The 72,089-nt window shown below is 44.2% G+C and overlaps 3 protein-coding genes and 1 pseudogene across 5 annotated transcripts in view; 1 reads left to right on the forward strand and 3 right to left on the reverse strand.

Annotated features, from left to right (window-relative positions):
- The first annotated feature begins 20,323 nt into the window (after positions 1-20,323).
- Positions 20,324-25,380, forward strand: LOC118394066 (protein adenylyltransferase FICD-like; annotated as a pseudogene).
- Positions 25,381-26,321: 941 nt separating this feature from the next.
- On the reverse strand, positions 26,322-39,641 carry LOC118393276 (squamous cell carcinoma antigen recognized by T-cells 3-like). Of its 2 annotated transcripts, none has more exons than XM_035785810.2 (19): positions 39,356-39,641; positions 38,557-38,683; positions 37,535-37,639; positions 37,261-37,445; positions 36,513-36,618; positions 35,630-35,754; positions 35,217-35,372; positions 33,708-33,846; positions 33,404-33,511; positions 33,208-33,285; positions 33,061-33,119; positions 32,832-32,941; positions 32,600-32,712; positions 31,375-31,451; positions 30,267-30,438; positions 29,653-30,128; positions 29,402-29,554; positions 28,258-28,448; positions 26,322-28,023 (listed from the first exon to the last, which is right to left on the reverse strand). In XM_035785810.2, exons 1-19 carry the CDS (start codon positions 39,539-39,541, stop codon positions 27,834-27,836), a joined length of 2,856 nt encoding a protein of 951 aa, XP_035641703.1. In that variant the 5' UTR covers positions 39,542-39,641; the 3' UTR covers positions 26,322-27,833. The 2 variants fall into 2 exon arrangements, with proteins under 2 accessions (XP_035641703.1, XP_035641702.1); XM_035785809.2 differs by having other exon boundaries at positions 33,383-33,511; positions 39,356-39,640.
- Positions 39,642-56,940: 17,299 nt separating this feature from the next.
- On the reverse strand, positions 56,941-63,139 carry LOC118393277 (transmembrane protein 119-like). Its single transcript, XM_035785811.2, has 2 exons — positions 62,633-63,139; positions 56,941-58,837 (listed from the first exon to the last, which is right to left on the reverse strand). Exon 2 carries the CDS (start codon positions 58,820-58,822, stop codon positions 58,028-58,030), a length of 795 nt encoding a protein of 264 aa, XP_035641704.1. The 5' UTR covers positions 58,823-58,837; positions 62,633-63,139; the 3' UTR covers positions 56,941-58,027.
- A 2,018-nt stretch (positions 63,140-65,157) lies between these two features.
- The window catches only part of LOC118393278 (coronin-1C-A), a 67,024-nt gene continuing 60,092 nt past the window's right edge, over positions 65,158-72,089 (reverse strand). For both annotated transcript variants that reach the window (XM_035785812.2, XM_035785813.2), the window contains exons 9-11: positions 71,692-71,749; positions 71,288-71,530; positions 65,158-68,125 (exon numbers count right to left, since the gene is read on the reverse strand). In XM_035785812.2, coding sequence (XP_035641705.2) covers positions 68,006-68,125; positions 71,288-71,530; positions 71,692-71,749 — 421 coding nt within the window. In that variant the 3' untranslated portion in view covers positions 65,158-68,005. The remainder of the gene's footprint in view (positions 68,126-71,287; positions 71,531-71,691; positions 71,750-72,089) is intronic.

The raw sequence follows: 72,089 nt of genomic DNA on the forward strand, positions 1-72,089 counted from the left end.
AGGTCCCAGTTCAAGCCATCACTCTGGTTGTAATTCCGATGGTGTTCAGTGGAATAACTTCAAGAATGAGCGAACTACATGACATTCAGTGTGAAGACACCCAGGTACATTTGGGCAAATCCTGAAGGAGACATAGGCATTGATATTACATTTTTCTGCAAGAATATTGTCAAATCTGTATACTTGGACTTTGATTTAGCTTTTCCAGTGTTAGTAGCCATATTATAAGTTCAACATTTGCAAAACAACCAGTTTTCATAACTTCATAACTCTGAATATTCGAATACTTTGTCTAAAATGAAAAGTCATGCTGTCGCAAAAGGTTAGCGCCTACATTTTGCAACAGAGACAGGGTTTCCAGATACTCCCGCTGAAACCCAGCTCATTGGCTATCTAGCTAGCTTTGTTTGACCCTGATTGGTATTTATTTGACAAAGATACAGTCGATCAAATGAAGAACGGCCACGTCATCGCGTGCTATGAAGGCGTCGCTCTCTGACCAAATTTGGTGTCCTATAGGATATTCGACACCCCTAATGATATAGTAAAGTTTTGTTACGTTGTAGGATCTCTGAGGAATACATACGAATGTAAATTGACTGCTTGAAACAACGTTTAGGGTTAGATTTTCACAGATTCCTTTCTTTGCAAATTGAACGAGTGGAAAAACAAAATCGATAGTGCATGCTATATGGACCTTGATGATTTTATCTAACAAAACGACACTTCATGTTATTTCTGGAACCCTTTGGATGATAAATCAGAGCAAGATTTCAGAATGTAAGTACAAATTTCACCTTCAGAGGTGAATTTATAAAACCTATCACTCAAACAGTCGCATGGCATTTTTTCGCAGTAATAGCTACTGTAAATTGGGCAGTGCAGTTATATTAACAAGAATTAAAGCTTTCAGCCGATATAAGACACTTATATGTACCGAAAGCTCCCGTAGATATAACGTTATTTGACGTCATTTTATCTGTGGCCAATGACCTTGAGCCTTCTTGGATGGGTACCTCTAAAGTAAATCTACGGCAGCACCCAAGGGAATTGAACTTTCTAGCTCTCCCCGTAGATTGTCCCCATGAGTGACAGAACAATGAGCCAATCTCGGCACAGCTAGAAAATATTACCAGCCCCTACGCTCTGTATTTTGTTCACTGGCTGCCCCTACGCTCTGTATTTTGTTCACTGGCTGCCCCTCCACTTTAGGAAAGCACTGAGCTAGGCTGAAACACCTGCATTTGGGAGCTGCCTTACTCAAGAAAGCAAAAAAGAGACCATGTTTGTATGCAGCTTTATTAACTCAAAAACGTTTTTACATTGTTTCCAAACTGATATCTGAAAAAAATAACTTGCAAAACATGTTGTTTTTTAGTTAAACAGGTGGGGCTCAAAAAGACGGGCCACCACTGGCCCATGTCAAGTCCTCTGTGAAGTGGACGACAAGAAACTAAAAACTGCAGTCCCATTTATGTAGATCGGGGCATGCTCCCTCCTCTGCTTCCTGAAGTCAACAATCAACTACCTTGTTTTGCTGACATTAAGGGAAAGGTTATTGTCTTGGTACCGCAATACCAGTTCACTTACTGTACCTCCTCCCTATAAGCTGACTCGTCGTTGTTGGTTAACAGGCCTACAACCGTGGTGTCGTAAGCAAACTTGATGATAGAGTTGGTGTTGTGCAAAGCCACGCAGAAGTGGCTGAACAGAGAGTACAGCAGAAGGCTGAGGACACACCCCTAGGAGGCCCCTGTGTTGAGTAGGTGTTGTTGCCAATCCTCAGAGTCAGTGGTGTGCCCGTCGGGAAGTCCAGGATCTAGTTGCAGAGGATGGTGTCCAGACCCAGGGCTCTGAGCTTATGGGCAGCAGCGTAGCCTAGTGGTTAGAGCGTTGGATTAGTAACCGGAAGGTTGCGAGTTCAAACCCCCGAGCTGACAAGGTACAAATCTGTTGTTCTGCCCCTGAACAGACAGGCCGTCATTGAAAATAAGAATATGTTCTTAACTGACTTGCCTGGTTAAATAAAGGTAAAATAAAATAAAATAAATAGTGTCAAGCTTGGAGGAAACAATAGGGTTGAATGCTGAACTGTAGTCAATGAACAGCATTTTTACATAGGGCTTTCCTCTTGTCCAAATGTGTTTGGGTCATGTGAATAAACGATATCTTCAGTGGAGCGGTAAGCAAATTGGCATCTGTTGGGGCGGTAGGCAAATTGGAGTCTGTCCAGACTCTCAATGTACTTCATGCTGACCGGGGTGCAACAGGGCGATAGTCATTTGGGCATGTCATCTCTTGTTACTCTTGGGCACTGGGACAATGGTGGTCTCCTTGAAGCGGGTGGGGACTACAGCCTGGTACAGGGACTATTTGAAGATGTCTGAGAAGACACCCTCCAGCTGGTCAGCACACACTCTGAGGAAGCGGCCAGGGGTGCTATCTGGGCCGGTGGCTTTGTGAGTATTCCCTCTTTTGAGAGTTTTCTTCACATCAGCCTTGGAAAGCGAAACCACCTGGTCTTCCGGAGCAGCGAGAGTCTTCCTGGAAGGCTCGGCATTGTCTGCCTCAAACATAGAATGTGTTAAGCTCATCTGGGAGGAATGTGTTGGTGGGCACGACAAAGCTGGATTTGCCTTCGTAGTCCATGATAGTTTGTTGTCCTTGCCACATTCGTTGCGAGTATGAGTATCAATTCAAGTTTGAGTCTGTATTCTGAGTCTGTACAGCCCTAATGGATTTGTGGAGCTCGTACCTGCTTGCCTTGTACGCATTTTACCACCGAGTCATTAGGGTTCATTCTGCTGACATTGAATGCTGCAGTACAGGCTCTCAGCGTGGTACAGATATCTCCTTTCATCAAGGGTTTTTGGTTGGGGTATGTCCGGATTGTTATTGTGGGTTTACGTTGTAAACTTTAATTCATAGGCTAGGTTGTAGCAACCTCATGATGTAGCAACCTCATGATGGGTATTGCTAGCCTAAACCTATTTATGTTACATTGAACTGGATAAATGGAATATGAATGACGGTCATCCAATATGCTGCGAAAGAAATAAGGCCATGCTCATTAAAAAAATAATAAACATCCTCCCTCATCTTAAACGGCACCGACAGCCACTGGTGCAGAAACACCACTCTTTTCCCTCTGACATTTCTTTAGATGAAGGAATAAAAGCTTTGAATCATCACATCATAGGATGAGCTTTTGGGGTTGTTGTTTTTTTCTTTCCCAAATATACAGTATGTTAACCATGGGCCAGCAATATAAGGCCTTGGCATGTTTTATGAATTATGGAAGGCCTTTTCCTCCAAGGCACACCTGTAATCATATATGTGGCCTGGTGAAGAGAGAATTGTATATACTGAAGGACTGGCTGGTTTTACCCGGCTGTATGTACAGTATGTGGGGGCAAAGGGGGGATTTCTTTAACAGCATTACATTTCCCTACAGCCGGGAGATGTAATGATTTGCAACATTTTGATTAAAGTTCTCCCAAGGATTACACGCTCTATTTCTCTCTCTCACTCTCCTTCACTAAATCACTCAGTGGCCGTGTCCGAATACCCATACTAGCGTACTGCCCACCGTCACATACTATTTAGCATGTACCATTTAGTAGTATGCAGTATGCCACGCAACGCAGTAGCGGCTCCTGACTGGCTGAGTATTGGTGGGGCCTAGTGCGGGTGGTGTTTTCCAAATTCAACAGACATGCATGGCATTAACCAGCCTGATAATAGCTAGTTTCCAATTCAATGAATTTCTCTGAACTCAGAATATAATAGGAATGGTGTTATAGGTCTACTCAGGCTGGTTATAGGCAGACTACCACATTCGACCTACATTGTATACCGTCATTGTAAATAAGAATTTGTTCTTAACTGACTTGCCTAGTTAAATAAAGGTAAAAAATCAATTATATAAAAATAGCCCATCTATCCTATTTAACAGGAACGGAAGACAGAAACAGATCATTTGGTTCCAATTCAATATATTTATTAGTGAAACCAAAGCGCTGTAACATATATCAATTAAATCAATTAGCCCAGTACACACACCAAACGTTTTCAAATGTTCAAATCAAAAGGCTTCGACTCCATTTAATTTTGAAAAGCTATTGCACAGAAAAACATGGACAGTCAGGTGCATCGCAAATTCAGAACCGCTGGAGAGCAACATACTGAACTAAAGTATTGATCATTGGGAATGAGATCAGAATGACTGCTAAGGCTTGATCCATAAATTAAATAGGTAGCCTAGCCTACAAAACTCAAACAATCCATGTGCTCAAGTCAAAAGGCCTGATTAACATGACATCTATAATGCAGGTCACATCTCAAGTCCCCGGTGCCCGACACACTCAGAAATCAAATGTTTAGTATTTATTTTAGAAGCTCTGACAAAGGCCAAGAGAACAAGAAACATTTTTCAATGAGAAAACAGAAATCCACTTTGGGTAAAAAATGTAATAAAAATGTCATATGTTTTCAAAGATGTAGCCTACAGTACGATGCAATACTCATGTTCATTTTAAGGAGAACAAAACTACTTAGGCTACATTTGAACACCACAGCATAAACTTCGCTATTCGGTGTCTTCCCTAATTAGGCATAAGTAGTTTAGTTTTTGTTGTTTGACTACTTGAAGAGAACTAGGGCCTATCACTCGCAACCCACCTCTTCCATGCATTGTCGAAAAGTGTGCATCAAATTCTACTGGAAGAAAAGCCGAAATTAGTAAAACATCCTGGCATTTAAACCATACTCGACTTTCGAAAATTCACATACTATAAAACATTATATTTTCGCATAGGCATACTAAGATTGCGTTGTTTTCCGCTATTTGTGTAAGGAGTGATGCTGGAAAAGCAGGTACAGGGAGTCAGACATTTATTCGGGAACAGACAAGGAAAGAAGACAGGAGCAGCGTCAGAACACGGGTAACACAAACATGAGACATTAATCCCGATGCAGGGAACAGAGCTTGGGAACAGACAGATATAAAGAAGGTAATGACACAAGTAATTGAGTCCACGTGAGTTCAATGATCGCTTATGCGTGTGACAGGGGGAAGGCAGGTGTGCCGTACTGATGGTGGCATGAGTGCGTAATGCTGTGGTTCCTGGCGCCCCTTAGCGCGAGAGGGAGGAAGAGCGGGAGCATGCGTGACAATTTCTTGATTTCGGTAGCACATATCTAAAAGATCAGCTGTTGTCATATTCTTCGCAATTTCAAACGGCCTACTATTTAGGACGCAGGCATGGCTATTTGGACACTGCCACTGCCAAGGCCACTGTTGTGTGTAGTCTACACCTCCACCCCCATTCAATTGAAAGTGCAGGATGGGGCCTGTACAGTAAATACACTTGGCAGCTAGAACTGCTTAAGGTTGCAGAGTAGAGTTCTCTCATGCTATAAATCACACTTTTCCCTGGGCACCGCAGAGGAAGAAGACAGCTGCAGCTTTAGCGCAGGCCTCAGCCCTTTGGGAAGAGTGTGTGTATGTATGCGGGTGGGTGTACTTATGTATGCATCAGTGGAGGCTGATGAGTGGAGGACGGCTCATAATAATGGCTGGAACGGAGCGCATGGAATGGCATCCAACACATGGAAGCACGTGTTTTATGTATTTGATACCATTCCACTAATTCCGCTCCAAATCAAATTAAATCAGATTGTATTAGTCACATGCACCGAATACAACATAGACCTTACAGTGAAATACTTACTTACAACCAACAATGCAGTTTTTTTTTCAATTTAAAGTTTTATTAAGTATTCTTGTTTTTCAATCAACCAACAAAACACATTCCACATTCACAGATGTGACAGGCTTTAAAAAAAGAAAAAGTCCAAAAATAATAATACATTTGAAAAAATAAAAATACAATTAAAATGAATGATAAAGACAAATAAAAGCATTTATTTTTCTTAATCTATATATTTTCCTTGGTACATATATATATACATACATACCCACATACGTACATACATACGCACATATACTCAAAAACGAAATTAAAATAAAAACACAAAAAAAACACATAACACTTGCAGCAGCACTATCAAGGTTCTTATCAGCTATTTCAAGCATTCGCTGAGACGACGGGCCAATAATTAGTTTTTAGGTTTTACAGTACCTTACACAACATGTATCTGCGCATTTCCCTAGTCACCCCGTTCACTCTGTCCAGTTTGAAATATAGTTTAATAGTGGAGTCTATCAAACTTGGAGTCTAACGGGCTATAGTGCATAACACAGAAACCTCATACTAGATAACTGTTTAGCTTTCTAGCACATTCACTACTTTGTTTGTAAACAATTAACTAGTTATGTCACGACTTCCACCGAAGTCGGCTCCTCTCCTTGTTTGGGCAGCATTCGGCGATCGTCGTCATCGGCTTTCTTGCCATTGCCGCTCCATTTCTCATATTCCATTGATTTTGTCTTGTTCCGTTACACACCTGGTTTTCATTCCATAATTACTGCATGTATTTAGTCCTCTGTTTCCCCTCCATGTCTTTGTGTGCAATTGTTTGTTTGTGATGTGGATTATTATCGGGCGCTTTCCTTTTGCCATGTTCCGTGTTTTTGGCATGTTATTGTTTTTATGTGCTGTATTTTGTGGAACGGAATTAAAGTGCACCTGTTCACTACACTCTGCTCTCCTGCACCTGACTTTGCCTCCCGTACATACCCTTGACAGAATTACACACCAAACTATGGAGTCAGCAGGAGCAGGGGCCGCAGTTAGAGGAGTCGAGGAGCGTCCAGGAACATTCTGCTATGTTACATCATCTTGGTACCATGATGGATCGCGTTGTCCAGACTATGGACCGCTGGGAGAGACAGGAAGTCTCCCCAGTGCCTCGACCAGGGCAACCGGGGTTACCTCTACCCGTCCCGTCCGGACCCAGTCCCAGTGGGATGCATCTCTCCCTTCCCAGGGAATATGATGTGACGGCAGCACAGTGCCAGGGATTCCTGCTACAACTGGACCTCTATCTGGCCACTGTGCACCCAGCTCCCTCGGAAAGGGAGAGAGTTTCTGCCCTCGTCTCATGCCTCTCGGGGAGAGGCCTGGAGTGGGCAAAGGCCGTGTGGGGAGAAGACGCTGTGTTGGCCCACTTCGGGAAGTTCACCTCGCTTCTGGGCCGTCTTTGACCATCCACCCGAAGGTAGAGCAGAGGGGGAACGGCTCTTTCATTTGAGGCAGGGGACGAGGAGCGCCCTGGAATTCCGAACCTTGGCCGCTGGAGCAGGCTGGAACGACAGGGCCCCTCATCGACCACTATTGGTGCAGACTACGCGAGGACGTCCGACGTGAGCTGGCCTGCAGCGATGCCACCATCTCCTTCGACCAACTGGTGGATTTGTCCATCCGGTTTGATAACCTGCTGGTCACCCGCGGACGTCCAGAGGGGGCTCTGTCGGTGCCATCTTCCAGCACCCACGCTCCGGTGCCCATGGAGTTGGGAGGGCCTGCGCGTAGGGAGACTGGAGGAGGAGCCATCACGTGCCCCATCTGTGGCCGCAGAGGGCACACTGCTGGTCAGTGCCGTGTCTGTTCCTCTGGCAGTAGAGGCAACAGGCAGGGCACTCTGGCGTCACCCCAGGTGAGTCTGCACCACACTCATCCAGAGTCCTCTGTTGACCACCTGTTTGTACCTGTTTGTTTCCCTGATTTTCCCACGCATTCCCAGCATAAGGCGCCTGTCAATTCAGGCGCAGCTGGGAATTTTATCTACAGAGCGTTGTTAGTCCGTAGTTTAGGGATCCCTATTATTCATGTAGTTAGACCTTTCCCGGTAAATGCTCTAGATTGTCGACCATTAGGGTTCGGGCTAATCAGGGAAGTCACCATCTCCTTGGGCATGGTGACGCAGGTGGGTCACGAGGAGAAAATCTGTCTCTTCCTCATTGACTCTCCTGCGTTTCCCGTGGTACTAGGCCTTCTGTGGTTAGCATAACCCCACTATCTCCTGGCAACAGAGGGCTCTCACAGGGTGGTCGCGAGAGTGCTCGGGGGGGGTGTGTAGGGGTTTCCGTTGGTGCTACCACGGTGGAAAGTCCAGACCAGGTCTCCACCATGCGCATCCCCCCCAGAATATGCCGATTTGGCTCTCACCTTCTGTAAAAAAGAATGCGACTCAATTACCACCTCATCGACGGGGAGATTGTGCGATAAATCTCCTGGTAGAAGCTGCGCTTCCCAGGAGTCACGTGTATCCCCTGTCGCAAGCGGAGACTGTGGCTATGGAGACATATGTCTCTGAATCCCTGCGTCAGGGGTACATTCGGTCATCCACTTCACCCGCCTCCTCAAATTTATTTTTTGTGAAGAAGAAGGATGGAGGTCTACGCCCGTGCATTGATTATAGAGGTCTAAATCAAATCACAGTGAGGTACAGTTACCTGCTACCTCTTATCGCCATGGCGATTGAATCAATGCATGGGGCGCGCTTCTTCAACAAACTGGATCTCAGGAGTACATATAACCTGGTGCGTATCCGGGAGGGGGACGAGTGGAAGACAGCGTTTAGTACCACCTCAGGGCATTATGAGTACTTAGTCATGCCGTATGGGTTGATGAATGCTCCATCAGTTTTTCAATCCTTTGTAGACAAGATTTTCAGGGACCTGCACGGGCAGGGTGTAGTGGTGTATATCGATGACATTCTGATATACTCCGCTACACGCGCCGAGCATGTGTCTTTGGTGCGCAAGGTACTTGGACGACTGTTGGAGCATGACCTGTACGTCAAGGCCGAGAAATGCCTGTTCTTTCAGCAGGTTGTCTCCTTCCTAGGGTATCGCATTTCCACATCAGGGGTGGAGATGGAGAGTGACCGCATTGCAGCTGTGAGTAATTGGCCGACTCCCACCACGGTAAAGGAGGTGCAGTGATTTTTAGGGTTTGCCAATTACTACTGGAGATTTATCCGGGGTTTTGGCCAGGTGGCTGCTCCCATTACCTCACTGCTGAAGGGGGGTCCCGTACGGTTGCAGTGGTCGGCTGAGGCGGACAGGGCTTTTGGGCAGCTAAGAGCTCTGTTTAGTTCGGCTCCCGTGCTGGCCCATCCAGATCGCTCTTTGGCGTTCATAGTGGAGCTGGACGCGTCCGAGGCTGGGATAGGAGCCGTACTCTCACAGAGCTCGGGTACGCCACCAAAACTCAGCCCCTGTGCTTTCTTCTCGAGGAAGCTCTGCCCAGCGGAGCGTAACTATGATGTGGGGGACCGGGAGCTGTTGGCTGTGGTTAAAGTGTTGAAGGCGTGGAGACATTGGCTTGAGAGGCCTAAACACCCTTTTCTCATCTGGACTGACCATCGCAATCTGGAGTACATCCAGGCAGCGAGGAGGCAAGGTGGACCATGTCCTTTACCCATTTTGTGTTTACCCTGTCTTACAGACCAGGTTCCCAGAATACGAAGGCAGGCGCACTATCCCGGACGCGGACATAGAGCAGGCGTTGCGTACAGAGCCTGCTCCCCTCCAGTGTCCTGTCGGGCGTATGTACGTTCCGTCTGCTGTCCGTGACCAGTTGATCTATTGGGCCCCCACATCGCCCTCCTCTGGTCATCCGGGGATCGGCCGGTCGGTGCGCTGTCTGACTGGGAAATACTGGTGGCCCACCTTGGCTAAGGACATGAGGGTTTATGTTTCCTCCTGCTCGGTGTGTGCCCGGTGTAAGGCTCCGAGACACCTGCCCAGTGGTAATCTACACCCCTTACCCGTTCCACAATGACCTTGGTCACACCGATCTGTGGATTTTTTTAACCGATCTACCTCTTTCACAGGGAAACACTACTATCTTGGTCGTTGTGGATCGTTTCTCTCAGTCCTGTCGTCTCCTCACTCTGCCCGGGCTTCCTACGGCCTTACAGACTGCGGAAACCCTGTTTACTCACGTCTTCTGGCACTACGGGGTGCCTGAGGATATAGTGTCTGATCGGGGTCCCCAATTCACATCGAGAGTTTTGAAGGCGTTCATGGAACGTCTGGGGGTCTCGATCAGCCTTTACCTCAGGTTTTCACCCCGAGAGTAACGGGCAGGTAGAGAGAGTCAACCAGGATGTGGGCAGGTTTCTGCAGTCCTATTGCCAGGACCGGCCGGGGGAGTGGGCGGTGTTTGCGCCCTGGGCCGAGATGGCACAGAACTCACTTCGCCACTCTTCCACTAACCTCTCCCCCTTTCAGTGCGTATTGGGGTACAAGCCGGTTCTGGCGCCATGGCATCAGGAGGAGGAGGAGGAGACATGGAAGGCCGCCCATGTTCATCTCCAGCGAGCTGCACTTCACCAGAAGAACAGCGCGGACCGTCACCGCAGTGAGACCCCGGTTTGTGGGGCCCATCAAAGTCCTGAGGAGGGTGAACGAGGTGTGTTACAGATTACAGCTTCCCTCTGATTACCGTATTAACTCCTCATTCCATGTGTCTTTCCTCAGGCCGGGGGTGGCTGGTCCGCTCCAGGAATCTGAGGTGCGGTGCCCCGCTGTACACCGCTGCCCCCTCTGGACATCGAGGGGGCCCCGGTGTACTCTGTTAGTTCCATCCTGGATTCGAGGCGTCGGGCAGGGGACCTTCAGTACCTTGTGGAGTGGGAGGGGTATGGTCCGGAGGAGAGTTGTTGGGTTCCGGTTTCGGATGTCTTGGACCCCGAACTGCTGCGGGAGTTTCACCGTCGCCGGCCGGATTGCCGGAAGACATTTGAAAAAAGAGTAGCAAGGCTATATACAGACACCTGTTAGTCAGGCTTATTGAGGTAGTATGTACATGTAGGTATCGTTAAAGTGACTATGCATATATGATGAACAGTGATTAGCAGAAGCGTCAAAAGAGGGGTTGGCAGATGGTGGGACACAATGCAGATAGCCCGGTAAGCCAATATGCGGGAGCGCTGGTTGGTCGGACCATTTAGGTAGTATGTACATGAATGTATAATTATAGTAACTATGCATATAAGATAAACAGAGAGTAGCAGCAGCGCAAAAGAGGGGTTGGGGGGAGGCACACAATGCAAATAGTCCGCGTAACCATTTGGTTACCTGTTCAGGAGTCTTATGGCTTTTGGGTACTGTTGAGAGGCCTTTTGTCCTAGACTTGGCACTCCGCTACGCTTGCCATGCGGAAGTAGAGAGAACAGTCTATGACTGGGGTGGCTGGGGTATTTGACCATTTTTAGGGCCTTCCTCTGACACCGCCTGGTGGACACCGCCTGGTGTAGAGGTCCTGGATGACAGGCAGCTTTGCCCCAGTGATGTACTGGGCCGTACGCACTACCCTCTGAAGTGCCTTGCGGTCGGTGGCCGAGCAATTGCCATACCAGGCAGTGATGCAACCGGTCAGGATGCTCTCGATGTTGCAGCTGTAGAACCTTTTGAGGATGTCAGGACCCATGCCAAATCTTTTTAGTTTCCTGAGGGGGAAAAGGCTTTGTCGTGCCCCCTTCACGACTGTCTTCGTGTGTTTGTACCAATCTAGTTTGTTGTTCATGTGGCATGTAGACACCAGGGAATTTGAAGCTCTCAACCTGCTACACTACAGCCCCATCGATGTGAATGGGGATGTGCTCGCTGCTCCTTTTTCTGTAGTCCACAATCGTCTCCTTAGTCTTGGTTACGTTGAGGGATAGGTTGTTATTCTGGCACCACCCAGCCAGGTCGCTGACCTCCTCCCTATAGGCTGTCGTGAGGTGTTTAGTCCCAGGATCCTTAGCTTGGTGATTAGCTTTGAGGGTACTATGGTGTTGAACGCTGAGCTGTAGTCAATTAACAGCCTTTCATTACATTACATTACATTTCAAATTACTTTCAAAGCACTTCATGGCTACGGATGTGAGTGCTACCGGTCTGTAGTCATTTAGGCAGGTTGCCTTTGTGTTCTTGAGCACAGGGACTATGGTGGTCTGCTTGAAGCATGTTGGTATTACAGACTCAATCAGGGACATGTTTAAAATGTCAGTGAAGACACCTGCCAGTTGGTCAGCACATGCCCGGAGCACACGTCCTGGTAATCCATCTGGCCCCGCAGCCTTGTGTATTTTGACCTGTTTAAAGGTCTTACTCACGTCGGCTACGGAGAGCATGATCACACAGTCTTCCGGAACAGCTGATGCTCTCATGCATGCCTCAGTGTTGCTTGCCTCGAAGCGAGCATAGAAGTGATTTAGCTCACTGGTAGGCTCGTGTCACTGGGCAGCTCGCGGCTGTGCTTCCCTTTGTAGTCTGTAAGCCCTGTTTGCAAGCCCATATATGTGATTTAATATGATCTGCTGTTGGCTTGTGTGGATGTATGTATGTGTTATGCAACATAGCTGACTTGAAACATTGTTAACAGTTTCAGGACCATGGGCCTTTCTTGTGATGGAAAAATACAGAGTAGCATGAAGACAGGAACTGTGCAATGAGTTGGGGGGGGGACACATTCAGATTGTGGGGTTGCGAGAACAAGTGGTCTTTTGTTAGATAACAGGAGCCAGGTGCGAGATAACGGTATCGAGCATGAACGCATGGATGTTCTTCACAGCAACAGTTGCATCTATCAACTGAAGCGCTTAGGGGATTGGGACCAGCCTCTGCGCCAACAATCAACGATAGGCTGGGTGAGTCTAAACCACGCCCAGTCTCTACTCTGACAGGCCGGCTCGGAAGTGGAACTATTACTGTCAGAGTATATTTATAATATCTTTGTCAGGAACAAGTCAGTTCTCTGTTTTGCCCTGCGAGGTGGGACAGAGAACCCGTATATATGAAAATTGCATTTACCACTTATTGCTTAACTAATAAAAAATACATAGTATACAATCGGTGACTCAGTGTCATATTTATCCTGATACCAGATTCGAATTGACGCAACTCTAACACTAGCTAGTTGATTGCTGTGGCTAGCCAAAAAATATGTGTTTTGAAAGTTGGGTCAACTTATCCCTTAAAAGTGTTCTTATACTATGATTTTGAACATTCAAAGCAACTTTGAAACATCCATTGCAGGCATTGCTGAGACTTTAGTTTGCTACATAACACGGAACCCAAAACATAACACGGAACCAAATTTTGTCCAACTATACCAAACGCGATCACAACGCGCAGGTTAAAATATCAAAACAAACTCTGAACCAATGACATTAATTTGGGGACAGGTCGAAAAGCATTAAACATGTATGGCAATTTAGCTAGTTAGCTTGCTGTTGCTAGCTAATTTGTCCTGGGATATAAACATTGAGTTGTTATTTTATCTGAAATGCACAAGGTCCTCTACTCCGACAATTAATCCACACAAAACAGCCAATCAAATCGTTTCGAGTCATCTCTCCTCCTTCCAGGCTTTTTCATCTTTGAACTTATATGGTGATCCATCTACACTTTCATAGTATTACCATGACAACCGCCAAAACAGTTAGTCTTTCTATCACCCACGTGGGTATAACAATGAGGAGATGGCACGTGGGTACCTGCTTCTATAAACCAATGAGGAGATGGGAGAGGCAAGACTTGCAGCGCGATCTGTGTCAGAATAGGAGTTCTATTTTAGCCCTTGGCATTGCAGATGCTCGTTGGCGCGTGCGAGCAGTGTGGGTGCAATAATTGAAAAACATGGATTTCTAATTTTATTTTGCAAAGCTCGCACACGCGTCTGGTCAGCATGTTCTTGAGTGATAGGAAGCATGAGAACCACCACCAATCAGCCTACACCACTGCGCATGCACCTATCGTTACTATGGCAATTAGCGTAGCCATATCAGCAAATGACTGCTGTCTGAACACACACATTCAATTTGGTCACTTGTATAACTTGCTGTTTAGACACTTGTAACTTGCCGTTTGGACAGTCAAAAACAAAACTGATTTGAGCATTGAAAAACAAAACTGATTTGAGCATTAAAGCTTGCAGTGTAAACAAGGCTTAATAAGTCTTGAACATGATTTTGAACATGGATTGGGAGATAATCGTCAAAGCAGAGCAGGGATGTAGATATATACACTGCACACTACTTAAAATAAACATGCCCTCCTTTCATCAGTAGCATTCTGCCTTTACACAAAATGTCCCCAGGGTTGGGTAGGTTACTTTCTAAATGTAATACAGTTAGCCTACTACACTGAACAAAAATATTAAACGCAACATGTAAAGTGTTTCATGAGCTGAAATAAAAGGTCACAGAAGTTCCCTCAAAATTTGTGCTCACATTTCATACATCCTTGTTAGTGAGCATTTCTCCTCTGCCAACCTGTCATGGCCGTTGTAGGGAGGAGACCAAGGCGCAGCGTGTTATGAGTACATTCTCTTTATTATAAGAATGAACACTGACCAAAACTAACTGTGACGCTATACAAAGAGTGCTGAACAGGAAACTACACATAGACAAGAACCCACAAAATACCCAAGGGAATATGGCTACCTAAATATGGTCCCCAATCAGAGACAACGATAAACAGCTGCCTCTGGTTGGGAACCAATTCAGGCCACCATAAACCTACATATGCCTAGACTTACAAACACCCTAGACATACAAAAACCCTAGACAATACAAAACAAGCATACCCACCCTCGTCACACCCTGACCTAACCAAAATAATAAAGAAAACATAGATAACTAAGGTCAGGGCGTGACACCACCAGACAGGTGTAGCATATTAAGATGCTGATTAAACAGCATGATTATTACACAGGTGCACCTTGTGTTTGGGACAACAAAATACCTCAAATGTGCACACAACACAATGCCACAGATATTTCAAGTTTTGAGGGAGAGTGCAACTGGCATGCTGACTGCAGGAATGTCCACCAGAGCTGTTACCAGATACTTTAATCTTGATTTCTCTACCATAAGCCGCCTCCAATGTCATTTTAGAGAATTTGGCAGTACGTCCAATCAGCCTCACAACCGCAGACCACATGTAACCACGCCAGACAAGGAACATCACATCCGGGTTCTTCATCTGCGGGGATCGTCTGAGACCAGCCAGATGGACAGCTGATGAAACTGTGTGTTGCCACAACTGAAGAAATCCATACTTAAATTGTTAGGATCGTAATTAAAACCATGCGTGAAACATGAAATGTACAAACCCTATGTTACGACTATGAATGAACATTTATACACTGCTCAAAAAAATAAAGGGAACACTAAAATAACACATCCTAGATCTGAATGAAATAAATATTTTTATCAAATACTTTGTTCTTTACATAGTTGAATGTGCTGACAACAAAATCACACAAAAATGATAAATGGAAATCAAATCTATCAACCCATGGATGTCTGGATTTGGAGTCCACACTACAGGCTGATCCAACTTTGATGTAATGTCCTTAAAACAAGTCAAAATGAGTCTCAGTAGTGTGTGTGGCCTCCACATGCCTGTATGACCTCCCTACAACACCTGGGCATGCTCCGGATGAGGTGGCGGATGGTCTCCTGAGGGATCTCCTCCCAGACCTGGACTAAAGCAGGCGCCAACTCCTGGACAGTCTGTGGTACAACGTGGTGTTGGTGGATGGAGCGAGACATGATGTCCCAGATGTGCTCAATTGGATTCAGGTCTGGGGAACAGGCAGGCCAGTCCATAGCATTAATGCCTTCCTCTTGCAGGAACTGCTGACACACTCCAGCCACATGAGGTCCAGCATTGTCTTGTATTAGGAGGAACCCAGGGCCAACCGCTCCAGCATATGGTCTCACAAGGGGTCTGAAGATCTCATCTCGGTACCTAATGGCAGTCAGGCTACATCTGGTGAGCACATGGAGGGCTGTGCAGCCCCCCCAAAGAAATGCCACCCCACACCATGACTGACCCACCGCCAAACCGGTCATGCTGGAGGATGTTGCAGGCAGCAGAACGTTCTCCACGGCATCTCCAGACTGTTACGTCTGTCACATGTGCTCAGTGTGAACCTGCTTTCATCTGTGAAGAGCACAGGGCGCCAGTGTCGAATTTGCCAAGCTTGGTGTTCTCTGGCAAATGCCAAACGTCCTGCACGGTGTTGGACGGTGCTGCACGGTGGACGGTGCTGGACGGTGCTGCACGGTGTTGGACGTCCTGCACGGTGCTGTAAGCCCAACCCCCACCTGTGAACGTCGGGCCCTCATGCCACCCTCATGGAGTCTGTTTCTGACCGTTTGAGCAGACACATGCACATTTGTGGCCTGCTGGAGGTCATTTTGCAGGGCTCTGGCAGTGCTCCTCCTGCTCCTCCTTGCACAAAGGCGGAGGTAGCGGTCCTGCTGCTGGGTTGTTGCCCTCCTACGGCCTCCTCCACGTCTCCTGATGTACTGGCCTGTCTCCTGGTAGCGCCTCCATGCTCTGGACACTACGCTGACAGACACAGCAAACCTTCTTGCCACAGCTCGCATTGATGTGCAATCCTGGATGAGCTGCACTACCTGAGCCACTTGTGTGGGTTGTAGACTCCGTCTCATGCTACCACTAGAGTGAAAGCACCGCCAGCATTCAAAAGTGACCAAAACATCAGCCAGGAAGCATAGAAACTGAGAAGTGGTCTGTAGTCATGACTAACGAGACATGATGTGATGAAGGAAACATACAGGAACTCAAATCCTTCTGTTCACCTGATTTAGAATTCCTCACAATCAAATGTAGACCGCATTATCTTCCAAGAGAATTCTCTTCGATTATAATCACAGCCGTATATATCCCCCCCCAAGCAGACACATCGATGGCTCTGAACAAACTTTATTTAACTCTTTGCAAACTGGAAACCATTTATCCGGAGGCTGCATTCATTGTAGCTGGGGATTTTAACAAAGCTAATCTGAAAACAGCATATCGATTGCGCAACCAGGGGTAGTAAAACCTTGGATCATTGTTACTCTAACTTCCGCGACGCATATAAGGCCCTGCCCCGCCCCCCTTTCGGAAAAGCTGACCACGATTCCATTTTGCTGATCCCTGCCTACAGGCAGAAACTAAAACAAGAGGCTCCCACGCTGAGGTCTGTCCAACGCTGGTCAGACCAAGCTGACTCCACACTCCAAGACTGCTTCCATCACGTGGACTGGGACATGTTTCGTATTGCGTCAGATAAAAATATTGACGAATACGCTGATTCGCTGTGCGAGTTCATTAGAACGTGCGTCGAAGATGTCGTTCCCATAGCAACGATAAAAACATTCCGTAACCAGAAACCGTGGATTGATGGTAGCATTCGCGTGAAACTGAAAGCGCGAACCACTGCTTTTAATCAGGGCAAGGTGTCTGGTAACATGTCCGAATATAAACAATGCAGCCATTCCCTCCGCAAGGCTATTAAACAAGCTAAGCGTCAGTACAGAGACAAAGTGGAATCTCAATTCAATGGCTCAGACACAAGAGGCATGTGGCAGGGTCTACAGTCAATCACGGACTACAAGAAGAAACCCAGCCCAGTCACGGACCAGGATGTCTTGCTCCCAGGCAGACTAAATAACTTTTTGCCCGCTTTGAGGACAATACAGTGCCACTGACACGGCCTGCAACGAAAACATGAGGTCTCTCCTTCACTGCAGCCGAGGTGAGTAAGACATTTAAACGTGTTAACCTCGCAAGGCTGCAGGCCCAGACGGCATCCCCAGCCGCGCCTCAGAGCATGCGCAGACCAGCTGGCCGGTGTGTTTACGGACATATTCAATCAATCCCTATACCAGTCTGCTGTTCCCACATGCTTCAAGAGGGCCACCATTGTTCCTGTTCCCAAGAAAGCTAAGGTAACTGAGCTAAACGACTACCGCCCCGTAGCACTCACTTCCGTCATCATGAAGTGCTTTGAGAGACTAGTCAAGGACCATATCACCACCCTACCTGACACCCTAGACCCACTCCAATTTGCTTACCGCCCAAATAGGTCCACAGACGATGCAATCTCAACCACACTGCACACTGCCCTAACCCACCTGGACAAGAGGAATACCTATGTGAGAATGCTGTTCATCGACTACAGCTCGGCATTCAACACCATAGTACCCTCCAAGCTCGTCATCAAGCTCGAGACCCTGGGTCTCGACCCCGCCCTGTGCAACTGGGTACTGGACTTCCTGACGGGCCGTCCCCAGGTGGTGAGGGTAGGCAACAACATCTCCTCCCCGCTGATCCTCAACACGGGGGCCCCACAAGGGTGCGTTCTGAGCCCTCTCCTGTACTCCCTGTTCACCCACGACTGCGTGGCCACGCACGCTCCAACTCAATCATCAAGTTTGCGGACGACACAACAGTGGTAGGCTTGATTACCAACAACGACGAGACGGCCTAAAGGGAGGAGGTGAGGGCCCCCGGAGTGTGGTGTCAGGAAAATAACCTCACACTCAACGTCAACAAAACTAAGGAGATGATTGTGGACTTCAGGAAACAGCAGAGGGAATACCCCCTATCCACATCGATGGAACAGTAGTGGAGAGGGTAGCAAGTTTTAAGTTCCTCGGCATACACATCACAGACAAACTGAATTGGTCCACTCACACTGACAGCGTCGTGAAGAAGGCGCAGCAGCGCCTCTTCAACCTCAGGAGGCTGAAGAAATTCGGCTTGTCACCAAAAGCACTCACAAACTTCTACAGATGCACAATCGAGAGCATCCTGGCGGGCTCTATCACCGCCTGGTACGGCAACTGCTCCGCCCTCAACCGTAAGGCTCTCCAGAGGGTAGTGAGGTCTGCACAACGCATCACCGGGGGCAAACTACCTGCCCTCCAGGACACCTACACCACCCGATGTTACAGGAAGGCCATAAAGATCATCAAGGACATCAACCACCGAACCACTGCCTGTTCACCCCGCTATCATCCAGAAGGCGAGGTCAGTACAGGTGCATCAAAGCTGGGACCGAGAGACTGAAAAACAGCTTCTATCTCAAGGCCATCAGACTGTTAAACAGCCACCACTAACATTGAGTGGCTGCTGCCAACACACTGTCATTGACACTGACCCAACTCCAGCCACTTTAATAATGGGAATTGATGGGAAATGATGTAAATATATCACTAGCCACTTTAAACAATGCTACCTTATATAATGTTACTTACCCTACATTATTCATCTCATATGCATACGTATATACTGTACTCTACATCATCGACTGCATCCTTATGTAATACATGTATCACTAGCCACTTTAACTATGCCACTTTGTTTACTTTGTCTACATACTCATCTCAAATGTATATACTGTACTCGATACCATCTACTGTATGCTGCTCTGTACCATCACTCATTCATATATCCTTATGTACATATTCCTTATCCCCTTACACTATGTATAAGACAGTAGTTTTGGAATTGTTAGTTAGATTACTTGTTGGTTATCACTGCATTGTCGGAACTAGAAGCACAAGCATTTCGCTACACTCGCATTAACATCTGCTAACCATGTGTATGTGACAAATAAAATTTGATTTGATTTGATTTGATTTGATTTAGTCACCACCTGCAGAACCACTCCTTTATTGAGGTTGTCTTGCTAATTGCCTATAATTTCCACCTGTTGTCTATTCCATTTGCACAACAGCATGTGAAATTTATTGTCAATCAGTGTTGCTTCCTAAGTGGACAGTTTGATTTCACAGAAGTGTGATTGACTTGGAGTTACATTGTGTTGTTTAAGTGTTCCCTTTATTTTTTTGAGCAGTGTATGTTAAATTCTTACTTTACGTTTCCCTTAATATATAATATATTTATATTTAGCCATATAGCCACTAGTTGGTTGAATTCATTATTTATCTACTCATTTGAACACATCTTAGGAAACTATGTTTAACGTTAAAGAATGCCTCCCGAAGTTTTTCTTTTGACATGCACACAACTGACACAGTTATCAAAAATGAAACGATCATACATTTTGTGCAGTGGCGTAAAGTACTTAAGTGAAAATCCTTCAAAGTACTACTTAAGTAGTTTTGGGGGGTATCTGTACTTTTACTTCACAACATTCCTAAAGAAAATCATTTAATACATTTTCCTTGACAGCCAAAAGTACTCGTTACATTTTGAATACTAAGCAGGACAAGAAAAGGGTCCAATTCGCAAGCTTATCAAGGCAACATCCCTGGTCATCCCTACTGCCTCTGATCTGGCAGACTCAGATATTTTAAAAGTACAAATAATTAAGTCTGTTTTTGCAATTGCATTTACTTTTGATACTTAAGTATATTTAAAATGAATACTTTTACTCAAGTAGTATTTTCCTGAGTGACTTTCACCTCTACTTGAGTGATTTTTCTATTAATGTATCTTTACTTTAACTCAAGTATGACAACTGGACATTTTTCCACCACTGATTTTTGTGTGAACTGCTCCTGATTCTGCCTCTTTCCTACACAGCTGTTACTCGGCTAGCCCAACTGGAATAGATGGGGAATGTGTCACTTGAGAATGGAGGATACCATCATCAGTGATGATGGCTGCATTAACGGTGTGGTGGCGTTACAGAAGTGGCCGTCTCCTTGGCGGATGGGAACTGCTGCTCTGCCTGCTCCTGTGCTCTCTGGTGGCGCTGTTGATGCCGTTGGTGGGGATGGAGGACCAGTGCAGTGCCCAGTTTCACTGCTAGCTATGGGGTAAACTTCAGCGCCCCGCTGTCTAGTCCACCAGCCTCACTGTCCCCTTCACAGCCCTCAATCTCCTGCCCCTAAGGGCCAAGCCCAGTATAGGTATGTGTGAAGTTATCATTAATATATTATACTTCTGGTTGTAAGAACTAAAAACATTGGTCGGTGGTAGTACACTGTTCAAAATAAAACACAGTTGTCAAGTAATAGGGCTAATTCATTTATGGAGTGAGGGTGGGGGTAGTGGTGGGAAGATTGATACTGGAGCTCCGATGTGGTTTTCAAAGCACTAAATCAAATCAAATTGTATTTGTCATATGCTTCATTAACAGTAGGTGTAGACTAACAGTGAAATGATTACTTACAGGTCCTTCCCAACAATGCAGAGAAGAGAGGAAAAAAAGATAATTGAAGGAATAAATACGCAACAAGTAACGATAACTTGGCTATATACATGGGGTACCAGTACTGAGTCGATGTGCAGGGGGTACAAGGTATTGGGACAGTAGCACTTTCTGTTTTGGCTCTGTACTCCAGCACTTTGGATTTGAAATGAAACAATGACTGAGGTCCGACTGTATTGGGTGAACTGTTTAGAAATTACAGCACTTTTTGTACATAGTCCCCACATTTTAGGGGACTGAAAGTATTGGGATAAATGTACTTGTATGTGTATTTAAAGTAGTCAAAAGTTTAGTGTTTGGTCCCATATTTCTTGCATGCAATGATTACATCTAGCTTGTGACTCTACAAACTTGTTGGAGACGTTTGCTTTTTGTTTTGGTTGTTTCAGATTATTTTGTCCCCAATTGTAAATAATGTATTGTCACTTTTATTATAAATAAGAACAGATAAGAACACTTCTACATTAATACGGATGCTACCATGATTACGGAGAGCTCTAAATTAATTGTAAATAATGAGTAAGACATGCTAACCTGTCACATTACAATAACAGGAGAGGTTAGCATTTTTGAGGGGTTTGATATGTGTGCGGATGTGGTGGATTGAGACACAGCCCATGCAAAGAAACAGATATTGCTAGCTTAAACAGATTTTGATGGGGATTTTTTTATTTATTATACCACAAACGGAAAATGGCGGGGGCCTCGCACGGCTAAATTATTTTTATTGATACAGCAAAGGAAGCTATCCTGAAATCGTAGCACACTAGTATCTAATCTAATCTTGAGAGTATTTAGAATTGTTTTCTTTTTCAAAAAGTGTTTAAATTAAAAAGCTTATGAATCCAACGTGTTTTCTTTATGTAAAAGTAAGTTGAAAACGTTTAATTCAAAGCAAATGTGAGAAGCAGTTACCACTTGATAAATGACATACAAAGCTTTATTTGATCCCTCATTCAGTGGCTCCTGCTATGGCTTCCAAAATATTGACCTCTGCTGGACACTATTTACAGACTTAGTCTAGATATTCTTCTCTATTTCTCACCTGACAGGTGGCTCAGACTGTAGTGCAGCAGTGAGTCTATCTTGTGGAGGCACATGATCGATATCCATATAGATAAAAATATATATTTCAAATAGTTTTCTTTTAAACACTGGCTACATTGAATTTCTAACTTTCTAAATGCTGAGTTTCGATAAGCATAGGCAGTTCGTTTCAAAGCATAAATGGATAGTAGAGGTCGACCGATTATGATTTTTCAACACCGATACCGATTTTTGGAGGACCAAAAAAGCCGATACCGATTAATTGGCCGTTTTTTATTTATTTGTAATAATGACAATTACAACAATACTGAATGAACACTTATTTTAACTTAATATAATACATCAATAAAATAAATTCAGCTGCAAATAAATAATGAAACATGTTCAATTTGGTTTAAATAATGCAAAAACAAGGTGTTGGAGAAGAAAGTAAAAGTGCAATATGTGCGATGTAAGAAATCTAACGTTTAAGTTCCTTGCTCAGAACATGAGAACATATGAAAGCTGGTGATTCCTTTTAACATGATTCTTCAATATTCCCAGTTAGGAAGTTTTAGGTTGTAGTTATCATAGGAATTATAGGACTATTTCTCTCTATACCATTTGTATTTCACTAACCTTTGACTATTGGATGTTCTTATAGGCACTTTAGTATTGCCAGTGTAACAGTATAGCTTCCGTCCCTCTCGCAATCCCCCGAGCTGACAAGGTGAAAATCTGTCGTTCTTCCCCTGAACGAGGCAGTTAACCCATCTAGGCCGTGAATGAAAATAAGAATGTGTTCTTAACTGACTTGCCTAGTTAAATGAAGGTGTAAAAAATAAATCTGCAAAATCGGTGTCAAAAATGACCGATTTTCGATTGTTATGAACACTTGAAATCGGCCCTAATTAATCGGCCATTCCGATTAATCGGTCGACCTCTAATGGATAGTTTCAAAGTAACGATACCATGTGATCAATGACGTCCGAAGCTTCGTTTTGGTGCTTTTTCTAACCTTGTTGCAAAATGCGAGATCCCACTGATTTCGCAGTGGTGCCGGTGCGTTCTTCAATGCAAAGTTTCTTTCAAACACTGACCTCTACAGGACACCTTATTTCCAAATTTGATTGATTTGATTTTTATCTTTCAATTTTTATTTGATTTTTTTATAGCACCTGAACGGGTAGCTCAGCAGGTAGGGATGGGGATTTGGGATCAGACACCAGCATAGGCACAAGATCAAATCCTGGCGCAAGAACTGGCAAATCTGGTGCAGTCCATGAGGAGGAGATTGTGGTGGTTAATTTCTGTATTATCAAACGAGGAGAGTTAAACTTAACACACGAGTCAGAGTTATACTTAAACTACATCTTTAATAATAAGAGCTTTTGCAATAGCAATGACTTTCAATGATGCAGCATTTCTAATGAACCATTGAAAGTGACCACACAATGGCTACTGAGATCTTTTAATAGCAAAGATGCACCCCTCTCAACCTTGATGACGAACAACAGATGCATAGAATGGTCACAAGGTTAAGATTTGTATGAAATGTATCTATAATACATAGCACACAGCAACTGCTGTGTCAACAGTTTTCATTGTATAGACAAGTGTCTAATCCTCCTACTCCAAATTGTAACCATCTCACCCTGGTACGGTATAGCACAAAAACATTACCTCATGTTATCTGGAATGCTCTTTAGGTTTTATCACCCAAAGACATCGTAAATCTCCTCTGTCAGTGTTATCTCACAGAGGTCCATCCTCAGTAGAACACACACACAATAGTTAACAGAACACTCTATTCTGTCGAATAAAACAACCATTATAATACAATACAAGCATTATAACATAACCTTGAAATTTCCACGACAAGATGCACTGCAGTACTTAATGCTGCAGGTGGCCACACCAGATACTGACTGTTACTTTTGATTTTGACCCCCCCCAGGAACACATTATTCAATTTCTGTTAGTCACATATCTGGAACTTTGTCTGTTTTTGAACATGTGTACATAATTGTATGAACACAAGATTAAGTTTGCTGAAAATAAAGCAGTTGACAGTGAGGATGTTTCTTTTTTTTCCTGAGTTTATTTCCCCACAGCCAGATTAATTTGTGGATACAATTTTTATGTCTCTGCGTGCAGTTTGAAGGAAGTTGCCAACTAGCGTTAGTGCAATTCCTAACTAACTTTAACTTACTTCATAGTGCATGCAGGCATACAAATGGTATGCATGAATTCATCTGTCTGGGGAAGTAGATAAGGGCCCAAAATTAATTGCCAAAATCCCAAAGTATCCCTTCAATACACTTCTTTAACAGCACAGCCTGGTTATGTAATATATGTGTGTGTGTGGATTGCAGAGACCCAGCTGGAGGCCAAGGAAGCGCTGCAACAGGCTGTCAGATGAAGAAGCAGGGGAAGAGGGAAAAGGCCCACAAGCTGCTGGTGCATGCGCTCAACATGAACCTGGACTGTGGAAGCTTTGACAGAGCTGGGGACCATTCTGGAGGAGGAGAAGGATGTTGTCCAAGCAGACCACCTATATACCAAGGCCCTGGCCATCTCACCATGCAACGAGAGGGCCCTGGTTAGCAGTGACCGCACACTCCCCCTGGTGGAGGAGATCGACCAACGCCACTTTGGGGTTATTGACGTCCATCCCCAAGGGTAACTCTGCCCTTAGACGTGTCAGGGAGGAAACCTACTATTACCACATCTACCACACCGTGGCTACAGAGGGCAACACACTCACTCTGTCTGAGATCCGCCACATCATTGAGACTCGCTACGCCGGGCCCGGCAAGAGCCTCCAAGAACAGAATGAGGTCATTGGTGTGGACGCAGCCATGAAGTACATTAACACCATGCTGCTGTCCCTCACTGTCAATTACATCCTGGAGATCCACCGGCGTGTGCTGGGCTACATAGACCCTGTAGAGGGTGGGTGGCTGCGTACCAGCCAGGTTTTTATAGGCCACCACATCTCACCCCACCCACAGGAGCTGGTGCAGTGGCTCAACCCAGAGGCCCTGCAGCTGCACCCTGTGGAATCCGCAGCGCTCACCCATTACAAGCTGGTGTATGTGCACCCCTTTGTGGACGGAAACGGGTGCACGTCACGGCTGCTAATGAACCTGGTGCTCATGCAGGCACGCTACCCACCCATCACTGTACGCAAAGTTCAGAGTACTACACTGCTCTGGACACAGCCAACAAGGGTGATGTCCGCTTCATAGCCAAATGCATAGAGATCACCCTGGATACCCTGCTAATCGCCACCAATGAGCACAGTGTGGGGCTGCCTGGCTCCAGCCGCCACCAAGCCTGTCCCGACTGCAAACAAACCATCCCTGTCCACAACAGTGAGGGGACGGGAGTGAGTGGCGCATGACTGTTTGGCTTTGTATTTCTCTTTATTTAGATTTGCCAGTTTGGGGTTAATATTGCTCTAAGTGTAAAGATATGTCAGTTGATTTATGGATAAAGAGCAGCTCTGTGTCAATGATAGCATGACCTTGAACGTTTTTACTGGGAGAACGCATCTTTACAGAAATTAATATTCTCATATCTCATGGTTTGTTTCCTCATACCAGGTAGAGGTGCAGCCGTTTGAACTAATTATTACGTATGTGTTTTGAATAGAAAACATGTTTTCAGCTGCAGATTGTTGTACGTAAAGGGACAATAAGGGTCACATGTTTCTAACATTGAATAAACATAAGGGTCATGAACTTGTTGGTGCACAGACACAAATGGACCTGTTTCATACTCTTGCCAAAGCTACTCATTGTTTTTAGTGTCGGTTCTGAAGGACATTTAGGCCTATAATTGTGAATTTGCTTTCTATTCATCTGAGTTATTTTGATGAGTGAATGTGTTACATTAACTGAAGGTGTTACAGTATGTGTACATGTCTGAGATGATTGAGTTGGGATTCTGCTTTGAATTGTCCCCCTTAAGAAATACAGTGCACAGTAGATCACTTGCGGTGTGTCGATTCAACATGTAAAATGTTCTGTGGTCAGGCGATAGGCAGGCCAACAGTCGTGTTATTCTGTCTTGTCATTTTGAGAACATGGTTTGAATCAATGTACTATACTATACAGTAGCTCATCTGGGTCATACTGTCTGCTATTTCACTGAAGCACTGCCATGTATTTAATCGTTTATTTTAATGTAATTAGGACCATTTCGGCCCTAAATGTGATTTGCTTAGTTTCAAAACTCAACATTATTTGAATTGCTTTAATAAACAACTTAAGGTCAGAAATGGCAACAAAACCACAAGACGACATTTTTACAAGACTCAAATCACAAGTGTAAAACTTGGAACAAGCAATAAATAAAAGAATCACTGAACAAAAGTAAAACAAGTTCAATCTCACAGGGTTGCGCTGACAATTTTGTAACTAAAAAATAAGCTAGTTCTAGTTTACATTCGCATTCTCGTAATAGAAAAATGTGAACACCATGACAATGATTTCAAAATTACTACACAATGTACATTATATATTGGACAAACAGAAAGCAACTTCTAAAGCTCAAATGTTTGTAGTCTCTAACTAGATTAAGCCACTGTGGTGATAGAACGTCGCTAGATATAGCTAATAATTCTCAAACATTCAAATGCATTACAAAACTATGGCCAATCACTTGGAGTGTGTTAATTCTGAACACACATGACGTTCCCCACTCATCCAAACAGGATTACTGGTCGACAGAATTGTTAATGACCACATTCATTCGAAAGGCAAATGAGATTTAGGAATTGAGTTCAAACATTTACATTCCCACGATGTAATTTATTGAACTTATCAAATCTGCCTACAATATGTGGACATGGAGGGCTCTTGCAATCAAAACCGCTGCATAGATTCTTTCTCCCAACAATGGTTGATTCACTTGTGGACAGGACTGGTTAGAATGAGATGACAAAAGCCAAGGCCCTTTAGTGCTTCTCCAAACTGTCAGTTCATTCCCTACCCAGCTCATTCCTGTCTAAGGTATTGAATGAGCAAATTGGAAACAATCTCAGGAATAAATGAGAATACATTTTTTTAAAGTATTCCCTTCTAACCTTTCAGGTAAGACAGCCTAAACATGATGGGTTTTAGTGAGTCAGACAACCTTACATTACAGTGCCACCAAAGAAGTCCCAGTAAGGGAATAATAAAGGATTATGTTTTTATTGGAAAAGACTTAAACTAGTCTAAATGTGAGCACAGAACTGGTGAGGAATGATTTCTGGCCAGTGCATATGCAAATTAATTATTTGTACAACTGCAGTTTTAGGTAATATTCTGTAAAGCGAAGCATTAGTCATTCACTGCGTGGGAACAAATATTGTTGCATGTAGGGCAAACAAAAAAAAAGAGTGGTATGTTGACACCTTAAGGAAACTTAACACACAAAAAAATCTTTCATTGTTGTAAATACATATTTACACATACATCAATGTCAAGCTCTTGCATATACCTTTTAAAACATGAGTCACAAGCTGGTTTTGTATTTTTTTTATATCCCTTTCCAAAACAGAACACACGATAAGTATTATTTACATACAGACATATGATACGTCTTCTATAAAACACCTTTCCCAATTAAAAACAAACTGAAATTGGTAATTAAAATAGGCACTCACACTTGTTCACAAGGATGTAGTAATATGGAGTCTGGGGCCAGTTGAGCCAGGGAGATTAAGGCTTTCTTACAGAAAGTGACAAGGAAGATGGGGGCCATTGGTGTGGAATAAAGGAGAGTCAAAAATGTACAGCACAATATCTGCCATCTCTTCTCCTCAAGGACACAAGATGGCTTTCCATACAAAGGCAGGTTTTATTATTTTCACTTTTTGAAAAGCATTTTAGCAAAGTCTGAATTAGACAAGGGCTTGGCTTGTGCTTCAATCCCAGCATCTCCAGATGCGCCCCCTGTGGGTTTAGGTGCAGTCCCATTCTCTGCTTTACTTTCTGATCCAGTCTGCCGATGTAGTGAACGAGGGAGTAATGAGAGCTGGGTGCGCCCTTTTCCCCTCCTGAAAAACAAATCCGAAGGAAATCAGACCTCTCAAATTCAAGTTATTGTTTCACATCGCTTTAGTGGGTGAGAATAGCAGTTTCAAAAAGCAGTTTATGTCTTATGAGTTAGATAAACAAATGGGCTGATAGGAATGAGTACCATGTTAAGGGAAATATCTTTGTCTATTAATATGTTTTAGGTGCCAGTGTGTGTGAAGAATACATTATTCCCCGATCGTTGGGCAACTTACGATCCATAGACCATAGACCGGGGCATCATGGCTCCCACGGGTCTGCTGAAGCCAGGCTTGTCGGCAGTGTTTCTGCGAGGCGGGTTGCTAATGGCAACAGAGAGTGTGTGTTCCTGTAGTACGGTGCCATCCAACTTCAGCACGGCCTGGGAGGCCTGAGCCTCATCCCCAAACTCCACGTACGCCAGACCCTGCAGACACCACACAGTAGCACATTAGACCAGCAAAATCTAATGACCAATGTGTCAATGGAGCTTTTACATTATAGATTCAAACGATCTGTTTGGATTAGTAATATGACAAATAGAACATTTAACATTGAAACGGAATTGGTTGAAATCAGTTGTCCATTAAAACCACGTGAATTTACATTGCAGCTGTGCTGCCGCCAGCAATGGTTTGGTTCTCCCGGTGTGTCCCTTTCAGAAGGTTAAGCATTGCACCTCAATTCACATGACATTTTATTTAATTTCGGAGGAGGCTGCTGTCGCTTGCCTTTCTCTGCCATTTTTCCAACTTCATGACGTAGTGGTGGAGAGTCAACTCCAAAATAATTGACTCGTTGCACATCGACTCCCAACTTCAGTAAAGCAGGGCCTATCATCCATGAACAGGTTAGAATATTGAGATTAGCGAGATGCAACACTTCACTGTCATACAGTATCTGTGCACGCGTTCACTTCATGCTGTTCACCAGGTGGTGGTAGCCAATACACCAAAACAACTGAAAAGTTGAGCCTTGCGCTTAAAACACTCTGTGGAAATGTACCTACTATACTGTTCACTTCCTGCATCTACAAAAAAAAAGTGCTTTTTCTTAATGTTAAGGACACCAATTTCATTTAAACCTTTTAACGTTTAAAATGTTCACACCCCTAGTTGGGGTTCCAGAGTGGCGCAGCGGTCTTAAGGCACTGCATATCAGTGCTAGAGGCGTCACTACAGACCCTGGTTCGATTTCAGGCTGTATCACAACTGGCCGTGATTGGGAGTCCCATAAGGCGGTGAACAATTCGCACAGCGTCATCCAGGTTAGGGTTTGGCCGGGGTAGGCCATCACTGTAAATAATTTGTTCTTAAACAGACTATTCTTAACATCTTGATAGAGAAAGGAATAACCCTACCTACCAGCGTTATGCCTTACCTTGGGTTTGCCTGAGCGGTTGGTGACCAAGCGGATGTCTTTAATGGTGCCATGAACCTTGCACAGCTCCTCTAGCTGCTCCTTGGTGCAGGAAAAGGGCAGGCCCGAGATAAAGATCTTGTGTTTCTCTAGGTTTGTGTTGTACTTAAACACCTAGAGGAAGAGAAATTAAGTTACTTACTAGCCACATGGTGAACCACAATTCCATTCATTCACCTCTAAATGCAAACTAACAGATGTGGGTCTCTTACCTTAAAATCAGGGTTCTTGTTTTTATCCACACAGGGTGATACGAACATGGGCCTGCCTTCCACCTCTTGCCGGTCCATCTTCAGGGCCTCGACCACAGACGCCTTGCCCTCAAACTGTACGTAGCAGTACCCTCTGAAGCCCTTGGCAGCATAGACGGGGCGCACTGACTGGACAGGACCACAGGGCTCAAACAACTTCTTCAGCCTCTTCTCTGGATCCTCCATGGTGAAGGCCAGGTTACTGATAAACACACTGCAGTCATCCTTGCGTAGCTCGGGGTCGTCTTCCTGGGTCTTCCATACGGTGGCTGGCGCCACCTGCTGGCCCCTCTTAGTACCAGGGGGTTCCTGTCTGCGGCCAGGGGGGGCTCTCCTCCCAAACAGCCCACTCTCTGTCCCCATGAACTCCTCAGCACCACCACATCCCCCCCTGAAGCCTTGGTCGCCCTCCCTTCTGTGCCTCTTTGGAGGTTGCTCTGTTGCACAGAGGTGACACAAAGATTGCGCAAACACACAGGATGACTTCTATACATGCCACTTTATTAGCATAAGTGGAGACCAAGCAATAATAATCCTATGTTAAATAAAGGTATGATCTTCATGCTTCTCCTTACCCGATTCCTCTCCCCACTCATCCTCGTAATCCTTGTCCTCTGCCTTCCGCTTCTCTCCAGGCCTGCTGCCTCTCTGGCCCTTCTTCTGGTTCTTCTTGTCTGCCTTGGCCCTCCGCCGCTGTTCAGTCTTCTCCTCCACCTGTCGAGCTACATGGGCCTCTTTGTCTGTCACCTGAGAGGGACAGGGATGACGTTATGAACCTGACAGTTCCAGTCCTCAGGAACCTGATTGGTGTCACAGTTTTGCCCCAGCTAACACACCTGAATCCAATAATAAACTAATCATGATCTTCTGTTTAGAATGCATTTGGATTAATCAGCTGTGTTTGCTAGGGATGGAGAAAGTGTGACACCAATCAGGCTCCCGACAACTGGAGTTTCCCAGGCCTGTATTACAGCCTGAATTTATAAATGGAGATGTTTTGTGTCACTGGTTTACACACAATGCCCCATTAAGTGGGGTTTAGCTTTTTGAAATGTTTACCAAAAAATACATGGAAAAGAGTCATGTATGCAACCTCTTATGGCAAACCTAAAGCACATTTTTACTCCTGAACTGATTAACAAGTCACATAATAAGTTGTGTGCAATAAGTGTTTAACATGCTTTCTGAATGACTACCTCATCTCTGTACCCCATACATATCATTAATGATCTGTAAGGTCCCTCAGTCAAGCAGTGCATTTTAAACACAGATTCAACCAAAGACTAGGGAGGTTTTCCAATGCCCCGCAAAGGGCACCTATTGGTAGATGGGTAAATATTTTTAAAAGCATTGAATATCCCCTTTAGCATGGTGAAGTTATTAATTAGACTTTGGATGATGTATCAATACATCTGTAATCGCTACCAAAGGTGCTTGTACAAAGTATTGCCCCAGGGGTGTGAATACTTATGTAAATGAGATATTTCTGTATTTCATTTTCAATAAATTTGCCCCAAAAAACAAAACATGATTTCACTGTCATTATGTGTGTAGATGGGTGAAAAAATAAATCAATTTAGAATTCAGGCTGTGCACCAACAAAATGTGGAAGAAGTCCAGGGGTATGAATACTTTCTGAAGACACTACGTCCACAGGCATGACTAGCAGCTGTGTCGTCCTACCTTGGCCCTCTGCTCATAGACTCTGTTCAGCCGCGTCTCAGTCTTCTGCACCGCTGCATCCCAGTCCTCCAGAGAACCTGGAGGTTACATAGAACAAACTGCAATGAAACATTCACCTTACTCTCAGACTAAGGGTTACCAATACAGTGCTGTTTTCAACAAATCAGCCAATCCAGCCCATCAACTGACACTCCAGATACCTGTCCACTTATTGAGGGGATTTGGTTAAGCTCATGGTTGGTGAGAGTTTGCACTGGTGAAAAGAGATTGCATTCATTTTGGAACCAGGCTGCCTCCCGGGCCTGACCTAGGTGCCCCGCTATGGCCGACGGCGAAGTCGGCACAGAACAAAAGTGACACAAGTTAAGTACGTGGAGTAATGAGTAGGATTCTGTTTTCACATTCTAAAGTGATTGTTTTGATAAAAACGCTTTCTGCCTTCCCAATGAAAGCTAGTTTGAAAATTCTTGAATATATTTTAATGGAAAATAGATGTTTGTTTCTGAATAATGCATCATGCTGCCTTATTTTACAATATAATAATAATAATAATAACCAAGAGGCACAAAGACGGCAAATTCGCACTTCCCTCACCGGCTTTTGTGGTCACGTGACGGGCCATAGCCCAGTGCAACTCAGACCAGCTTAATCCAAAGCCAACACCTCATTTGGCCGCCTTTCGTTCAAGTTCTCTGCTGCCTGTGACTGGAACGAATTGCAAAAATTGCTGAAGTTGGAGACTTTTATCTCCCTCACCAACTTCAAACATCTGCTATCTGAGCAGCTAACCGATCGCTGCAGCTGTACATAGTCTATCGGTAAATAGCCCACCCATTTTTACCTACCTCATCCTCATACTGTTTTTATTTATTTACTTTTCTGCTCTTTTGCACACCAATATCTCTCTCTACCTGTACATGACCATCTGATCATTGATCACTCCAGTGTAAATCTGCAAAATTGTAATTATTCGCCTACCTCCTCATGCCTTTTGCACACAATGTATATAGACTCCCCTTTTATTTCTACTGTGTTATTGACTTGTTAATTGTTTACTCCATGTGTAACTCTGTGTTGTCTGTTCACACTGCTATGCTTTATCTTGGCCAGGACGCAAATGAGAACTTGTTCTCAACTAGCCTACCTGGTTAAATAAAGGTCAAAAATAAATAAAATAAAAATATCAAATCGCCTCATTCATGACATTTCCATCACGTTGACTTACCCTCAACTCTCTCAAAGGTGAGCAGGACCTCGCACACATGCTCTGGGTAGTCGGAGGTACACTGGACGGCCCTGTGGAGGGCTTTCCTGCAGTGGAGAGCATCTCCGTACGACCTGCAGAGTCAGAAAACATCACACACAAAATCAGCATCAGATTTGTCACTAATAAATCAATATCTCTAACCTTGAAAACAGCAGTTTATAGGTGACGACTAAAGAGTGACCTCACTGACCTCTCCAGGTTATAGTACTCCAACCACATGTTGGCGAATTTGGCGTTCCCTTTTGTCATGATGCTGTCCCACAGTTCTCTGGCCTTCTGCATGTTCTTACAATGCAAGGCCTGGTCAAAGACAGGAAAGAGGTGGTTTAAAAATCACATTCTAATTTGTATAGATGCTGTTTTTGCACTGATAGAAGCAAGTGAACACAAGACTAGTGTGTCATAATCTTCACCCTTACCTCTATCTTTGCCCAGACCTGCATGATAGTACAAGAGGGGTCTCCACTTTCACTAAACCCTTAAAAAAGGAGCAAGACATGGTGGTGAGTCTACAACACAAACACACAAAGACAGATGAACAGTACACAGGCTGCAGGTCCACTTACTCTCTTCCACATCTTGTTTCATATAGTCCAGGGACCGGGTGAAGGCTGCCCGCAGCTCCTCCAGCTCTCTGCTCGACTCTGGAAATGCATAATGCCATTATCAATAGAGGACTTCTTTCATGTATACACTTGACTCCACTAATAAGATTTTATTACTTATGTTACTTTGCATTACCCAATGTTAAGGTGCTTTCACCTTTACTGAAATCGACGCGCCGCCTCAGGTAATCAAGGTACGCTTCCCAGATATTCACGTAATCTGTGGCTTGTATGAAACCAGCATTCAGGGCCCTTTCAAAAACATCTGTGGAGGGAAAGAGATGATCTTCATAATTCCACAGTCTCATGGGCAAAACAACTCCTGTAACCAAGTTCACCTATTTTCATTGAAATATACATTAAACAAATGTCTTCTTTGTTTACAATCTTTGTTTACATCCACTCCACGTATGACAGATATTAGTGTTGCCACCATGACCCTCCTGTGGTCCAGTGGTTACCTGAGATAGTGTGGTGGTCAGCCCCATGCCTCTCCAGGGCCAGCAGGTAGTTCTTCCACAGGCCCATGGTCCAGGGGCAGTTCCTGACCGCACGGTCGTGAGAGGACAGGACCAGGTCTTTGATCTTCAGTTGGCGGTCCTGAGGCAACAGCAATTCGATACAGTAGAGTATCCGCATTAGAGGTCGATCGATTAATCGGAATGGCCGATTAATTAGGGCGATTTCAAGCTTTCATAACAATCGGAAATCGGACACATTCTTATTTTCAATGACGGCCTAGGAACGGTGGGATAACTGCCTTGTTCAGGGGCAGAATGACATTTTCACCTTGTCAGCTCGGGGGATCCAATCTTGCAAACTTACAGTTAACAAGTCCAACCCAATAACAACCTGCCTCTCTCTCATTGCAATCCACAAGGAGACTGCCTGTTACTCGAACGCGGTAAGCCAAGGTAAGTTGCTAGCTAGCATTAAACGTATCTTTTAAAAAACTATCAATCCTAATCACTAGTTAACTACACATGTTTGATGATATTACTAGATATTATCTAGCTGTCCTGCGTTGCATATAATCTGACTGAGCATACAAGTATCTGACTGAGCGGTGGTAGGCAGAAGCAGGCGCGTAAACATTCATTCAAACAGCACTTTTGTGCGTTTTGCCAGCAGCTCTTCATTGTGCGTCAAGCATTGCGCTGTTTATGATTTCAAGCCTATCAACTCCCGAGATGAGGCTGGTGTAACCGAAGTGAAATGGCTAGCTAGTTAGCGCGCGCTAATAGCGTTTCAAACGTCACTCGCTCTGAGCTTTCTAGTAGTTGTTCCCTTGGGTAACGCTCTGCTTGGGTAACGCTGCTATTGACAAGGAACTCAAAGACAGCAAATCTTCTGTAAGTCATACCTGGGTGATATTAAGGACATGTTTTTGTTAGATAGGTGCAACCATTGGATAGCAGAAATGTTTCACTACGGCAGCTACTGATATTCCACACCTCTGTAGATGTGAAAAGACCTACACCTGCAACACAACACTGCACCAGGAATAATATACTGCCAAACTCCATTAGGCAGTGTCATGATTTGATTAATGTGTGGAAGCATATAATTCAGTTAAATCACACATCCAATGTAACCAATTCCCTGAGTATATGCAGGAGACGACTAGATTTAATCACAGCACTTCCACAGCATATAGATACCTTGATGGCTTTCTTTATTTCCTTAAATTCTATAGTTGTGAGACACAGAAAGTGCCAAAACTGGGCTTCTTAAAGACAGCCTAATAATGGATTACAGGTTAGGAACCATATGATTAAAAGTAGTTTTTGCCTTCAAACTAGTGAAACGACAAGGCTCTGATGAATTACTCTGTCTGTGTTTGCTATCGCAGCATCTAATTACCATCCCATTAAAGATATTCAAAGGCCCATGAATACATTTCATGAGCTGCTGGGGAGAGGGAGACGGCTGGCTGTGAGTAATTAAAATGGGGGGGGGGTGGCACTCACCAGGTATTTGGTGTACTTTGCCCACATGTCTGGTACCAGGCAGTTTTCTGATAATGCCCGCTCAAAGATGATCTGGATCCGTGCTGGGTCACCCTCCTTTTGCTCATAGTCAATGTAGGTCTGATACTCTGCCAGCTTGGGTGGCTCAGCTATCATCTGCAACACAAATGTTGGCATGTTAAGGGCATTGAGCAGACAACCATGTCTAGAATAAAGACTCAGAGTCCAGAGATTTCACACACATAAAAAAGCAAGACCTTTGCTTAAGCACATAATACTAAAAATGATACATAACTTTACTACTAATCTACTGCTACTTTCTAGGCAGTGTAATCAAATTGAATGCTTAAAATCCTTCTAAAACAAACAGTATGGTACAAATGTCCAGACTAGAATACAATCTAGGTAAGTACCAGAGTCTCCTCATAAGGCTTGCTCTTCTCCATTTCTTGCAGGGCCCCCTTGTACTTCTGGGAGACTGTATCAGACACCCCCTGGTCAGACCACTCCTCATACTCTGCATATGTTCCGTCCATGTCTGCAAAAGAGCACAGTTATCATTATGAAAAACCTTTCACACTCAACCCTGAATATGCATACAACAGCCAGCCACATTCTAAGTGTAGCTAAGAATGAAGGTGATTATATAAAAAGCATCCTGTGCATTTATTACAATGACTTGAATGGAGACACACCAATAGTTCCAAATCTCATTTATTGGGATATTGGATTTTGAAATATTCGCGTTCTTCCACATTTGACTAATAACACACAGCCATGTAAATGCTTCACCGGTTTTCTTTTTCTTTGTGCCATCATCTTGTGGGGGTACAAAACACTGACTGATGACAGGCCATAGATTAGGAGGGATTATACACTGAGCGTTGGCACAGGTCATAGAAGAGGGAGATGGGTTTAGCCGTTCCAGAAATGCCTCCGGTGGCCGTTCAGCCGTATCAAAAAAGGCAGCAGACAATGCCAGACCATTTATCTCTTGGCCAGTTCTGCACTTAGATGAAAGGTTGGTCAGGGACCACATTACTGGGCCTGGTGAGGATGAGTGCTTTCTCTGTAAACTTCTGTTTAGTCTTTCAAAAGCCACATGGTAAGAGAAAGCACCACACCACAACTCTCCTGACATTGCACTGGCTCTCCACATCTGTCCTGAAAAGGTCTTTGCAACGGGTACTTCCCAAGTCTGCCATGATGGACTCTTAAGGACATGCTATTACATCCAACCGAATCTCCTCCCCTCTGTACAGCACCACCCCCAGAGACGAGCAGGAAGAGCCTTACCCATTAAGGGGATGGACAGCTGGCGGCGGAACAGAGTGTGGATGCGCTCGAGCTGAGCGTTCAGAAGCTCCTGCTGCTCGCGGGTGGGAACGCTGCCAGGGGGCGGCTGAGGAGAAAGCAGGTAGAGAAAACGGATTCAAAATCCAGCAAAGAGACTGGTTTGTGTAATATCAGATTGAGTTCAAATCATACGTTTTTGTTTCTGCCTAATACTCAGATATAAGGAAAACGTACCATCATTCATTTGGCAAATGTTCTTATACAAAACACTAGTGATTGGGAAAATTGAAAGTTACATATCGGCATATAATTTTAGGAGATAAATCATCATATCGTATTGACAATATCGCAATAATTATTGCGCTAGTTTGCTGTACGTGCACCAAAACACAAGTATTTCTCCTTCATAGCGTGTTCTCCATCTTCTTTTCCAATAGGGAGGCAATTTGTTTTTCGGGCACTTTTATTTCCATGACTGATCAAAACTCGTTTTCTCATGGCTCTCTTGTCCTTCTGCAGCAGACATATGGTCAGCAATATGTTTGGAACATCAAATCACAGTATCGAATTGCAATACATATAGAATTGTGAGAACCGCAATACATATCGGCACATAAGTATTGTGATAATAATGTATAGCAATTCCGAGCCCTACAAAACACCCTAAGAAATAAAGACATGGGGAGGTATAGAGAAATGAGTAGCATGTTGCAGCTATTTGAGATCATTATTCTTCAGGGTAGCTCACCTGAACTGTTGCCAGTATGGCGTTCTCAAACTCCCTGTAGGCCTCCCACACTGTCGCCCCCTTGGTCATGTGCAGCCCCACAGCTGTCAGGGCTCTCTCGAAGATGGACCTCACCTTCTCCATCCCACCAGGCAGTCCCATGCCCCCGATAGAGTATTGGGCATATTCCAGCCAGATTTCAGGGCCTGAAGGCCACACAAGAATTGCAATGTTTAGTTTACAATAACATCACATAGAATCGTAACACAAGCCAATGAGTTGGGGCAGAACTCACAGATATAATCTTTCATAGCCGTCTCAAAGAGCTCATAGACTTTCTCCCGGTTCGGCTCCTCTTCTGTTAGGTGGATCTCATCCTTGAGCCAGTCCAGCCAAATCTCTGCAGGAGGACAAGTCAGCTTTGCATACAGTTCACAAAAACATTCAGTATGTTCAAAACAATGAAACCATCACAACTTTCAACAGGAATGTGTTGAAACTGTAAACCTTGTTCCAAATGATTAAATCATCATCCATAAAAGGCCAATCAAATCACAACAAAAGGAGCTGCAGAACTATTTTCAACAAGTCTCAAATGCTGACTAGACCTGGCGCGCGCATACGCCATCGCGCACATGTTGATTTTTGTCCACCCACTCCATATGCGATCAGGACACGCAGGTTGAAATATCAAAAAGAACTCTGAACCAACTATATTAATTTGGGGACAGGTTGAAAAAAACAAAACAATTTATGGCAATTTAGCTAGCTTGCTGTTGCTGGCTGATTTGTTATGGGATATAAACATTGAGCTGTTATTTTACCTGAAATGCACAAGTTCCTCTACTCCGACAATTAATCCACAAACAAAAGTGTAAATCGAGTTAAAGATTACTAGAAACTTCTTTCGGGTTTCTTCTTCTTCTGACTTTATATGGAGGTTGGCAACCAACTTTAAGGTGCATTACCACCACCAACTGGACTGGAGTGTGGACCTCAGCTCATCTTTCAATCAACAGTATATGCTTCTAAAAACCTATGAGGAAATGGAATGGGCGGCCCTTGCATTGTGTCAAGCAGTCACAAATAGAACCAAGTTACATTTCAGCGCCTGGCTACGCAGATGCTTGTGCAATGATTGAATAACGTGTGTACATTTATTTTGCAATACTCGCTCATGTGACGCAGGTGATGTGGTCAGCACGTTAGATGTAATCCAGTCTACTGCACGTAGCACTTCAGCTCAATCATAGAAGTAGTAATGCACAAAGCTGTCTGCAACACCACATCTCCAGAGGCCACCAGACACCAACCAACCTTCAGTGAGTGGGAAGAGCTCACTCATCTTCTGCCTTGCCTTACGCAGCCGAGGCAGCTCCCCCTCCTGCCTCAGGAGTTTTATGAGGTCCACATGACAGTTGTAATCAAAAGCATTGATGGACAGCTGAAAGTTAGAGTATAGAGTCAGACCAACAACCACTGGGGTGCATTTACAAAGTGTCTTTGGTAAGCAAACAAACACACAACGTAACTAACTAAACAGGACTCCACTTAATTGTGTAGTAAGATTGTGAAATCAACCAAGTACTGTTCAATTTTGTTGGTGACTGTTTAGTTAGCTACCTTCCTAGCTGCAGCTCGCAAAAAAGGGCGCGTGTTTACAGCTGCTGCAAGCACGTTGTCGTTGGGGAAATCAACTTCGCAGAAGCATGGATTTGTTGCCTATCTTGCTAACGCCAATGTAACTTGCTAACTAACTGCCTAGAAATCAGTATTTGATATGTATTAAATTCGTAAGTATTATATTATTGTGGCTAGGTAACATGCTAGCAAGTTATGAGTCAACATTAGCTAGTATGGTAACGTTACGTAGTCAACGTTACTCCAAAGAAGCTAGCTGGCTAATAGTAGCATGCTAGCGAGCTTTCGTTACTTTCAATGTGAGCGGTGCAAGTCTACAAACAAGCCAACTTGCTATTTGATGTGGATTGCTTTCAAATCAATGTAACCGACAACGTTGTTGACAAACGTTAGATAAATGGCTAGCTTGGTTTCCATGAATTTCTCAAACAAAGCTAGAGTAAGTTAGCTTAGATAGCTAAATTTGCTAACGTACCTGCTCCTCCAAACGCTGAATTTCGGCTTCATTCTCTTTTTCGTCTTCTGATGAATTGTCTATTTCATCGTCGGAATTTTCAATTCCCAAACCCTCCTCTTCACCTGAATCCATTTCATTTTCCATCACTGCCTCTTCCTCCATGTCTTGCAACTGAGTCTCATCTGCGTCCCCCGTTGCTGCCATGTTGGAACTTTCTCTGCCTGGTAACAGTCAGTGAGAGCTTTCCAAGGTGCGAAGGGTGCAACTGCAGCCCGTAATTCGGGGCGTTCCTGCATGTGGGCATTCCTGCACCTGTAGGAACCCCTCTTTATAAATTCAGCAAAAAAAAAGAAACGTACCTTTTTCAGGACCCTGTCCTTCAAAGATAATTCATAAAAATCCAAATATCTTCACAGATCTTCATTGTAAAGTGTTTAAACACGGTTTCCCATGCTTGTTCAATGAGCCATGAACAATTAATGAACATGCACCTGTAGAATGATCGTTAAGACACAAACAGCTTACAGACAGTAGGCAATTAAGGTCAAAGTTATGAAAATTTAGGACACTAAAGAGGCCTTTCTACTGACTCTGAGGGACACCAAAAGAAAGATGCCCAGGGTCCCTGCTCATCTGCGTGAACGTGCCTTAGGCATGCTGCAAGGTGGCATGCAGATGTGGCCAGGGTAATAAATTGCAATGTCTGTACTGTGAGACGCCTAAGACAGAGCTACAGGGAGACAGGACAGACAGCTGATCGTCCTCGCAGTGGCAGACCACGTGTAACAACACCTGCACAGGATCGGTACATCTGAACATCATACCTGCGGGACAGGTACAGGATGGCAACAACAACTGCCCGAGTTACACCAGGAACGCACAATCCCTCCATCAGTGCTCAGACTGTCCACAATAGACTGCGAGAGGCTGGACTGAGGGCTTGTAGGCCTGTTGTAAGGCAGGTCCTCACTAGACATCACCAGCAACAACGTCGCCTATGGGCACAAACTCACTGTTGCTGAACCAGACAGGACTGGCAAAAGTGCTCTTCACTGAGGAGTCGCGGTTTTGTCTCACCATTGGTGATGGTCGGATTCACGTTTATCGTCGAAGGAATGAGCGTTACACCGAGGCCTGCACTCTGGAGCGGGATCGATTTGGAGGTGTAGGGTCCATTATGGTCTGGGGCGGTGTGTCACAGCATCATTGGACTGAGTTTGTTGTCATTGCAGGCAGTCTCAACGCTGTGTGTTACAGGAAAGACATCCTCCTCCTTCATGTGGTACCCCTTCTGCAGGCTCATCCTGACATGACCCTCCAGCATGACAATGCCACCAGCCATACTGCTCATTCTGTGCATTATTTCCTGCAAGACAGGAATGTCAGTGTTCCATTGAGCACGTCTGGGACCTGTTGGATCGGAGGGTGAGGGCTAGGGCCAGGGCCATTCCCCACCAGAAATGTCCTGGAACTTGCAGGTGCCTTGGTGGAAGAGTGGGGTAACATCTCACAGCAAGAACTGGCAAATCTGGTGCAGTCCATGAGGAGGAGATGCACTGCAGTACTTAATGCAGCTGGTGGCCACACCAGACACTGACTGTTGCTTTTGATTTTGGCCCTCCTTTGTTCAGGGACACATTATTCCATTTCTGTTAGTCACATGTCTGTGGAACTTGTTCATTTTACATCTCAGTTGTTGAATCTTATGTTCATACACATATTTACACATGTTAAGTTTTCTGAAAATAAACGCAGTTGACAGTGAGAACGTTTCTTTTTTTGCTGAGTTAACTTAAATGTACCAATAGAAGTAATGAATCCAGTACATAGGCAGGAGGGCTCCAATACAGTCAATGACGATAATGCACCATAACGTTTAATCCCAACCGCATATAAACCCCACAGAAGAGGCGGGGGCAACAACGTAGATAGCTATAGTTAGTACACACCGGTAGAGTATCCTTTGCCCCTGCCTGTCGGGCACTGTTTTCCCACAGTTCTGTTAAATATGGCAAGGGAAGGTGTTAAGCAGGAGGGTGCGAAGGAAACTGAGTGCTACCTTAGCCAGTTAGTCCTGAGGACAACGGTACATGGAAGGCGGGTGCAACACTGTATTGTGCCCTTACAACCGTGAGAGTAGGTGTTCAGCAGACGGGATCGAAGGACACTGTCTACCGGTGAAAAAACTCAGATAATACTTTTATTTCCCTTTTGACCCACATTCAAAAGTGTCATACAAGCATGAAGATGTGCTCGGAGGGAGGGGGGCGTTCATGCAGGAACCAATGGGATGCTCGAGGGGGGGAGGTTCCTGCAGATGCAGGAATACCGTGAATTGCGGGCTGCAGTTGTTCACCGTTGTCCAAGGTAGAGCCTGGCAAGTGAACACACACCCAGATTCTATGCAAAATTCAAAACGTCATGTAATCTGGTACCTTTCCAAAATATCAGACTGTTACCATTACCGAAGTCACCCTTAAAACACAAACCAGAAGGTTGGATTAAATTATATTTACACTTTACCAGTTGTAGGCATACCTGCTGTTAGTCCTTTTGGTGGTAGGATGTGGAGACAGGGTTTCCACAAGAAGGTGTTGTTTTACCCTACTTTTTAGGGCGCTGGTAGGTTCTGTCTCTTATATTTTAGATCTCTTGATGCATTGCACGTGATGCACAATATGTAAATAATAACCAAATATGTGGACCGAAGCACATTTATGGGAAGTGGTCCACTATTTGTGCGAATTGCATCAGTATTGAAAATAAAAATCGTAAATAGAAACGCTATACAGACCAGCGTACTGAAGGTCGGGTTGATAACACTTCTCTGTGGATATTTTGTATCAGATTAGATCCGACATAGGGACAAAATTGGCGGACAAAAGGTCAAGTAAATTGAAATTAAGTTTGTTCAACATTCTGACTTGTAATGGGACTGTTCTGGAATGCTGAACCTGCATGTTAGAGGTGTGTGTAAATATTTCAATCTCTGATTCTATCTGGTACCGAGCTACATGGCAAGAAGACGACAACCTAATAACAATTGTATTTTATTTGGACAAAAATTGCTATAACCACTATCTATTGCATTTGCTAAAATTCTTCTTGAAAAGAGCCGATACTGAATCTCCCTGCAATTAAATAAAGCCAGATTTACAGTAGGCAATTAAGCAATTTTAATGGCCGATGTCATGATGAGCTTTCACCATGATTGTACATTGGGGTTTGGGGAAAATATAGTATGTATCCCTGTGCATTCTGTGCAATGGGAAGCACATAAGAAGTAGCCTATTGCACTGTTATGCAGTTCATCACCGATATCATTCGAGTAAATTCATCATTGTGGGATATTTATATATACTTGTTCATATATGCTCTGAAATTATTGGGCGTGTTCCTCCGCCCAGGCGTTGCTCATGCAGATCAGATCTTATAATGCCTGGATAGGTATTGCTAACTTAAAGAAAATTCCACTCAAAAACTATCTTTTGGTATTTGTTTCATTAGTTTGCTGTTGATACAGTCCCAAAATGTTTTGCATGTCAGCAAATCAGTTTAAGATATACAGTATAAATAAAAAAATACAGAAAGTCTCACACTGATGCATTATGCCGCATGCAACGTGACTATTACAGAGTCAGCAACAGCAGGCAAAGAAAAGCAAAACAAATGTTTAGGAATAAGAGATTTGTCACCAACTACCAATCCTGAAATTGTGACGCTCTAAACATGTTCAAATTCCTATAGGAACACAGCCATTTTAGAAGTGCAGGACATGCCATGCCTTTATTTTTTTCGTCTTACAGGAATGCTATACATACACTGCATTCGGAAAGTATTCAGATCCTTTGACTTTTCCCCAAAAAAATTACGTTACAGCCTTATTCTAAAATGGATTAAATTGTTTTTTTCCCCCTTCATCAATCTACACATAATACATAATACTCTAATGACATAACATTGAAGGTTGTGCAATGTAACAGCAATATTTAGACTTAGGGTTGCCACCCGTTCAACAAAATACGGAATGGTTCCGTATTTCACTGAAAGAATAAACGTTTTGTTTTCGAAATTATAGTTTCCGGATTTGACCATATTAATGACCAAATGGCTCATATTTCTGTGTGTTTATTGTAATTAAGTCTATGATTTGATAGAGCAGTATGACTGAGCGGTGGCAGGCAGCAGCAGGTTCGTAAGCATTCATTCAAACAGCACTGTTCTGCGTTTGCGAGCAGCTCTTAGCAATGCTTGATGCACTGTATGGGCTTCAAGCCCATCAACCCCTGAGATTAGGCTGGCAATACTATAGTGCCTATAAGAACACCCAATAGTCAAAGGTATATGAAATACAAATGGTATAGGAAGAAATAGTCGACGTGTCATAATTCCTATAATAACTACAACCTAAAACTTCTTAACTGGAAATATTGAAGAACTGGGAATATTGAACCACCAGCTTTCACATGTTCTCGTGTTCTGAGCAAGGAACTTAAACGGGAGCTTTTTTACATGGCACATATTGCACTTTTAATTTCTTCTCCAACACTGTGTTTTTGCATTTATTTTAACCAAATTGAACAGGTTTCATTATTTATTTTACACTAAATAGATTTTATTTATGTATTCTATTAAGTTAAAATAAAAGTGTTCATTGTTCATTCAGTATTGTTGTAATTGTCGTTATTATAAATATATATAAAAATTGGCCGATTAATCGGTATCGGCTTTTTTTTTAGGGTCCTCCCTTAATCGGTATCTTAATCGGTATCGGTATCAGCATTGAAAAATCATAATTGGTCGACCTCTACTCCAGAGATGTTTGACTGGATTCAAGTCCAGGCTCTGCCTGGGCTGCTCAAGAACATTCAGAGATTTGTCCCCAAGCTACACCTGTGTTGTCTTGGCTGTGTGCTTCGTCGTCCTGTTGGAAAGTGAACCTTCACCCCCTGTCTCAGGTCCTGAGCGCTCTGGAGCAGATTTCTCTGTACTTTGCTTCGTTCAACTTTCGTCTCCCAGTCCCTGCCGCTGAAAAACATCCCCACAGCATAATGCTACCACCACCATGCTTCCCTGTAGGGATGGTGCCAGGTTTCTTCCAGACGTGACACTTGGCATTCAGGCCAAATAGTTCAATCTTGGTTTCATCAGACCACAGAATCTTTTTTCTTATGGTGTGAGAGTCTTTAGGTGCCTTTTGGCAAACTCCAAGCGGGCTGTCATGCCTTTTACTGAGGAGTGGCTTCCGTCTGCCAACTCCACCATAAAGGCCTGATTGGTGGAGTGCTGCAGAGATGGTTGTCCTTTTGGAAGGTTCCCCCATCTCCACAGAGGTACTCTGGAGCTCTGTCAGAGTGACCCTCGGGTTCTTGGTCACCTCCCTGACCTAGGCCCTTTCCCCCGATTGCTCAGTTTGGCCGGGCGGCCAGCTCTTGGAAGAGTCTTGGTGGTTCCAAACTTCTTTCATTTAAGAATGTTGGAGGCCACTGTGTTCTTGGGGCCCTTCAATGCTGCAGAATTGTTTTTAGTACCATTCCCCAGGTCTGCGCCTCGACATAATCTTGTCCCAGAGCCCTACGGATAAAAATTCCTTCGACCTCATGGTTTGGTTTTTGCTCTGACATGCACTGTTAACTTATAAACCTTATAAAGACAGGTGTGTGCCTTTCCAAATCATGTCCAATCAATTGAATTTACCACAGGTGGACTCCAATTAAGTTGTAGAAACGTCTCAAGGATGATCAATGGAAACAGGATGCACCTGAGCTCAATTTTGAGTCTCAAAGCAAAGGGTCTGAATACTTAAATAAGGTATTTGTTTTATTATATTTAATACATTTGCAAAAATTATGGTGTGTAGATTGGGGAAAAAAATGTTAAATCCATTTTAGAATAAGGCTGTAAAGTAACAAAATGTAGAAAAAGTGAAGGGGTCCCAATACTTTCCGAATGCACTGTACCTAGGTGATGTGTGTCCTTGATAAAACAGCAGATCAGGGGGTACTTCCCCACTGTATTGTTGAAGCCTATATATGGCAGGCAGAGATGGCAGCTAAATTGACCTATATAGTGGGAAAAAAGCTTTTCCCTTGTCGAAAAGGTCCAGCAGAAAGCAAAGTACCTCTGGAACGAAGCAAAGAAATGGAATTATCTGTTTCTGATTGCACCATGTTGCAAATACACGCCACTTATTATTGTATCGTGAGCGTGTGGCTGGAGCTTTAGCATTCTGAATAGTCTCCACATCTTTCAGCGGTAGGCCTGTCTCATTAAGACTTATCCTCTCATTGGCCGGCCACAAAAGACCACCGTGTCCGGACGGGGATGAAAAATCTCTCAGTTCGCATGGGTCGACAGATCCCAGAGTAACAGTAGTTGCCAGGGCGTACTCATAAACCTGGCAATAATAGGCGTGTGGAATGCAATTTCTCCTTAGAGCAATTTTATTAGACGGAGTGTACCCTTGTTGTATTGCTCCTGCACCCAAATTACCCAGCTGATGACAGCTAGGCTCTCTCACAGTAGCAGAGCAACAGAGCAGAATATCTGTTACGACGGCATAACCCTTGGAAGCACACGCAAGATGGTGGCTATGGGACCATCGAAACACGTCATATTGGAATCCATGTAGCGGACGGCAGAACAAGGAGACAAACCAGGGACGCTGGTTGTGAGAAACAACACTCTAAGCATGGGGCCCAACAGTGGCTTTCGCTAAAACTTAGCGTCACAGGTGAAGAGTGCCTGCTGCATCTGACAGTCTTAGAGTCCATCTGTTAGATGAAGGGAGCAAAAACACCCCAGCAGTTGCGGGTTGTTAGTGCAGTCAAAAACCCTCTACCATAGGATAGAGTGGAATTGACACTACAGGATATTTAACCAAGTGGATGGAGAACTAGTGACCAGCCTGAGAAGGTTATACAAGCCTAGTGGATCTTAGTAGGATAAAACTCTGGCTCGTACCTCCTAGGATGTGCTCCACACCAGAGGTATTCCTCTCCCCCAGGATTCCCTTGTTGCTGTGCTCGTTTTAGGAGGTTGGTGTTCTGGGAGGGGAGAAATGCACTCTGTAGAGGGTGAGCCTTAAGACCATGTGCTTAAATGGTCATTCAAAAAAATGTTTATCATCTCCAACACCACTCCAACATGTGGACACCTGCTTGTCGAACATCTCATTCCAAAATCATGGGTATTTATATGAAGTTGGTCCCCCCTTAGCTGCTATAACATCCTCCACTATTACATTTACATTTAAGTCATTTAGCAGACGCTCTTATCCAGAGCGACTTACAAATTGGTGCATTCACCTTATGACATCCAGTGGAACAGCCACTTTACAATAGTGCATCTAAATCTTTTAAGGGGGGGGGGGGTGAGAAGGATTACTTTATCCTATCCTAGGTATTCCTTAAAGAGGTGGGGTTTCAGGTGTCTCCGGAAGGTGGTGATTGACTCCGCTGTCCTGGCGTCGTGAGGGAGTGTGTTCCACCATTGGGGAGCCAGAGCAGCGAACAGTTTTGACTGGGCTGAGCGGGAACTGTACTTCCTCAGTGGTAGGGAGGCGAGCAGGCCAGAGGTGGATGAACGCAGTGCCCTTGTTTGGGTGTAGGGCCTGATCAGAGCCTGGAGGTACTGAGGTGCCGTTCCCCTCACAGCTCCGTAGGCAAGCACCATGGTCTTGTAGCGGATGCGAGCTTCAACTGGAAGCCAGTGGAGAGAGCGGAGGAGCGGGGTGACGTGAGAGAACTTGGGAAGGTTGAACACCAGACGGGCTGCGGCGTTCTGGATGAGTTGTAGGGTTTAATGGCACAGGCAGGGAGCCCAGCCAACAGCGAGTTGCAGTAATCCAGACGGGAGATGACAAGTGCCTGGATTAGGACCTGCGCCGCTTCCTGTGTGAGGCAGGGTCGTACTCTGCGGATGTTGTAGAGCATGAACCTACAGGAACGGGCCACCGCCTTGATGTTAGTTGAGAACGACAGGGTGTTGTCCAGGATCACGCCAAGGTTCTTAGCGCTCTGGGAGGAGGACACAATGGAGTTGTCAACCGTGATGGCGAGATCATGGAACGGGCAGTCCTTCCCCGGGAGGAAGAGCAGCTCCGTCTTGCCGAGGTTCAGCTTGAGGTGGTGATCCGTCATCCACACTGATATGTCTGCCAGACATGCAGAGATGCGATTCACCACCTGGTCATCAGAAGGAGGAAAGGAGAAGATTAATTGTGTGTCGTCTGCATAACAATGATAGGAGAGACCATGTGAGGTTATGACAGAGCCAAGTGACTTGGTGTATAGCGAGAATAGGAGAGGGCCTAGAACAGAGCCCTGGGGGACACCAGTGGTGAGAGCACGTGGTGAGGAGACAGATTCTCGCCACGCCACCTGGTAGGAGCGATCTGTCAGGTAGGACGCAATCCAAGCGTGGGCCGTGCCGGAGATGCCCAACTCGGAGAGGGTGGAGAGGAGGATCTGATGGTTCACAGTATCGAAGGCAGCCGATAGGTCTAGAAGGATGAGAGCAGAGGAGAGAGAGTTAGCTTTAGCGGTGCGGAGCGCCTCCGTGATACAGAGAAGAGCAGTCTCAGTTGAATGACCAGTCTTGAAACCTGACTGATTTGGATCAAGAAGGTCATTCTGAGAGAGATAGCGGGAGAGCTGGCCAAGGATGGCACGTTCAAGAGTTTTGGAGAGAAAAGAAAGAAGGGATACTGGTCTGTAGTTGTTGACATCGGAGGGATCGAGTGTAGGTTTTTTCAGAAGGGGTGCAACTCTCGCTCTCTTGAAGACGGAAGGGACGTAGCCAGCGGTCAGGGATGAGTTGATGAGCGAGGTGAGGTAAGGGAGAAGGTCTCCGGAAATGGTCTGGAGAAGAGAGGAGGGGATAGGGTCGAGCGGGCAGGTTGTTGGGCGGCCGGCCGTCACAAGACGCGAGATTTCATCTGGAGAGAGAGGGGAGAAAGAGGTCAGAGCACCGGGTAGGGCAGTGTGAGCAGAACCAGCGGTGTCGTTTGACTTAGCAAACGAGGATCGGATGTCGTTGACCTTCTTTTCAAAATGGTTGACGAAGTCATCTGCAGAGAGGGAGGAGGGGGGGGAGGGGGAGGAGGACTCAGGAGGGAGGAGAAGGTGGCAAAGAGCTTCCTAGGGTTAGAGGCAGATGCTTGGAATTTAGAGTGGTAGAAAGTGGCTTTAGCAGCAGATATTCTATTCTGGGAAGGCTTTCCACTAGGTGTTGGAACATTGCTGCGGGGACTTGCTTCCATTCAGCCACAAGAGCTTAGTTTAGGCTTGGCTCGCAGTCGGCATTCCAATTCATCCCAAAGATTTTCGATGGGGTTGAGGTCAGGACTATGTGCAGGCCAGTCAAATTCTTCCACACTGATCTTGACAAACAATTTTTGTATGGACCTCACTTTGTGCATGGGGGCATTGTCATTCTGAAATTGGAAAGGGCCTTCCCCAAACGGTTGCTACAAAGTTGGAAGCACAGAATCTTCCAGAATGTCATTGTAGCGTTAAGATTTCCCTTCACTGGAACTAAGGGGCCTTGCCCCAACCATGAAAAACTGCCCCAGACCATTATTCCTCCTCCACATAACTTTACAGTTGGCACTATGCATTGGGGCAGGTAGCGTTCTCCTGGCATCCGCCAAACCCAGATTTGTCCGTCAGACTGCCAGATGGTGAAGTGTGATTCATCACTCCAGAGAATGCGTTTCCACTGCTCCAGAGTACAATGGCGGCGATCTTTACACTACTTTCCACCAACGCTTGGCATTGCGCATGTTGATCTTAGGCTTGTGTGCAGCTGCTTTGCCATGGAATCCAATTTCATGAAGCTCCCGACAAACAGTTATTGTGCTGACGTTGCTTCCAGAGGCAGTTTGGAACTCGGTAGTGAGTGCTGCAACTGAGGACAGATGATTTCCAGCACTCAGCATTCCCGTTCTGTGAGCTTGTGTGGCCTACCACTTTGCGACTGAGCCGAATCCACTAATTTGAATGGGTGTCCAAATTGATGCTGAGGAGAGTAGAGGATCTTAATCGAATCCGTGAGGAAGATGAAAGAAGTGAAGATATGAGCGGACTATGGCCCATTATATGGGAAGTGGAGTGGTCCACTTTTGGCCATTGCCCCTGTCTGTCTATGGCAGACGTTGTGTGATTGGATCTTCCTAGACTCCACCCCCTACCAGGCATTACCTATAGTGAGAGACCGAACAAGTAATTGAAATAGAACCACATCATGGTTGTGATCCTCTGCCCAGGTGTTGCTGATGCATGCCAGATCTTCCACGCCTGAGATTCCAAGCCGAACATTTCTGAGTTTTCGAGTTCCAAGTTGACTTGAACGCGGCAATATGCCCAATAGGCTACTTCAAACCATAATAATAATACCCTATGAAAGTGACACATTCCTACGTCATACTTCTGGGTCATGTCCCATCATCTCTTGACTAGGCTTCAAGATTATGGCCACATTCACCTGCTCAGACGTGGCATGCATCAAACAAAAAGCTCTGAAGGCGCACCAGTTTGAGTGTGGAAAGAACTGCAACGCTGCTGGGTTTTTCTCGCTCAACAGTTTCCCGTGTTTGTCAAGAATGGTCCACCACCCAAAGGACATCCAGCCAACTTGACACAACTGTGGGAAGCATTGGAGTCAACATGGGCCAGTATCTCTGTGGAACTCTTTTGACATATTGCAGTCCCTCCCCCGACGAAATGAGGCTGTTCAAAGGGGGTGCAACTCAATACTAGGAAGGTGTTCCTAATGTTTTGTACACTCATTGTATATCACAAATACAACTGCTGTAGAGTTTGTACTGTTTTATGTTTTTGTGGCAGATGTTTAAGATTGATGTGTTTGTTGGTAGTTTAATAGGCCTATGAATAGCTATTCCTAAATGTTGAACCAGATGGAATCAATCATTCATATTTTGTTTTTTCAACTGCCAACAAAGGCATTTTAAATCATATCAATTAATAGATGAGAAGTGGACATTTCTCAAATTATTTATTTCATTATGTTAATTGTATCTTTGGCATTCAAGTTTTTTGTTTAGTTGGCTCGCTGGTTGTATAGAGACAGGATCATGGTCCCTGTGGGAAGTTACACACAACTAGACAACTGAGGTACAGTTACATTTGAACAATTGCACTGCTGATACTAGTGCCATTGCACAAATTGAATACAAATATAAATACTGGTATATGTTAGTGTATGTTCTTCTTCGTCGCTCAGGGGGAAAAGTTGTCTATACTGTTGATATTTTGTAAATCCCTTACATTAAGTATTTAGCCATGCACGAGCCTCGGCTTGTGCGAGTCGGAATGGCTCATAGGAGCAGGAGCCTATGAGGTAGGTTGATGTACAAGTACACCCCCCGGACAGGACGCTAGTCTATCGCAGGGCCTTAGCATTAAATCTCCTTAATGCTGAGTCTCAAGCAGAGATGCACCAATCCCATTACAATCTTTGGTATGACTTGGCTGGGAATTGAACTCCCAACCTTCCAGTCTCAGGACAGACACTGAAACCTAAAGGCCATTGAGTTGTGTGTTACAGTACCAGTTCAAATAATCTGATAAACAAAAGGTTTTTAGTATATTTTGCTCTCATGATTGCTGAGGTGGGGCCACGCTTTGGTAATGGGCAAGTATATTTTTCAGGATTAGCAGCACTGCTGGCATGAGGAGACGCACCAGCACACACAACACAGCCAACAGGCCTATGACTGATGAGGAGCCCTACAGAGTGAGGGTTCTGGGAGTAGGTGAAGGTGAAGGTGAGGAGCCACCCTGGTTTGTGAAACTTTTTGACTCTACAGCGCTTGAGTTACCAGGGGAGTATTGGCCTGTAACAACCTGGGCTCCTTAATGAGTAAAAAAGTGGTATAAGGCTCCTTGAGTGGGGCTACAGATGGTGCTGAATTCAGAAAAAAGCACTCTTCATAGCTTAGGTCCTATAATATGTATTGGTCAGATAGAAAGCGAGATTGAGGGGCATCTTTGTGAAGGTATGGTGGTTGAATGAGGCTCTTTACATTGAAGTTTCCCTTCGACGCTTTGCTTTCATGAACCAGAGAGACTTACAAAATCCCTGGTTTTGATGTATGAGTATAGGGAGTGATGTATGAGTATAGGGAGTGATGTATGAGTATAGGGAGTGATGTATGTGTATAGGGAGTGATGTATGAGTATAGGGAGTGATGTATGAGTATAGGGAGTGATGTATGTGTATAGGGAGTGATGTATGAGTATAGGGAGTGATGTATGAGTATAGGGAGTGATGTATGAGTATAGGGAGTGATGTATGAGTATAGGGAGTGATGTATGAGTATAGGGAGTGATGTATGAGTATAGGGAGTGATGTATGAGTATAGGGAGTGATGTATGTGTATAGGGAGTGATGTATGTGTATAGGGAGTGATGTATGAGTATAGGGAGTGATGTATGAGTATAGGGAGTGATGTATGAGTATAGGGAGTGATGTATGAGTATAGGGAGTGATGATGTATGTGTATAGGGAGTGATGTATGAGTATAGGGGAGTGATGTATGAGTATAGGGAGTGATTTATGTGTATAGGGAGTGATGTATGAGTATAGGGAGTGATGTATGAGTATAGGGAGTGATGTATGTGTATAGGGAGTGATGTATGAGTATAGGGAGTGATGTATGTGTATAGGGAGTGATGTATGAGTATAGGGAGTGATGTATGTGTATAGGGAGTGATGTATGAGTATAGGGATTGATGTATGAGTATAGGGGAGTGATGTATGAGTATAGGGAGTGATGTATGAGTATAGGGAGTGATGTATGTGTATAGGGAGTGATGTATGAGTATAGGGAGTGATGTATGAGTATAGGGAGTGATGTATGTGTATAGGGAGTGATGTATGAGTATAGGGAGTGATGTATGTGTATAGGGAGTGATGTATGTGTATAGGGAGTGATGTATGAGTATAGGGAGTGATGTATGTGTATAGGGAGTGATGTATGTGTATAGGGAGTGATGTATGAGTATAGGGAGTGATGTATGTGTATAGGGAGTGAGTGATGTAGTATAGGGAGTGATGTATGAGTATAGGGAGTGATGTATGTGTATAGGGAGTGATGTATGTGTATAGGGTGATGTATGATAGGGAGTGATGTATGAGTATAGGGATGTGATAGGGAGTGATATGTGTATAGGGAGTGATGTGATGGGAGTGATGTATGTATAGGGAGTGATGTATGTGTATAGGGAGTGATGTATGAGTATAGGGAGTGATGTGATAGGGATGTATGTATATAGGGAGTGATGTATGTGTATAGGGAGTGATGTATGAGTATAGGGAGTGATGTATGAGTATAGGGAGTGATGTATGAGTATAGGGAGTGATGTATGTGTATAGGGAGTGATGTATGTGTATAGGGAGTGATGTATGAGTATAGGGAGTGATGTATGTGTATAGGGAGTGATGTATGAGTATAGGGAGTGATGTATGTGTATAGGGAGTGATGTATGTGTATAGGGAGTGATGTATGAGTATAGGGAGTGATGTATGAGTACAGGTGTAACCGATGTGAAATGGCTAGCTAGCGGGGTGTGCGCTAATAGCGTTTCAATCGATGACGTCACTCGCTCTGAGATCTTGAAGTAGTTGTTCCCCTTGCTCTGCAAGGGCCACAGCTTTTGTGGAGTGATGGGTAACGATGCTTTGAGGGTGGCTGTTGTCGATGTGTGCAGAGGGTCCCTGGTTCGGGGCGAGGAGAGGAGAGGGACGGAAGCTATACTGTTACATAGGCAGTGTGGTTTCCACTGTGTAGGTATCCAGCTCTGTCTCTGGCTTTGTGGTGAAGCTGAGGTGAGAAATTTCTCATTAGGCTTCAGGACCCGTGGACAGATAGACATGACAGATAAGGTGAGGAGCATGCAATGTGTGAGATGTGCTGGCTCAGCATACATCAGGTCAGTGGCCATCTTTAGCCTTCCATTAAGTAGCCACCGGTACAGGATGTCACACTCATCCTGTGGTTGAGGCGGAGCTCCTGCAGCCCAGAGAGGGCCCAGCGTAGGTGGTCCACAATACAGAGCTGGTTCCAGGCCACAGAGACGACAGATGTGGTGATGGAGATGGGCAGGGACATCAGGCTCAGGGAATCAAAGAAGACCATCAGCCCTGGGCGAGGACAGCACCAGCCCTCGGAGCAGGGGGGTGTCACAAGGCAGGCCAGGGGAGACGCACACAGCAGTATGAGACCATAGAGGCGCCACGGCATGGCTCATTAGGGGGAGTGGGGGAAGAGAAGGAGAGGGAGGAAAAAGGACAAGGCAACGTGGAGACAAGCACCAGCTGCAATCTCAAATCTAAAAACTACAGCAGCATGCACTGCATTTAATAACAAAGACAACTGTGTGTGTTACTGAGACATAGCCTAAGGCAATTTCAGAGGCAGATATAATTTGGATGGATATAATTATAAGGAAGGGGAGGTCACAGATTATTCCCGAGCTGCCATTCCAGTCATATGAAGCATGGATTTAAAAAAAGATAAGACCGTGTTGATATAGTAAAAGCTAAATAAGGTTATGGTAAAAGAGAATGTGTTCAATGACCTGATTTAAACAAAAGCAAAGTAAAGAACATGCGCTATTGTCACATTTGTCAGCGTGACCATCGTCATTGTAAATCTCTAAGAAATAGTCTTAAGTTCAGATACACAAAATCAAATCAAATGTATTTATATAGCCCTTCGTACATCAGCTGATATCTCAAAGTGCTGTACAGAAACCCAGCCTAAAACCCCAAACAGCAAGCAATGCAGGTGTAGAAGCACGGTGGCTAGGAAAAACTCCCTAGAAAGGCCAAAACATAGGAAGAAACCTAGAGAGGAACCAGGCTATGTGGGTGGCCAGTCCTCTTCTGGCTGTGCCTGGTGGAGATTATAACAGAACATGGCCAATATGTTCAAATGTTCATAAATGACCAGCATGGTCAAATAATAATAATCACAGGCAGAACAGTTGAAACTGGAGCAGCAGCACGGCCAGGTGGACTGGGGACAGTAAGGAGTCATCATGCCCGGTAGTCCTGAGGCATGGTCCTAGGGCGCAGGTCCTCTGAGAGAGAGAAAGAAAGAGAGAGTTAGAGAGAGCATACTTAAATTCACACAGGACACCGAATAGGACAGGAGAAGTACTCCAGATATAACAAACTGACCCTAGCCCCCCGACACATAAACTACTGCAGCCTAAATACTGGAGGCTGAGACAGGAGTGGTCAGGAGACACTGTGGCCCCATCCGATGACACCCCCGGACAGGGCCAAACCTGTACACAACCTGTAACTACTACCGTACTCAATAAACCATTGTGTACCATTCTTCCAGGGCTCTGTTTCATCCGCTCTTCCCAATAAGTTGGCAAGCCAAGACGTCTATGCTCGATTCATTGTGTGACTGGTTCTCCAGAAACCACCGTCGTTGAGAATTTCAAGCAGCCGCCCATCAAAGTTTGACGATGCCTTTCAGATGCTCTATTACCTGTTTTTCTTATCCTCTTCATCCTCCAAAATGTATTAATTTTCAAGAGCAGAGAAACAACACTGAAGTCTCATAACATAAGAGAGGTAGAACCATGAAAATAGAAACACAGCAATTGTCTCTTTCAGGAGCAGAGCTTCCTCAGGTAGCGTCCCGTTTACGACTAACATCCAGGTCATAGGACATCCTCCAACGTCCTGCCACTCTGAGAAGCTGCACTAAATGAAGCCTTGCCAGACCGAGACCCGGCTGTGTGCCTTCCGTACTCCCGGTAGAAAGAGTGAGAGTGCAGGAGTAGTCTATTGCAGGATTATTTAGCATTATTTATTTACCTTGTTGAAAAAGAGGGAATCTGACCCTGGTGCGAGGCTCCCTCGGGGCTCATATTTCAGGATCTACAAGGTTTGCACTTGCTTTTGGGCTGTTCTGCCTTTATCTTTGATGTTTGCTCTTCGGTAAAATGGCTCCGAATAACTGGGATCAAACTTCAATTTTTCACTTTGAAAACAAATTGGTATTTGTCAATCATTCACCCCCTTTCTGTGGTAGGATATTTTATGATCATTAAATCACAAACGTTTAAGATGGATAAATAAAGATGGAAATCGATCCTTTATCTCTACGTTTGAACTATGTTCTGTCTGGCAATGTAAACAGCCGGTGATTACAATACTTAAAATATCCACAGGAGGGCAGCATTTGCCTACCTTTAAGAATCCCTGGCACAAAATCATATACAGTAGAAGTGATCTGACATGATATGAGCTTGTGTGTACAAATCAGTGTCTTGTATTCAAATACACTCATGTTCCATTTCAATGCAAAGTATATAATGTTGTTGGATTGACAGCTGTTGAAATATTGATTGAATCTTGTAAGGAAGCTAGGGGGCAAGAGATCGAGGCTCTGGTCCCTTTCACTGGCTTTGTGTTTGGGCATGACATTACATGGTGGTGCCAGCCTCCTTGAACTGGCAAATCACCAATGTGGATATGCAGGTGACACTACGGACACATTTCCATGTAATGTGTGAGTGGACAGAGTATTTCAACGTTTGTTGCTGAAATATTTAGAGTATATATAATATGAACATACAACTGTAGGCACATCTGTCAATGCAGACAAAGTACATGCAGTGATGTGCAGGTCACTATAATTGTCCTTTTTCTTTTTGAAATTTGAGAACAGACATAAACCAGACAGCTTTTCTTCAAACATATTCTTGGGTAGAAATAAATGAAAATGAGGAGCTCCAAAGTTGTATTTAATGTACATGCAGTATGCCTCATCCTCAAGGCTGTTTTTACACACCCTGTGACCAAACTTGCCAATACTACCATTCAGAGATGGCCAAACTCCATATGGCAATTTATCATGAACAACAATATATAGACAAAATATTTTACTGTAATTCATATAAGAAAATCAGTCAATTGAAATAAATTAGGCCTTAATCTACAGATTTCACATGACTGGGCAGGGGTACAGCCATGGGTGGGCCTTGGAGGGCATAGGCCCACCCACTTGGCAGCCAGGCCCACACACTGACGAGCCAGGCCCAGCCAATCAGAATGAGTTTTTCTCCACAAAAGGGCAGAAATACTCCTCAGTTCAGACAGAAATACTCCTCAGCTCCCCCTCCACCTCCCCTCAGATGATTCCCAGGTGAAGAAGCTGGATGTGGAGGTCATGGGCTGCCGTGGTTACATGTCGTCTGCGGTTGTGAGGCCAGTTGAACGTATTGCCAAATTCTCTAAAACAAGGTTGGAGGTGGCTTATGGTAGAGAAATTAACATTAAATTATCTGGCAACAGCTCTGGTGGACATTCCTGCAGTCAGCATTCCAATTTCACGCTCCCTCAAAACTTGAGACATCTGTGGCATTGTATTGTGACAAAACCGCACATTTTAAAGTGGCCATTATTTTTCCCAGCACAAGGTGCACCTGTGTAAAGATTGATATGCCACACCTGTCAGGTAGATGGATTAGTTTGGCAAAAGAGAAATGCTCACTAACAGGGATGTGAAAAATGTGTGTACAATACATGAGAGAAATAAGCTTTTGGTGCGTATGGAATATTTCAAGGATTTTTTATTTCAGCTCATGAAACATGGGACCAACACTTTAGAGGTTGCGTTTAGATTTTTGTTCTGTGTATGTTTTTCAAACACTTAATGAACATGGTGAAATCTCACACTCACTGCCTGTCTTTTACACTTACAATTTCCAGAAAAACAAATATATCAACAAAATCTCTATTGAAGCTGGACAAAAATAAAATAAGATCCATTACGCAAACAAAATTACCATAATGTACAGCAGAACTGAGGGTCACTGTAAAACCATCCTTAAAGGGACTCAGGAGAATTTGGGGATTTTAATTTACTTGAGTAATGTAAGTTCATTTTTAATAACTTGCACTGACCTTTAACCACATACTCGCACCTGCAAATCAGTTATTTTGATGTTCGGAAAAAATAGATAATGTAATACAAAAAAAGCAGCTCTACAGTCTATCCATATAGCATGAGCAAATTCTCTTCAATATTAATCCACAAAGCACCCATTTGACATGTATATAATTGTAACATTTCTAATGAAGTAGGAGAAAAAAAGAGGAGTCCATTGCTAAAAGAAAATACATTTTCTCACATCAATCATTTACTGTGTTGAAATCAACTGGCCAGGTTATCGACATAGAGTTAGCAAACAGAAATAAGCTTGGCTTTCTCTCGTTCACAGAAGATAACTTTCTTTTTTTCTGTGTGATCTACATCTTTTTAGTTAAGCTTAACTGAGCAGTACAATTTCCCAACAGTAATAACATGCAAACATCCTAAACACACTGTCTTGGTATATGTTTTGACATGTCGCTTTGAAAGCTATCAATTGATGAACAAATCTCATATTTCACAATGACTGTTTTCTACAACAAGGAAAGTATAGGAGGAATAATTTATCAGATATATCAAAAAGGACAGTCAGGGCTGAAATTCCTTATGTTTTTAAGGCCTAATAGTATGCTGTATCCACAAGGTCAGATTCCACATACAAGTTTGGCACACAGCAGCAGACGTACCCAGGGAGTTGCCTCCGCACAAGAAAAGGTTTCTCTCTCCTTTTTTTTGCTAGTTTACATGGTTGGAGCCCCAACCTATACTTAGTGGTTGGCCTTCCTCAGGTGGCAGGTGCAGACCATAGGCTGGCTGGTGCTGGAGCATTGCTGCACCTCCTCAGCCTTCTGCCCTTTGTGCTTAGGCTCCACCCTCCGCGTCTCCTTCTCCTCTACATCGTTCACTTTCTGGACCTCCTTCGGTTTGGGCTCCTTGCCCACCTTTTCCCCCACCAGCGCAGCAGAAGGGGTGCGCAGATTTTTGGAGGTTCCCTGGATCTGGACCCTCCTGGCTGAGTCAGGCCCACCACACACCCTACTCTGGACCTCACTGGAGGATTTGACTCCTTCCACCGTGTGGTCCATATACTTGCTGGGTGAGTTGGCAGGAGGTTTGTAGGCCTCCAACTTGCGCTTTTGGCTCATGGTAGCGGCACAGCAGATGATAAAGATCATGACAATGAGGAGGGAGGTGACCACGATGATGATCAGCATATTATCTTGGAGGAAGTCCACCACCCGGGTGACCATAAAGTCCTTGAGGCGGATCATGGTGGTGGTGATGGTGTTGGTGATGGTGCTGACCAGGGTGGGGGCTAGGGTAGTGGTGGGGGAGACAGGGGAGACATCAACGGGGCCGACACCGACGGTGGGGGACACATCGACTGTGGGGGAGACAGGGTGGTGGGGGCTATCAACGGGGAATATAAGATCTGTCTCCCCTACGTCACCACTGCCATCCATGGAAATGCTGTAGACCATTGGCACATGCCTGGCACAGCCATGGCCCCAGAGCATAACCAGACTCACGCATGACAGGTGAAGAATCAAGTGGTGCCTCATCTTTCCTTCAGAATGCTGTAAAGACAAAAGGGAGACTTTCAAAAGAACATTTATTAAAATTGCAGATGGTTTAGAAGTGTTGTGATGTCAAATGAATGAATATTTGGGCTGATTTAAAGATGGGCTTTCATTTTCTGCCTCTGCATTACAGCAGCTACTGTAGGCCTACAACACAACTCCTTTCCTCTCAACTAAGAATGCAGCGGCAGTTGGGTTTCTAGTATTAGTATGAAGAAACATTCATCAAATGGTCTGATACAGTGTGATGAGGGATTCTGTGTCTTAACTCAGAACAAAGTAGAAACAGCCCTGGTGTTGCAGATTTTCCCAATGACCAGATTAATCTTTTTTATTTCACCTTTATTTTGAACATCTTGGCCATGTTCTGTTATAATCTCCACCCGGCACAGCCAGAAGAGGACTGGCCACCCCACATATGCTGTCTCTAATTCTCTCTTTCTTTCTCTCTCTCGGAGGACCTGAGCCCTAGGACCGTGCCCCAGGACTACCTGACATGATGACTCCTTGCTGTCCCCAGTCCACCTGACTGTGCTGCTGCTCCAGTTTCAACTGTTCTGCCTTATTATTATTCAACCATGCTGGTCATTTATGAACATTTGAACATCTTTGCCATGTTCTGTCATAATCTCCACCCGGCACAGCCAGAAGAGGACTGGCCACCCCACATAGCCTGGTTCCTCTCTAGGTTTCTTCCTAGGTTTTGGCCTTTCTAGGGAGTTTTTCCTAGCCACCGTGCTTCTACACCTGCATTGCTTGCTGTTTGGGGTTTTAGGCTGGGTTTCTGTACAGCACTTTGAGATATCAGCTGATGTACGAAGGGCTATATAAATCAATTTGATTTGATTTGATTTGATTTAACCAGGTCAGCCAGCTGAGAACAAGTTCTCATTTACAACTGCGACCTGGCCAAGATAAAGCAAAGCAGTACGACACAAACACAGAGTTACACATAAACAAACGTACAGTCAATAACACAATAGAAAAAATCCATATACAGTGTGTGCGAGTGTAGCAAGATTAGGGAGGTAAGGCAATAAATAGGTTATAGTGGCAAAATAATTACAATTTAGCATTAACACTGGAGTGAGATGTGCAGAAGATGATGTGCAAGTAGAAATACTGGGGTGCAAAGGAGCAAAAATATAAATAACAATATGAGGATAAGGTAGTTGGGTGGGCTATTTACAGATGGGCTCTGTACAAGTGCAATGATCTGTAAGCTGATGCTTAAAGCTAGTGAGGGAGATATGGGTCTCCAGCTTCAGTGATTTTTGCAGTTCGTTCCAGACATTGGCAGCAGAGAACTGGAAGGAAAGGCAGCCAATGGAGGAGTTGGCTTTGGGGGTGACCAGTGAAATGTACCTGCTGGAGAGCGTGCTACGGGTGGGTGTTGCTATGGTGACCAGTGAGCTGAGATACGGCGGGGCTTTACCTAGCAAAGACTTATAGCTGACCTGGAGCCAGTGTGTTTGGCGATGAATATGAAGCGAGGGCCAGCCAACGAGAGCATACAGGTTGCAGTGGTGGGTAGTATATGGGGCTTTGTTGACAAAAACAGATGGCACTGTGATAGACTACATCCAATTTGCTGAGTAGAGTGTTGGAGGCTATGGATGGTCAGTTTCACGAGGGTATGTTTGTCAGCATAAGTGAAGGAGGCTTTGTTGCGAAATAGTTAGCTGATTTTAGATGCCTAATGCGAGTCTGGAAGGAGAGTTTACAGTCTAACCAGACACCTAGGTAGTTGTCCACATACTCTAAGTCAGAACCGTCCAGAGTAGGGATGCTAGACGGGCGGGCGGGTGCGGCCAGCGATCAGTTTAAGAGCATGCATTTAGTTTTACTTGCATTTAAGAGCAGTTGGAGGCCACTGAAGCGTTGTATGGCATTGAAACTCGTCTGGTGGTTTGTTAACACAGTGTCCAAAGAAGGGCCAGAAGTATACAGAATGATGTCGTCTGCGTAGAGGTGGATAAGAGAATCACCAGCAGCAAAAGCGGAATCTAAGTTTAATCACTACAGAACATCCACAATATTTATCCCATTTCACATCTTGTATTACATCTATTTTAACTGTCTGTAGTCATTACTTATTTGGGGTGGAGTCCGTCAGTTTGAGGTTTTAATTTGCATAGAGAAGGGAGGCCACCCATCCACCACACCAAAGAGGGGAGGAAGCTATATATGCCACAGGGAGCAGGGAGGCGCGGGAGACTTGTGACTGTGGCCTCTATATTTACACTGGGCTGCAGCAGGCTAACGACAGGTTACGGGCAAGGATCTGATGGGTTATTTCTGCTCATATGGAAGCCTGCATTCAGCCTGCCTTAGGAACGGGTGGACTTACAGTATATGCTCTACAGACAAAGAATCAAAGTGTCTAGAGCATCTAATGCAGTTCAAATTCAGTCTGAACATCGCCTCGCAGTCCAAGCTCTCTCTAAATGTAATGTCTTTCTGCCTCTCTCTTTAGCTCTGGTGAAATTATAATAAGAATATTTAGAGACTTGAAAATCAACTATTGAAGTGTTTAAAAAGGCATAGAACGGAGCTGAACTCAAGTCTGTAACCCGGCACCTTCACTGTGTCTGGAAATACACGTAGTGTAATTACTACTCACTCATGATGATGACTGGCTTCTAATCAGCCGCTTGTTACAATCAACCTCTGCTCCCCTACTCCTTCCTGTAAATGCTGTGTCCATGTCTGATTGTGTGGTCATGAATATCCATGTACTGTAAACCACAGTCATACTAAAATGGTTGGTTATCTTGATCTCCCCACCCATGCATGTGCAGTCAGGGTGGCTACAGAGCCACATGCACTCTGACTGGACCATGGTATTAACCAGACATAATTACATCTTCAGGAATATAATCACTGTAAGGCCCTCCACTGAAAGACCATCTAAAGAGAATCATCCTGAATTCCTCTCTCCATCTTCACCTACAAGCACCACAAATAAAACAACTGTATTGGTCATGTACACAGTAGGTATAAAAGGTGCGGCGAATTAAATGCTTTTGTGCCAGTTCCATCAACATTGCAGTACAATAATCAATATCAATAATACGAGTCAAATACAAAATAACAAGTAATAGAAGAGGTAGTGTTGTAATAATAGCCTTTTATGTACACAGAATGATATACAGTATAGATACAATAGCATAATAGATACTGAATGTGCTGTGTCAAAAGTGGGCAGTATCTTGGTCGCGCAGTTGAATACATAGTATATAATAGAACAGCAGAGTTGACTGTGTGTGCTTGTATGTAAGGGTTTGATGTATATATAATCTCTAGGGTGCAGGTTGTCTCCGCGTGCTAATAGTCACTAAGGTGCAGGTCTGTGCCAGGAGACCACTAGGGTTACCAATCACTTGTGTGATTGTGACTTTTTCCCTTGTAATTATGAAGACCAGCTCTCTGTAACATGCTCTATAACATCTCGTTAAAGGTTCTACTCGCTCCAGGTCTTTACTTCACGAACTTTAAGAGATATATATGAGGGACTTTATGCTTATCATGTTACCGCTACACATTTCTCAAAACATTTTCTGATGTTTTCCCTTAAAAAAGGAAGTCTACAACTGTTAGACAAACGAAAAAGGCATGTAAATGCAATTTCCACAAAAAGAAAACATCTCCTTCTCTGTCAGTCTCTAAACCTTAAATGGACAGGTTTGTCATCACTGTACAGTCTACAGCCAATCCAAACAACTTGATTCTTGTTATACATGTTCTAACCATGAATTAAACTGAACAAAAGTGTGAAAGGTCAGTACTTACAGATTGTATGTCTGGCTGGTGTCTCCTCTGGACTGAATGGTACTGGGAATCTAACAGCAGAAAAGGGGAGAGGGAGTGCAAGAGAGAGAGAGAGAGAGAGAGAGAGCAGAGAAGGAAATTGAGGGAGAAAGAGAGAGCTTCCAAGTTTCCACCCTTCTCCTATAACTTGAAGTATACTGAAAGTTATTTCTCCAATTGTAAAAAACAAAAGCCTGCTGATTGCAGAAAGATGTCCATCCCTCTACATTTCCATATTTTCCTGCTACCTCCCCCAAATCCTCCTCTCCTTGCAGAGGGACATTGGTGGACGCTCACATACTTTGGTGGATGCTTTGGTTAGTCTCGAGAGGGGGGACAGTTAGGGGCTGCCATACTGAATAGATTTTCCTTGCCTGCTCCTAAACATTACATATGATGGGAGATATTGATGAGGGGGACTGGGACATCTTTGTCCACTACTAATATATACTTCTAATTATTCACAATCCCCGATTCACTGGTTCATGTGGCAATCCTGAAAGTTGAGCAATGAGGTCAAATACAAAATTCTGCTCTGGTGTTGTAGATGTTAGTGCAGTGCAATATATGAGGGACTTTATTATCAAAGATGAAAATAAAACACGTCCCCCTTACCTTCACTCATAGTTGAATCAGTATTCTCCAAAATGGAAAAGAACACTTGTTCTTTGTACATTTTGAAGGTTAGTAGGTATTTTAGTTCTCCACAGGGCGAGTCCCTAGGTTTCTGTGCCTCCCACGGAATCCTCTAATTACGTGCTCCAGATTACAGCCCGTCTCCACACGGCCTAAAGGACCAGCTCACAGGCAGAGGGCCCGTCTTTCATCATGTCGCACATACAAATCTAACATATAAACTTTATGGTCTGCTATAAACTCATACCTCACTTCTCACATCCCTGCTGGTGCTGCAGGGCTTTTGTTCTGCCCACGGCTGTTTGGAGCACCTCGTGGTGCAGCCTTGCCATAAGATTTGAAATCATAGGTTGAACAACTCAGTTCAACAGATCTTTTTTTCTCCCCCTATTGATTTATTTTCTGAAGGTTTGGTTCAGTAAGTACAGGGAAGGTCAGGTGTACACTTGCTTGGCCATAGTGATAGATTTGTATTTCTCAAGAGTAATGCTGAAAGTTAATGCTTTTTCTGTATGAGAACAAAACATTTGCTACGTAGTTGACAGACAAAGCTCTAGTGTGGTATATAGATTGTGAGTTTGACTAGTGTTACAAGCCTCTGTCAAGGTCTGGGATGGAGCTGATGAGTGAGGTTGTCCCCATCCTCTGCTGGACATCAGGGTGACGTTGCGTTTGGGACGTCTGGATCTCCCCTGGCCTCAATCAGTAGTACTGGTGGGGACCGTTGCACACCATCTCTGTGCTCTGCCCCTGTAGCTGCTGGCCCGTGTCTGTACCTGTTGCCCCTCAGCTTGGTCAGGATGACGGTGCTGACAATGAACAACGTCATTGGTGATCAGGCACTGAGACCTACCAGTCACTGGATGTCCTGGAGAATTTTGACATCCATTCTGTGGAGGAGTTGATGGCAGTGGTAGGGTAGGATGCAGGGCTGTTGAGATGGGGGTTCGTTTACTGCTCAAAGTGGTGTAGGCGATCTCAGTCTCATGGCCCGTCTCAAAGGTTTCAGTTCTCATTGTTTGCTGGGTTACGGAGACTGTTGTGTTTTCTGGCAGGTCTTTGGTGAGGGCTACAAGGGGCGTTGTTTGATGTGGTAGCTCAGACAGGTTTGGGGTCTATGGGTTGCTACCTCCCTGTAGACATTTTGAGACAGCCTTGCTTGAGAGAAGCAGCAGTAAAACAAGAGCTGGACATCTCCCAGGCCTTGGGGGAAATATAGTGGAAATCTGTAAAGTGAAACGACAACAGCAAATATTGAGACCGAGTTGAGCAACTGTTTCCTTGCACACAGACATTCATCACAAGCACCAAACTTTAAGAGGCATAAATGTGCCCAATTCAAACCATGTTATGAGAACGTGATGATTAACTTGTTGTTCTGTAATATATTGTGATACATTCAGAACACTGCACTGCCAAGCACAATTACCCAGTACTTGCAATATGCATTTGCTTCATATTTAAGCTCATGTGTTGTTCATCAACATTACTTGAGCCTCTGGAAAGACATCCATTTCCTTTACAAAGAATATCAGTGACTGAAATAATCATCTGATACAACCACATGTCAATCTACCCCATCAGTGATGTTGCAATGTTCCCTCAGCATTTCAGACAAAACCAAAGAAATCAAGAAGTGGAGACTTTTTTTTAAACATTGACAAATGTCAAACTGACAAATGAGGAATGGGGGTATGGTTTCATACATAAGTTTCACACAATGAAAGCAAGAATCTCCTGACAAAGAATAACAAGTCTGCGAGAAAACACGAAATACCTTGGCATATCTCAAATATTTGTTTGAAGATGGCCAAGTCACGTTTGTTTCCTGCAGTCCTCTGCCTCACCCATGAACTCGACACCAGATGACAAACTTTTCATTTCTTTATTAATTTTTCTGATAATCAATTGTTGATACATGAAGCAGGAGAAATTAACAAAAATGTTGAACAGACCTCCACAAGAGGCTGAATTATTGTTCGTTTTTCTTCTGTAATTCATTTAGCTCTTTTTGTCTATAATACCGGTGACAGAATGGAGATTCTGTTCTGTCATGATGCATTATGGCAAGGGCAGGGAACGCAGACAAGAGGAAACATTTAAAACCCACCATAAACAAACACCCTCTTTCAGCTCAAAAACAAAACAAATGAATAAGAAAAAGTACAAAGAAAAATACAATTACATGGTCTTGTTATTTACAAAGCTTTCAATCATATTCTATGCCTTTATTTCAAAACATCACATACATCTCTACATATTTCACCAACCTACCGTGTCCCTTTGAATCGCTATTCACTAATACCAAACATCACAGCTCTCACTGCCTTGAGTGGTCCAAGGAGGCCCAGGAGAAGCACTGATGTACATACAGGACAAGACCCAAGACAACTTCCCCTGGCCCATCCATATCTCTGTGTCCAATTGCATCCATGGTTATAATCTTAGATACTTGGATTCCAAGATGGATTGATGAAAACGTACATTTCAGTGCCTTCTCGCCACTCAGGCAGCCCATTCACTCCCTATCCTGCTAAATAACTCCCACCATTCTCAAACCCCGTCTTCCATAAGCACTTCATGTGCACACCTCTACGGCACTTTCTGATCTATTCAGCGGTAACAAAATTTAAAGGCTAATATTATACCTTAACCCACCCCCCGCCTGGAAAATAAACAAAAATAGCATGACAACAGAACCTACTGTATTATCGTAGTTGGCAACACCATCAAATATTCAGATGATCCAAACGACTCCTTGTTCCTCTGATTCTCTAGTGATGTGACAGAGTATTTAAGGGTAGCTATTTAAAATTCTGCTAAGGAAGTACATAGTGGGATATCTGCAATGGGACAGCCGGAGAAGGAAGCAAGACTAAAACATACCAGTATTTAAATTACTATCATCACCACCACACCATCTAATTCTGTTATCATAGGCCAGAACCTTGGTCACACCCTACGGTGAATCCATTTAATATCCAAAATCCCTCTCACATTCCCTATCTGGGGAAACAAAAAACTCCATCAAGGCCAAAGTAATACGAGGCACATATTCGCACATCCTGAAAGCCTTGCCTCTCCACGTTACAGCTTGTCGTCCGTTGTCAACCAACAGAGGTTCAAAGCAGGATCAAATTGTTTTAGTTTCAGACACACCTGTCACTCACTCTGGTCAGCTGTACAGATATGGGCCAATGAGATGGTGAATAGTGAGCATCCTAGCACACGGACCCTGAACACAAGGGCATGGTTCAACATTGGGGTTTATGACTGCACAAACGACACACAAACACCTCAAGAGGCAGAACAAGTCTGATATACTACTAAAAGCATGTGGAAATGTTAACCAGCGACATAACCCACAATTCCATTGGTCCTTCTCTGGGCAGCACACAGGTCATTGCCACACAAACCTGTACAAAAGAAGCACCCCAGGTGACTGCATGCCACGAGTCAGTAGCACTGTGATTTACAGTGCAGAGCTTACAGTACATACATACCCTCTGTGTCACAGGGCCAGAGGAGGGGGGGGACATACTGACAAACTATGACAAATTTCTGTTTCATAAGACTGGAACTAACAATGTTGATCACAGTGGTCACCGAAATGATTGAAAAGGATTTTTGGATTGGGGCATGTGCATTGTAAACTCCAAACAAGAAACCTGTTTAAGGTGAAATCTAAAGGCTACGAGAAGTACAGATGACATCTAACCTGTCATTTTTATCTAGTTCACTAATACCCTTTCTGTTCCTGTGACACAAAATAGATGGAGATGATGAAAACGTTGTTCAAGTTGTTTACTGCGATAGATGCATACATACGTTATAGAAGGTATCAAATGATATGAAAGGACTGTTTGCTGCTTGCTTAGTAAGACAAGCTAGAGACCAAAGATGGAGAATTTCTCTCGAGTAGAATATCTATTGCATGCATTAACTCTGGTCAGGCGATGTTAGCAAGTGTAGACAGTGGTCCCCGTTACGATGTAGTCCACTAAGAGGGGAGGGTAAGGGTTGAGCTTCAGGAAAAATAAAAAAGGCAACCTTTCACACAACACTTACAGCATTGAATCATGTCACCACTTGTATACCTCAGTACTTCTGTTGTCTTTGATATCTAAACGCTCTATGATACATCAGGATCAATTTCTCTGCGTGTTTAGTGGTCTGTCAGTCAGTTTCTCATTGATGGCTTTTACAGTATTTGATGGATTGTTGAAATCCCGCTCCTTGCATTACCAGCGTATTGCATTGTCCCTTATAGTTCGGATTTTGAATCTTCCCAGAAAACAAAGTGAAAACAAAAGAAAAAAGATATACTGTCAAGGTGGTGTGTAAACAAAACTGCTTAAAAATTTGGCAAGATAAGAAGTTGGGGGTATTGGGGAGACAAAATACTGATACCTACATATAAAAACATAGGAGCTGTTCACATTGGAATTTTCTTGGTCACAATCTTAAAAGGAATATGTCAGAATTTTCATACAAACAAAACTAAACTGCCGCTTATTAAAAGGAATGGTTTGCCATATTTCATCTGTTTTATCTGAGGGTTAGGGGCTGGCTAAGAAAAAAGTTAATCTCGGAATGTTGCTTGGGATCGTTACTAGGCAGGTTTCAGGCGGAACACTCGTCTAGATTGACCGTGACGTGTCCCGCCCACCTCCCAGCCAACGGATCGTCCTGAATTGTGGCGGGGCGAGGGGAGGGTCCTTAAATGGCAATCTTGGACATCTGCTCCTCGAGTTGGATGATTCGCTTCTCCTGACTGCTGACCAGGTCCTTGAGGGATTTGATTTCTTTCAAGATCTCTTCCAGCTTGCCTTCGTTTTTCTGAGGAATACAGAGAAAGGAGCAAGACATAAGATACCCTTTCTGGAGTGGTTTGTGCCAGTCCCCCCTCCCAGTTAGGTTTGGTACATTGTCATCTAAAAACCAACATACACTTTTTATATCCACTGAATTTCCCCAGATCCTTATTAAATCCTCACATCAGAGTCTATCCCTGCCGTCTGCTCTGCAGGCAGGCTATGCTGCAGGCAGGGCTCTAGTACCCTGTGGCACCCTGGAGGTTAACATGGTGTGCCTGCCCAGTCTACTATGATTACAGGCCAGAGCTGCAGATAGAAGCTGAGGACAGGGCTGGGTCCCACGCGGGCGTCTGTGTTGTGGATGAGGTAGGGCAGGACGCCCAGAGCACTCTGCCTCTGGGCGTGCGGGGGGGGGGTGACTTCTAGTAACCACCTTGTGAAGTCAGGCAGCCGCCCCCTTCTAAATCACACCCTGCCAACATAGAGCCCACAGAGTTCATTTTCATCTGGCGTTAAGGCAGCGCTAGTGTCAAACGCATGTTAGTTTGCAATTTTGTCATGTAAAAACTGTCACACTGGCATTTTCCAGCCCTAAAGCCATGTTCAGCAATTCACCGGTCTTCTATCAGCTCCCTGCTCACTCAGATAGACGGGGTAGAAATGATCCAGAATGCTCATTTCAGGCAGCGCTGATAAGGATATTTAGGACCAACCAAAAGCTGGTTTTAGCAGTAACGCAGTGGTTATGTCATGCAGTGTGACCGTGGAAACGCAGCCTATCCAGCCGTGACACACACTGCCCATATGAACATGGAACAAGAGTAGCTTACTGTGCTTTTGGTGCCCGTTTACTGTTTACCACCATTTTGTTTTATTTGATTATAAACAGCCTGAGTACAGCCTCCCCTCTCAATGAAGGCTTTTTCTTTGTCTGCCCAATGCAATCACGAAAAAGTCAAGACTGTCGATAAAGGGTTTGGCTCCTGAGACCGCTTGGAAATAAATCTTAGTCACCAAAGCTTTATTAAAATAAAGTTTGTTAAGAGTAAAACGGTGAGCTGACATTCCCTTTTATCTATGCATTGTAGGCAGGCCGGTCCCACCCATGATGCAGGCTGTGTGTCCATGCCCCTCACGAAAAGAGATGACAATTTCTACTTTTTTCTATAAGCTGTAAAAATGGCTTGTTTTCCATTTCATAGGTTCAAAAAGCCAAGCCCTCCCATAGGCCTACTATACTGAAGGCAGATTCAACAGCAATGTCTGTCTTGTTCATCCTGGCGATTTTATGACATCATTACATCTTACATTTATTCATTGTTGTTTACAAAAACAAACAAAAAATGATCGCTTGTTTTTCATAAAATGAAATTACAACAACACTGTTGATTCACCTTCCTGGAATTATGGTGACAACGTCTGTGGCACGCTTGTGATGCAACTTCTGGAGATGTGTGAATGCGATCTGACCTCCAAGATGGTTGTGATCATGTTCATAAAACAGGCATATTTGGGAGCATTATAAAGGTGAGTGGACATTCTCCCTTTCTCTTTATATTGGATCTTTGTCCAGCTACTGTGAGAAGTTTGGATGTGTGTAAAACCCTCCATAGTCTGCTTTGTTTTAATATTATATGACCATGGAAAGCAATGATGGTGCCTGTTAGTGTATTTAGACAGCCTATTTAAAAACAAGTCGTTACAATTTGTTTAGAATTTGATTAAAATTATTTGCTATTTTTAGTGAATTTAATCTTGCTTATTGACAACATTTGACACATCCATGCTCAGCCATAATGCAATTGACCCTATTCTATGCATTTATTTCCACATTGAAGCTACGCAAAGCTACGCAATTACAATGTGGACTGCAAACAGGTTCAATTTAACATATTTATATGGGATAGGTCTACATTGTTATTTTGTTTCTGTAAGCTGTTCAGCAAACTGTAAATGGACTAACATTGTAATTTGAGTTGATTCTCAGGCAATACATAAAAAAAAACACAAATACACAACTTGAAGCAACCACACTATTTAGCCATGGAGCACGTTCTGATTTGCCAGTGAGGGGCCAAGATTCGACACACCTATAACTTGTTTATTCATCAAAACCCAGCCCTTTCGCACCAGAGCCGACAATTGTGCTTGTGAAAATAGCGCAACTATTTTAGCTAACACCCCTGGACCTATAGTGCTACCGCCCAGCGCTTAGATTGACCACTGCATTAGGCAGTGGTGTAAAGTACATACGCTGGTACTTTAAAATATTTTAATATTTTTTGGAGTATCTGTACATTACTTTTACTTCACTACATCCTTAAAAATGAGGTACTTTTTACTCCATACATTTTTCCTGACACCCAAAAGTACTCATTACATGTTGAATGCTTAGCAGGACAGAAAAGGTCCAATTCACACTTACCAAGAGAACATCCCATGTCATCTCTACTACCGGCGAACTCACTGAACACAAATGCTTTGATTCAGAATGATCTGAGGGATGGAGTGTGCCCCTGGCTATCCACAAATTTAAAAAAACTATTGTGCCCTCTGGTTTGCTTAATAAGGAATTTGAAATAATTTATACTTGATAAAGTACATTTTTGCAATTCCATTTAACCTTGATACTTAAGTATATTTATAAACAAATACTTTTACTCAAGTAGTTTTTACTGGGGTGACTCACTTTTATTTGTATTATTTCACCTTTATTTAACCAGGTAGGCTAGTTGAGAACAAGTTCTCATTTACTTTCACTTGAGTAATTTCCTATTAAGGTATTTTTACTTTTGCTCAAGTATGACAATTGGGTATTTTTCCCACCACTGGCATTAGGTTTGTTAGAATAGAGCCTTCCATGTTCCTAGCTGCAATGTGCCAAGGCCAGGGCTGAACTAAAGGCCATTAATGACTACGTTTCAGTGGTGAAGGACGGGGTAGGCATGGTGATCATCAGACTAGTCCTGAGAAAGCACTGTAATCATACTTACTGTATGTAGTGTTGGTATACTGATCCAGTCTGGTGTCAACTTTCACTCACATTGTACATACCAGATGCCAGGATATTCTTCTGTGAGTAGTACTTTGTTCACTGAATTGTATGCACACAAGATTGTAACAGTCTCTAGCATACAACCCAGGCAGAGTCCTCCCAGAGAGAAAGAGAGACAGCAGTACTCACTATGGATGGAGTGGATGAGGCAGACTTGTTGACTGTGCCCGTGTTCTCCGCATTCTTGCTCAGCTTGTTGTCCAGGATGTTCTTCTTGACCACCTTGAGGTCGCGGTTCTTGCCAGGGACGTAACCGTTCTTCAAGGAAATGAGGATGGGCTCGCCGTTCCTCCCCTCGAACCAATCCTCCGCCTCAATGGCACAGTCTGGTCCTGCCGTGTCTGGGTACAGGTCGTCCTGAAACAGGTCAGACTGCAGGGAGAGAGAAAGAAAGGTATAGAGACAGCTGTTCGAGAACACTGGACCAAATGCATATAATAGAGCCTTGCCTCAAAACAGAGTTAAATGTGGCATTGATTATTGAAATCATTCATATATATTGAGTGTCTCTAGATCAGAATGAAGAAGCTCACCTTTCTTGGCACAGTCATGATGATCGGTTCACACTTCCTTTCGTGCAGTTTATAAAACCTGTCAACATAGGTCAAAGCAGCATATTATCCACAACATCACATAACAGACCTACTGTCTAATATCCTTTCACACACCGCAGCCCAGCCGAATGCACTTCTACTTCCATGACACTGGCAATACTCTCAGGGCAGCCTCAGTAAACATGGAGCTGTATAAAGGCATGGTACATGATTCTGATTGGCAGGGCCTGAGGTAAACACAGACGAGAGAGCTCCCCTTTAACATCTGGTTCAGTGCTGCCTCCTGGTGGACATAGCTGGCCAATAGCTTCACATCACAAGTCATGTCTTCCTCTTAGACCCTCATCATAGACCCAGCCAAGCACCAAAACACCTGG

The sequence above is a fragment of the Oncorhynchus keta genome, chromosome 14, assembly GCF_023373465.1.
Source record: "Oncorhynchus keta strain PuntledgeMale-10-30-2019 chromosome 14, Oket_V2, whole genome shotgun sequence".
NCBI classification, from domain to species: Eukaryota; Metazoa; Chordata; class Actinopteri; order Salmoniformes; family Salmonidae; genus Oncorhynchus; species Oncorhynchus keta.

Coding starts and splice junctions, on each gene's coding strand:
- LOC118393277 (XM_035785811.2), bottom strand. CDS start 58,822: ATGAGGCACCACTTGATTCTTCACCTGTCATGCGTGAGTCTGGTTATG.
- LOC118393276 (XM_035785809.2), bottom strand. CDS start 39,541: ATGGCAGCAACGGGGGACGCAGATGAGACTCAGTTGCAAGACATGGAG. Junction 35,373..35,629: donor AGCCTTATGAGGAGACTCTG/GTACTTACCTAG, acceptor TTTGTGTTGCAG/ATGATAGCTGAGCCACCCAA. Junction 33,286..33,382: donor TGAAAGCACCTTAACATTGG/GTAATGCAAAGT, acceptor ATGCATTTCCAG/AGTCGAGCAGAGAGCTGGAG.